The sequence below is a fragment of the Equus przewalskii genome, chromosome 11, assembly GCF_037783145.1.
Source record: "Equus przewalskii isolate Varuska chromosome 11, EquPr2, whole genome shotgun sequence".
Classification (NCBI taxonomy): Eukaryota; Metazoa; Chordata; class Mammalia; order Perissodactyla; family Equidae; genus Equus; species Equus przewalskii.
Window position 1 is genome coordinate 31,122,981 of NC_091841.1, and position 60,948 is coordinate 31,183,928.

The 60,948-nt window shown below is 50.7% G+C and overlaps 1 protein-coding gene across 1 annotated transcript; it reads right to left on the reverse strand.

Annotated features, from left to right (window-relative positions):
- Positions 1-13,796: 13,796 nt before the first annotated feature.
- On the reverse strand, positions 13,797-51,819 carry LOC103564419 (actin, alpha skeletal muscle 2-like). The gene is made up of 10 exons (XM_008540164.2): positions 51,663-51,819; positions 51,320-51,420; positions 36,992-37,130; positions 32,345-32,473; positions 30,665-30,775; positions 26,313-26,397; positions 22,280-22,441; positions 20,247-20,435; positions 18,046-18,227; positions 13,797-15,505 (listed from the first exon to the last, which is right to left on the reverse strand). Exons 3-10 carry the CDS (start codon positions 37,103-37,105, stop codon positions 15,362-15,364), a joined length of 1,116 nt encoding a protein of 371 aa, XP_008538386.1. The 5' UTR covers positions 37,106-37,130; positions 51,320-51,420; positions 51,663-51,819; the 3' UTR covers positions 13,797-15,361.
- Positions 51,820-60,948: the final 9,129 nt, after the last annotated feature.

Consider the following 60,948-nt stretch of genomic DNA (forward strand, 5'->3'; position numbering starts at 1 on the left):
CCTATATTGCAAAGCTTTTATTTTTAAATTATCCATTTTCCTCTTAAGTTATTCCCTTTTCCTCAAGGGCACACACAGTCACAGATTCCAGCCTCTTCTATGCTGGAATAGAAGCTTTGGTGCTGGAACGACACGCATGCATGCTGACTTGGCTGGAGCCGAAGATGCCTTGGAGATGAGCAGGGTCTGGCTCTTTTTGGAGACACAGAAACTGAGAGTCGCTTTGTTGACTAAAATTCAGGAAATTAATTGGTTTTGGTATTTAAAAATCCCTTTCGGTACCTCAACCAGTCTTCTTATCTAGGATCTCTTTAGCTTAACGTGGTGTCGCACTTTGTTCGAAAAAGTCACCAAGTCTTAGCAATGACTTTGAAAGAAAAGAAACGTATGAATAAGACATCGCATTGTTCCTATTTCAAAGTAGCATCAAAGGTTCCTTTGGAAACGTTTAATTACCAGGTTCCAGAGTGAAGCGCCTTTTCCCCTTCAGTGTGAACAAAAGAGTGTTATGTGATCCCCCAACAGACTCCCAGCTCCCTGAAGCCTGCCCCAGAAACTTCTCTGAATGCTAGAACTTTTTCTGGACCTCTCTTTAAGACTACGGCATCTGGCTTACCTAAATCTTGGAGAATATTAATAATGATAATAATAAGAACAGCTAACTTTATTGAGCGCTTATGACCTTCAAGGCACTTTTCTAAGCCCCTTATACAGATTGTCTCTTTGAATCCACTGCAATTATATTATATTATTTGCCCCATTTTACACATGGGGAAACTGTGCTATATAGAAAGTTAAGTAACTTGCTTAAGGTCACATGGCTAATTTGAACTAGGCCTCGAACACAGGTGGTGTGACTGCACACCCGTACACTTATGCAGTATGACCTTAGTATTTAATGAATGAATGAGAAATGATGGATGATGGATGCATGGATGGATGGATGGATGATTGGATGGATGATGGATGGATGGTTGGAGGGATGGATGGATTGGTGGATGGTTAGAGGGAGGGAGGGATGGATGGATGGATGGATGGACGGATGGGCGGATGAACGGATGAATGAAAATAAAGAACAGGCAGCAGTGCCCTTGGATCCCCTCTATATGTTTGAGCAGCCAGCACTGAAGTGCAGATACAGGCTGGGCTGGGACCAGAGGCTGTACCCAGAGCTGCAGTGGCACCCGTGTGAGCTGGAGAGGGGTGCTGTGGTTAAAACCACAGTTGGATGAGGATGCCTGGGAGGGACAGAATAGCCCAAGTTAAGCCTTCCTACCACCCCCCACACACACACTGCTGTTGCCCAGGCTGGAGCATAATGAGTCCCCTAGTCTGTGACCCAAAGTCCAGCTGACCTCCTGGGAAGGACTGTCCATGGGGTCTGAGCTGCCCACTGCATGTTACACCTTGGGCTGGGAGTGGGAACCCAGGCAGGGGTGAGGACCAGCTCTCCAGGAACAGGAAAGTCATCTGGGGGCTGAGTTTACAGCTATTTACTCCAGTCTCTCAACTGGCTTTTAACAAAGCAATTTTCAGCATCCAATTAAGTTGTAATGGACTATTAGGATCGCTAATTGTTGTGTATTTAATAGCAGAAACTCATTCTTGAGTAGTTAATGTAAATCACTTGCTGAATGCTGATAATTCCCCTGCTTTGGAGAACCCAGGCGAGCCAGATTTCTGGGTATGTGTGTTTGAAACCCATTATTGAGGACTCTTGACTCAATGGGATGTAAATATGGATTGTTTCTCTAGTAATTGCTTCTGACTGTGCTGTCAGACCCCATCTCGCCCCTGCTCTTTCCCACCGAGCAGCAGGTCACCTGGGTGACAGCTCACTCAGATTCTATGGCCGTTTAGATACTTCTGGTTACTGAGGAGAGGCAGGCCAGGTGGTCACCTGCCTGGCATTGAGCCTTAGCTGTGTGTCCTCGGGTGCTTCCATTTGAGTCCTCTAGAATGGGGATAATCATAGCACCCCCTTCTCCACGACTGCAGCACAGACGAGGGAGGCGACACATGGAGGGTGTTAGGACAGGGCTGGTCTAAAGCAAATTGTCTCATTAGTGCTGAGGCAGCCTCATTATTTTTCCACAACTTGGTCCTGTTTGTTTTAAAATGTTAATATCATATTTGATTCAAGCCTTTCTCCCTCAATGTCCCCCTCCCACTGCCCCAGCCTTGATTGCTGCTCTGGCCAAGTGAGGAAGGGATGGGTGGGTGGGTGGATGGACGAATGGATGGATGGACAGAAGGAGAGATGTATGGATAGATGGTTGGAGGGAGAGAGGGATGGATGGATGGACGGGTGGATGGGTGGATGGGTGGATGGATGGGTGGACGGATGGTTGGACGGGTGGATGGATGGATGGATGGATGGGTGGATGGATGAATGGGCAGGTGAATGGACAGATGAATGTCATAATTGATTCAATGTCTTTCTCCTTCTATGTCCCCCTCCCATTGCCTTAGGCCTGATTTCTGCTCCGGCCAAGTGAGGAATGGATGGATGGATGGGTGGGTGGATGGACGGATGGATGGATGGATAGAAGTAGAGACAGATGGATAAATGGTTGGAGGGAGACAGGGATGAATGGATGGATGGATAGACGAATGGGTGGGTGGGTGGATGGATAGATGGACGTCATGTTTGATTCAAGGTCTTTCTCCCTCCATGTCCCCTCCCACTGCCCCAGCCCTGACTTCTGCCAGGGGAGCAGCTGAGTGAGGAGAGTTGAAAGGTCCATTTATCTCACGCCCCACCCTCCTTGCTGCACAGGAGGCTCCAGTGTGGGTGGGGAGAAGGAAGGAAGAGGAAACAGGTCTTACCTGACTATGTAGAGTGCGGACAGCATCCCATCCTTGGTCAGGGTTGCTGCTGTGGTCTGGGCCTGGCTGTAGGCACGTGTGACTTCCACGAGACCCCACTCCCAGCCGCACCCGCAAGGGCTCGCTGCCAGGCTGCTTCTCTGGGAAAGGAGGCCGCTAGTGAGCCTCATAACCTGTCACCCCTTATTCCCCTGCCCTGAGTGCCTTCCTGCCCCCACCCTGGTGCAGGGCCCTCAGGAGGCCTGGGCTCCCCTCTCATCTGTCCTCTGAGCCACGGGGCTCCCAGGCTTAGGCACGCCCCGTCGTCTGTACCCCTCAGGCACCCAGGGCGGTCCGTGCCTGACAGCAACCCTGGGGACAGCAGCAGGCAGGGTGCTGAGCGATGTCCAGTCGGATGAGTTTTGGGTGCCAGGTCCCAGGCCTCAGGACAGGAAGCCCCCCTGTTCATGGTTGCTGAGAAGGGGAGATGGCTTCCCCTCACCCACACTGCACTCCTGCTCTCTGACCCACCAGCTTCGAAGCATCTATGCTTGGCTCGGCAGGGGAGAGTGGGGTGGGGCGGAGGGTGGTCTTAGTGGTGGCCAAGCAGCCTGGGGTCCTCCGCTCTATGAGAACTCGGCTCCTTTCCTTCTCCGTCGCCCCAGCTCAGGCCTAAGGCCCCTAACTCCATCCATTGTCTGGACACGCCTTCTGGAACAAAGCCTTCCACCGCCCTGCTGGACGCCGCCATCTTGGATTACGCTAGGAAGAGCTCTTTAGAGCTCCAGGGTGGCTGGGGACGGTCCCTCCAGCAGACCCAGCCAAGGACCCCTTGAGGAGAGCTTCTGGGGCTGTCACTGGCCATTTCACGCGTGCCCACACCTCCCTTTATAGCCTGTCTACACGTTCTTTCCTGGGTGTGGCCGTTCCAACAGCGACCTCTGAGCAGGCTTCAGCGAGGCACTTGGAGGCTGCCACAGGAAGCTAAGAGTGGCCGGGCCACTTGAGCAAGGACGAGGCTCCTGACTGGAGCAGGGCAGACTCAGAGACAGAGGAGGATGGGGTGGCGCTGCCCACACTGGACAAACGCTCACCCTCGTTGGCGAGCCCATGTCTGTCCGTGGTCCCAGGGTGTTGACCCTTCCTGCCACCTGCAGGGCCCGGAGGTCTTGTTGGAGCTGAGGTGGGCATCTGCCCGGGGAAGGCTGGCCATTGGCTGACAAGGCACCCAACAGATGCCCCCTTTCTGAGGAACAAGTGTAAATGGGGGATGACCGGAGACAAGGTTCAGGAGCCCCTCTCGCCATCCTCATCCCTGAATGTGGGCAGTCCTCGCTCACCCTTCTCGAAGCCCAGAGATCCTGTTTCTCCTTGAATTCCGGAAGGACTCAATTCCTATTTTAAACTCCCCGTGGCCCACACTTCCCTGGGTGGGCTTTCCACCCCCTCATAAGACATGCCCCTGTGATCTGATGTGTTTGCAGCGACTCATTTCTCTTCTGCCACATGGAACACAACACGGGGGTCTACTCACCCCTCCGAGCCTCACGCCAGCATCCTTTCCACCCCCTTAGACTTCTGGTGAGTTCTTGGGAGGCAGGTCGACATTTTCCCATCTTCATCCCTAGCATCCGGCCCAGAGCCTGCTACAAGTCGGCACCTGCCAACATTTGCTGGAAGACCGGGAGAACAGAAACAGGAAAGAGACCCAGCAAGGAGCGCATGCGTCTTCCATCCACAGCCCGCAGCTTGTTCTGGTGTCTGGGATGTGGGGACTGAGAAGGGCGCCGTGCCTCGGCTAGGAGAAGCGGGCTGGGGCGCTCTGCGGCCAGGGTGGCGTCAACTCTGGAGAGGCAGCGAGGGCTCTTGGTGCTGACGGTGGAGAGGGCAGGACGATGAGCGCCACCACGCTCTGGGCACAGGCCGGGGCCTCACGCTGGGCTCTTCCTCAAGAAAAAAAACCCCTGTAAAACCTGCTAGCGGTGGGGACACCGCGTCACATGTGGTAGAACAGAAACTTGAAGAGGGGTCATGAGTCATTCAAGGCCTCACGACTAGAGTGTGCCAGAGTCAGGACTCAAATGTACTTCCTCCTGACTTCAACCCTCCCCACCCCTATGCCCCTCCCCTCATAGAATGGGGCTTTTGGAGGAAGCCGAGAATGAATGAATACAATCCTCAGGAGGATGCATGTTCCAAAGCGGGCCTTTGGAAAAGAACATCCGAGGTAAGTCCAAATGCGAAATTAGGGTGCCAATACACAACAAGGAAAAGGCTAAATATCCCCAACAAGCCCCGAGATTGTGTCCCAGACCTTGTGTGCTTTAAGGACTCATCTTTAATTACAAGCCCGATTAAATAAAAGTGGGATTTATTGGCTTCCCAACTAATGAGTCCACAGATGGAGTTCAGGCTTGGTTGGTTCAAGCTGTGCTGTGAGGAGTCTTAATCTCTCTCTTTCTCCCCTCCCCACCACTGGGTTTTTCTGTGATGGCCTCATTCTCCAGCAGGCTCCCCTTCATGGTAGCTTGATTATTGCCAGCAGCTCCAGACTTTTCTAAGTGATTAGCTCCCTCATGGAAGGAGCTTCCATCCAACAGCTGACATCCTGGGATTCAGTCATGCTGGCCTGGCTGGCTTGATCTTCCACTGGGACTTCTCAGTCAGGCTTGGGTCATTTGTGCACATCTGAAGGAGCAGGTGGGTATAAGCATTATCCGACCCCACTCCAAGGAAGATGCGGAAGGGAGAGAGCATGCTGGGCCATAAACATTCCTCTGTCCAGACATGCTGAGCCCAGATGCTAATGCCTTTGACCTCCCAGGATCATCGCACGGGGCCACACTGGGAGGCGGCTCTCTGAGGGGCACCTGAGAAGGGGTGTGGCTGTGCCGTGTCCTGGGTGTGCTGCTGGCTACCAGGCCAGGGGGCTGCTCCGGACACCTCAAGGAGGAGCTCGTTGGGGCAGTTCCTCTGTGTTTTGTGTATTTTTCTCTTCTAGATGAACCTTGAATCATCTCGTCAAGTTCCGTCTGGAAAATCTCAGTGGGATTTGATGAGGTCGCCCTGGGCTTCTCGGTGACCCTGGGAGGACTGGTGGTTTATCCGTTGTCTTCTCGTCCTCGAGCGTGTCCTTTCTCTCCCCGTGCCGGAGTCTTCTTCAGCACGTCAGCAGACGTTTATGGTTTTCTTCATGTACGTCTCGCACACTCCTTGTTAGTTGACTTTTCTTCTCTAAGTATGTTACAGCTTTTGTGACCTTTTCCCAATTTTATTTCCTAAGTGGCTCCTGCAGCTTGTATCACGTCTGGTTATCCTGGTTCCCAAGCAATCAAGAAAAACTCGATTAAAACTTATTTATAACAAAAAAGAGTTGTGTGATTTATTATCTTCTCGAACTGAGAGACTGCAGTCTGACTGGCCTCAGGGCTCAAAGATGAAAGCAGCCTCAGTTTACCCTTTCTCCCGCCACCTGCACGCTCCACAGATCTTAGTTCAGGAAACACCAGCTGCGGAAAGAGATAACACTCCATCTCGACGGCTTAACCCGACATGAGTCTGTGTATTGAGCACCTAACCCTAACAGTCTCGGTGCCTCTTTTCTGAGCTGGGATCCCAGGACGCAGCCTCTCCCTTCAACCCACGGCGCCCAAGGTCAGCTGAGGGTCGACTCTCATCCAGCCAGCAGGGAGAGAGAAGCGCTAAGGGAGGACTGTGCGTGGCTGGTGCCTATGGGTCAGCACTGGAAGTGGGGAGCATCGAAGAGCGAATGAGGAAAAACTTGCGGTACATCCATACCATGGAATATTATTCAGCCATAAAAAGGAAGGACTTACTGATATGCGCTCCAACAGGGGTGCACCTTGAAAACATTATGGTGTGTGAAAGAAGGCAGACACAAAAGACCCCATATTGGGTGATTCTGTTTATAGGAAATGTCCAGAATAGGGAAATCCCTAGAGACAGAAAGAAGATTAATGGGTGCCAGGGACTCTGGGGAGAGGAGACTGGGGAGTGACTGCTAATGGGTGCGGGGTTTCTTTCGGGGGGATGAAAGTGTTCTAAACTTAGATGGAGGTGATAGAGATATGGGCCCTGATATCAGTTCCCCTACCCTGAACCCAGCACATGTGGGATTAAAACCAAAGCACTTTGCCTGCTTACCCCTTGGCTTCCCAGCACCAGAATCCATCATGCAGACAGACAACCAAGGACATCCCTTGTCTGCTCACCCTCCTCCCTGCAAGCATTCTCTCAAGGTCAAGTACAGGCTGATGGGAAAATGCTGGCCAGCAAGGCTACCTTCCCCCCTCCCCTACCTAAAACCCCAAATAGAAACCCCAGCTTGTAGCTTTTTGGGGAGTTTGGGATTTCACCATTAGCTGCCCTCTCTCCTTGCTCAGCGCTGTGCAATAATAAAATTCCTGCTTTCTTCCACCACACCTGCTTTCACAGATTGGCTTGCTGTGCAACAGGTGAGCGAACTCCACGTTTGATATCAACTTGGCGACCCAGATGGGACAATGTCCCAAGTGGACGTCTCGCCTGTGGCACACCAGCCTCTGGCTAAAGGCCTTTCTTGGAAGCTGTCCTGCAGCTGCCTGAGCCCCTTGTCTCAGGGACAGCCCCAAGCGACTGGCTGCTGACCAGACGTCGTTGGCTCACCGTGCTTTTGCTTTGGTGGTGCAAAAAACTAGGTTCAGAGTTTAGGAAGACGTCTCTTGTAAGTAGCTGGTAGTTTTTGTTTTTGTCCTTGTGCTAACCTTTTTCCAACAGGACTGGCCAGAAATGATGGGCACCTGGCAGCCCTCTGGGCTCTGTTTGTTTTGAAGTCATGATACCTTGGCCAGATTAGGTAAGTCCCCTGGTGTGCACACCAAGGTCCCTTGTCCTTGCTCATTTGGGAAAATCTGTAGGATGGTTCTTCATTTTTTGGGCACCACCGAGTGTAGGACATGGAAGCTGGGACTGGAAGCGTTTTGGCTTTGGTTAGGTTTGGTTTTGGTTTCTTTGTTCTGGCTTCCATTTGCTGGCCAGGGGTTTTCAGGAAAGTGCACTTGTTTGGTCCTTGGTCATTGTTTGTCTGTTTGTCCTTCTAAAAGTGTTAACATGGGAGGTGCTGTATCTGTATCCACCTAAGAGCCCCTTGGGAGAAACTTTGGCTGATGGTCAACCTATAGTTATGAGCCAGTGAGAAAATAACAAATGGTGTTTTTTTGTAACACTGCCTGGCCAATGTGTGTCTTGGAAACTGAGCAAATATGGCCACTGAATGCAACTTTGAGTTATTACACCATCTTGCAGTTGGAGTTATCTTGTAAAAGGTCTAGAAAGTGGGATGAGATTCCACATATTCAGGCTTTTTTGTGGTTGCATGATCAGGAAGGTGACCGGCCAGGGACCAAGCTGAGAGAAAAATTGTGTTTCAATAGAAACTCATAATACACAGTTGTGGATACTGGATTTTGGTCTTGCCAATTGTCTTTGGGATTTTTGTTATATCTGTTAACTGGGCCAGATCCTGAATTCTTCTAGTCTCCTAGAATATCTGGCTACAAACCTCCAAACTAAAGTTTTCCATCCTTTTTTCAATCATTTTAGTTTGGAATCATTGAAAACTATACCCGCCCGTTTTTTTCCTGAAGCCTCGCAAACTGAAGCTGGAGGACATGATATAAACCTAAGAGAGATTCCTGCCTGCTGCTATATAAGCCACTCAGAAAGATGCCTGGGTACCCAACGACACCATCAGAGACATTCCGAACTGCAAAAGATGCTTTGACCCTGACATGTAGAAATCTTCTTGATTGATTGCCCCCAACCAATCTCAGGAACTGAGGAACTGATCAGGGCTCAGGAACTGATTTGTAATTTGCTCCAACCATTAACCTTGTTTTCTTTGTTTTGTTTCTCTATAAATATCTCTTATTAAATACCTGGTTACTTACTTATACAGTATAGGCCTAACTTTGGGAGCCCACCTGCATCACTGCCTTATTAAAAGACTGGTTCAATGAGATGGAACAACCTGTGCTTCAATTCAGCAGGAAGTAGCTAGATTGGTCACCACTCCCAAATCCCTCAAGATTGAGGGATGAATGTAAAATAGGGGGGAATTGATACCGGCCCTGATGTTAATTCCCTTGTATTGAACCCAGCATATACGGGGTTAAAACCAAAGTACTTTGCCTGCTTAATCCTTGGCTTCCTGGCACCAGGACCCATCATGGAGACAAACAACCAAGGACATCCCTTGTCTTGTCACCCTCCTCCCTGCAAGCAGCCTCACAAAGGCAAATGCAAGCTGGTAGGAGAATGCTGGCCAGCAAGGCTACAAGTCCCTCTCCCCTAGGTAAAACTCCAAACAAAAATCCTTGCTTGTAGCTTTTCGGGGAGTTTGGGATTACAGCCTTAGCTGCCCATTCTCCTTGCTCAGCACTTTGCAATAAACTTCCTACTTTCTTCCACTACACCTGGCGTCAGAGATTGGCTTGCTGTGCAATGAGTGAGTGAACTCACTTTGGGTTTGTTATCAATAGTTGCACAACTCTACGAATATACGAAAAACACCAAATTACATCCTTCAAGTGGGTGAATTTCATGGTATGTGAATTATATCTCAATAAAGACTTTTTTTTTAAGTGGGGGCAAAATATAGACATTCACAGATAGACATGTTTATCACCAGCACATCCTTGCTAAAAGGACATCTAAAGGAACAAAACCAAACCAAATTAAAACACTAGACCAAAATAGAATATGGAAGGAGAGATTGGAAAGGAACGTCCTACAGCCCCTGTAGAGGCAGGGGTGTGAATTAATCTCAGACTGTGTTACTTTTAGCAAGGCTGTTTAGACTTCATGGTTACCATAAAGAAAAGAAATGACAGTGGAGGAATAAAGAAAACTCAGCAAATCCAGTAGAAGGCAGGTTAAAAACAAAGCAAGAAGCACCAAAAGCAGTGTCAATAGAACACACAAGATTAAATTAGAAATAAGTCCAAACAGATCCATTGTCATAATTCACATAAGGGGATTGATCTGTGTTTTGTCTGTGGCAGCTGTCGCTCCATGAAGGCAGAATTGAGTAGTTGCAACAGAGACCGTGTGGCCCATGAGGCCAGAAATATTTACCATCTGGCCTTTTTCTGAAAATGTGCTGATCTCTGGTATAGAACAATTTGACTCTTTAAACTGTGCGAGTGTATATCTTTGATACAAATAAGAAGTAAAGAATGGTACTGTGCTGTAGATTCCTTTCTTTTTTTACTTTTAAAAGCTCAACATAGAGGTTTAATCTCCAACAACTCGTCCATGTATAGTCATCTGCCATATAACACGTTTCTGTCAACTGCAGGCCATATACACGATGGTGGTCCCATGAGATTAGCACCATACAGCCTAGGTGTGGAGTAGACTGTGCCATCTAGCTTTGTAGGAGTCACTCTATGATATTCGCACAACGATGAAATTGCCTAATGATGCATTTCTCAGAATGTGTCCCCGTCATTAAGTGACACACGACTGTCTCTCTACTTCATTGCTTTTGACCTTTGCAGAGAGTTAGAGGGTTTGTATCGACCAAGTTTTCTTTATCGATTTCCCAGGTCTGTTTGCACGTCCATCTAGACGGCTCAAAGGCTCCGTTGCCGTGTGCGATGTTGCAGCTCGGACCATGGGGATGTCCTCTTACAGGTGGGGTGAGTGTGCAGCTGAGGGGAAGGCGAGGGCCCCCCAGAGCTCTCCAGTCGCCTGGGCACATGCCACCGGCCATGAGTGCAGGCCCCCGTCTCCCCACGAGCTGCCCTCTACCCTCCGGGGTTGTCCGCGGTCCCAGGGCCCGCCGACGCAGCAGGGATCAAGCAGTCTCTCACTCCTTTCTGGTTGTATTTCTTAGCTTGCAGAATTTGCAAATCTACCAAATCCAGGGAAAGCTATCCGTGAGTTGGAGCATTGGTTCAAACTTTTATTGTCTGCTTGGATTTTTCTCTTCTGTGGATTGCCGAGTCCCACCCTTTGCCCACTTGCTGTTAAGCTTTCCGTGTTTTCCTGTTCATTTCTTTCATTCATTCACTCATTCATTTGTTCCACAAGTGCTCGCTGAGCATCATGGTGGACTAGCGTGCTGGGATTCAGCAGTGAACAACACACACAGTCCCTGCTTTTGTGGAGCCGGCATTCCAGCTGGCGGCAGACAATCCACAGAGACAGATAGAGGTGATGTTGGGGGTGATGAGAGCTAGGAGGAACAGGTGGAGCAGGACACGGACAGAGGGATGTGGGAGGCATGGTGTGGTCAGGGACGGCCTCTCTGCCTCAGAGAGATGCAGCAAAGACCTGAACGCAGTGAGGGAGCAAGTCATGCAAGGAGCTGTGTCCCAGGCAGCCGGATTGGCGTGTGCAAAGGCCCTGAGGTGGGAGTGAGTCTGTGTTGCACTTAGAACAGCATGTGGGCCTGTGTGGCCAGAGTGGGGTGATGAGGGGGACAGTGGGGGAAGGATGATGGCACAGAGATGGTAGCAGGTCATGCAGGCAAAGACTCAGAAAAACCTTTGCATTTCCTTCTGTGATGAGAGGCCACTGAGGGTTATTTTTTTTTTACTGTGCTAAAATATATATATAAATATTAAAATATATATAAAACTTACCATCTTAACCATGTGTAAGTGCACAGTTCAGTGGCATTAAGTGCATTCACATTGTCTTGCAACACTCACCAACATTTATCTCCAGAACTGTTTCCTTTTCCCAAACTGAAACTCTGGCCCATTGACCCTAACTCCCCATGCCCCTCCCCCAGCCCCTGGCGCCCACCATCCTACTGTCCGTCTCTAGGAATCTGACTCTTCTAGGGACCCCATAAAAGCAGAATCACAGAGTATTTGTCTTTTGGGGACTGGCTGTTTTCACTCAGCATGTCCTCAAGCTTCCTCCGCGTTGTAGCGTGTGTCAGAATTTCCCGTGTCTTTAAGGCTGAGTAATATTCCATTGTATGGATGGACCACATCTTGCTTCTCTATTCATCCATCAATGGACTCTCGGCTTGCTTCCCCCTTTGGGCTGTTGTGAATAATGCTGCTGTGAACATGGGTGTGCAAATGTCTGTCTGAGTCCTGCTTTCCCTTCTTCGGGGTCTATACCCAGAAGTAGAATTTGCTGGACCACATGGGAATTCTATGTTAAGCTTTCTGAGGAAACTCCAAACTGTTTTCCACAGCGGCTGTACCTTTTTACATTCCCACTCACAATGCACAAAGCTTCTAATTTTTCCACATTCTCACCGCACTTACTGTTTCCTGTTTTTTTGATAATGACCATCCTGATGGGTGTGAGGTGGTGTCGCACTGTGGTTCCGCTGAGGGTTGTAAGCCAAGAAGTGCAATGACGGACCTTGTGTTTCAAAGGTCACTCTGGCTGCTGGCTGGAAGCAGGGACACCCGGGGCGGGGGTAGGCTGCTGCAACCCCAGGAGAGAGGGGACGCTGGGGCTGCCTCGGGGACAGCACCAGCCTGGGGAGACGGGGCTGGATTCTGGATATTGTTTGAAGGTAGAATCAACAAGATTTGCCAACATTTTATTTTTTTACTTTTTTTTATTTTATAATTTTTTTTTTTTTTTAAGATTTAATTTTTTCCCTTTTTCTCCCCAAAGCCCCCCGGTACATAGTTGTATATTCTTCGTTGTGGGTCCTTCTAGTTGTGGCATGTGGGATGCTGCCTCAGCATGGTTTGATGAGCAGTGCCATGTCCGCGCCCAGGATTCGAACCAACGAAACACTGGGCCGCCTGCAGCGGAGCACGGGAACTTAACCACTCGGCCACGGGGCCAGCCCCAAGATTTGCCAATATTTTATGCGGGCTGTGAAAGAGAGAAGTCAGGAATTACTTTAGCAGCATTGTCACTTACTGGGACAGAAATGAAGAGCTTGATTGGGGGCATGTTAATCCCTCTTGGAAGGAGTTTTCAGCATGTTCTTGACCTCATTCCTTTTGCGTGACGGCCTTCGAAGCCACGTGCACCTACAAAGGTGGGAACATTCTCGTCTCCTGTGAGGCTGCCCTCACCCTTTATAAACGAAACGTCTCTTCGATCCCTCTGTTCATTTTGCTTGAATTTGGCGTATGTGTCATCCGCTTCTTTCGTTCTCATTTTTCTGGTGTACCCTTTTCCGTCACCTTGTTTTCGAATTTCCTGTGTCATTTCGTGCTACGTCTCATTTGTTGCTATTTTCCCCTTAGTTACCCTTAAGTTTTTAAGAACAGTTTCTTAAAGTTTGCTGCATGTGGAACAAAATTCAGAATATGAAAGAGGGTACAGGCTCTTCTGCATCAGATTCCTCTGGAGCCCCTTGTCCGCTCACAAGCAATAAATATGTCTCATAAAGGTTTACTGCCTTAAGCGCATCCTGATTTACACGTTCCGTCGCCACCTGCAAAGCGAACCTCGACATCAGCAAGAGGAGGGACGCCCGTGTGGTTTCCAGACCACAGACCAGCCATCTCAGCTCCATTGTATCGGGTGAGTAGCTAAGGGAAAGACCACGGCAGCATCCTTTGCAAACACTTCCAAATTTATTGAAATAACGATACTTGCTTTCGGGTCAGAAAAAAATTAGAAACCTCCGATGACTGAAAAACAAACCAATGTTTGCCACCTGCAATGACATTCCACCAATAAGAATATGACTTTGGAATATGTCAGGGGCTGCTCGGAGCGTCTTTACCCGCCTGAATTACGGGGACAGGCGGCGGGTTTGGGGCAGACGGCACAGCTGGTGGTCCATGCTGAGGAGAGTGAGCAGACCCTGGAAGGCTCAGGTTGGGTGTGTAGGATGCGGTGGCCTGATACCCTTAAATTCGAAGCACACACATCTAAACTCATCATTTCCTATCAACATCTGGAGTTAATTTACGTTCATATATTCCGCAATTTCACTTTCCTCCTCATTCCCGCCTCTAACGCCCTCCCCATTTTGAAATCACCTGAGATTTTTTTGTTCCACATAGTTATTAATTTTTTTAAAATTCTGTATTAACGATGATTTAGATTTAACTGTACATTTGGTCTAGCTTCTTCACTCTCCACTGTTTCTTTGTCTTGGCTTGTCCGTTTATTCATCTCACAGATAATCTGCGATTCTCTTTTTTAGAAAGGGCACGAGGGTGGTTAATTTTCTGAGTCTTTGCCTGTCACCAAATTATTGTTTTCCCAACATTGCAACCCCCGTTGCACGAGGTCTGGCATTTTAGGTTCAGAATAATCTTTCCGCTCACCTTCGTGGCTTCGTTCCCCTACCTTCGAGCCCCAGTTTTGCAGGTGAGAATTCTGAAGCCAATCGGAGCCTCTTTCTTTTATGTAGGGTTGCTAGATTTAGCAAATAAAAACCCACGCAGGATTTGGAACACGCTTATCCTAAAAAGTCATTTGCGGTATTTCTGAAATTCAAGTTAAACGGGCATCCCGAATTTTTTCTGGTAGCCCTGCTTCGTAGTTAACCTGGGTTTTGTGGTGGTTGTGTTCTCTCACCGCCTCTAGAATTTATTCTCTGCCTTTGATATTCTGAGATTTCCTTGGGCAGCGTCTGCGGGTGGGAACCGCCCTTTGCCCCGTCAGGTCCTCGGCGGTCCTTCCACCTGCAGGCTGGCGTCTACGGTTGGCATCACTTTCTCTCCTTTGTTCTCTCTGCTCTCACCCTCTGGCTCTTTCGCTAGGCGCTATCCACGGATTTAAACGCCCTATCACTGTCTAAATGGCAAGATCAAGTTAATTAACTTCTCTTAGCTTCGGTTCCCGCATCACCAGGCCGGCTTTCAGAAAGCCAATCTCGCAGCAACGTCACGAGGATGAAATTCTTTTCAGGACGTAGCGCCCCTTGCACCGTGAGTGCTGTGGACGCCGCCCCGACTATGCTCTCATGGAACTTTCCCTGTGGGATGTCGGGTCCACCGCAGGATGGTGCTTCCCGGCCCCTGTGGTGGCTTGGGGCCATGTGACTTGTTCTGGCCAATTAACTGTGAGCAGACACGCACAGTGTCCCCTCTGGGCTGGAACATTTTGTTGCCAATGAAAGACCCACCAGGGCGCTCTTATGCTCACCCACAGTGAAGGACAATGTTCCAGATGGCATCTGCTCTGTCAGCTGGATTCTGGGGTGAAGGCAATGCAGGAGAGAGCCCCCGCTGACCTTCCAGGGCCACGCAGCACCAGTGAGAAACAGCCTTTTGTTTCATGGCCCTGAGATTTGGGGATGTTTGTTACCACAGCTCAGCTTAGCCATGCGGACAGAGACACAGGGATCACCAGAAATTCCCCCCCACCCCCGTACTCTGCATTGATGTTGGGAGTACCCTGTGAGCATGTCCCAAGGCGCTCCAAGCCTTGCCTAGAAAAAGAGGCAGCCTGTCCTTTATTGACCCTTTTTATTGAAGTCTGGGGGAGGAAGGGCCACCCTCGAGTCTGAGTCGGTTCTGAGCTCTGATCAGTTCAGCCAGGCTGGAGGCTCCGCCTGGGGTGGGCATTGATGGCACAGGTGATGGGGTCCAGAAAGCCAGAATCAGAAGTTTCTCCTACTGACGACAGAGGAACCCATCTCCTTGTACTCGTCGTTGGTGACCCACATGTCCTTGAAGGTAGAGAGTGAGCACAGGATGGAACCACCCACCCAGGCGCTGTATGAGGAGTACGGAGAGGTGGACACCTGGATGGGGGCGAGGGGGGGAGAAGAGGGGAGAGTAGGGGAGAGGAGGGAGGGGTCAGATGGGAGAGAGGGGGAGAAACCAGAATCAAATACCTCTCTAAACTGGGACACAAAATGCCAATCCCCGAACGGACTTCACAGGCAGGCATTTCTTCCCCTGCAAACACGATTTCTTCTAACCTTTGAAGATATTTAACAATCCACATACACCACTGATAGCCTTAAACTACAGGATGAAATGAAGAAGAGCACAGAGCCCTCACCCGCGGCTCTTAGATTCACTCGAAAACACACGACACACTTTATACTGTGCAGGATTCACTCGAAAATGTATGACACATTTTATACCATGCAGAGTCTGTGTGTAAGGCTTCTGTATTCTGCAGAAAAGTTGGAAAATACAAGTAAGCCAAAAAAAAAAAAAAAAAACCCCACAAGTACTCAACCTGGAGAAGTCCCTTCTCCAGTTTGGTGCATCACTTTTAAGACTTTCTCTCGCTCTTACAGTGACACCTGTTGAGTGTGTATTTGCTTCACTTTCGGTTCTGGGAGCCTCTCGTCTGCTCACTCTCCTCTGGGCTGGAGGAGGTGAACATCTCCACAGCCGTTTGCCAGGTGGGGCCTCTGAAGCCCTGAAGGGTTAAAGTCACCACCTCAGGGCAGACGGTCGCCCCCTCTTGTGCTCACTGACTTTCCTTATGGCACTTGGGCGGCTAGTGATAGAGCGTGTTTACTATTCTAGGACGGGATCACAAACGCGTTGCTGCAGTTGGCAGGGAAAAGGGGTTTGGAATGAGGATTTGGAAAACCAAGGTCCCGGCTGAGGCGGGGAGAAAGGGCAGATGAATGGTCAGGTCCAGTTACCGATGTTCGCCGGCTCGGTTGCACCGTAGAACCAGGCTTAGCTTGGAAACCATTTGCTGGTCTTGGTTAAGAAACATTGCCGAGATTTTAAGAAAGAAAAAAAAAAAGAGAAGAATCAGAAGTCGGCGGGGGGAAGCACGTTCAGGGTGAGGCATCAGGCAGAGAAAAGAGCCGGTACCGGCCACCCAGGTCCTCCATTCTCTCCCCCTGGACAAGTCACCTGCCCCGTCTGTGTCTGATCTAAACAAACACAAAATCAAACAGAAGCATACACAAGCTAGGATGATTCATGGCCTCAGAAGAAAGCAAAACTGCCAACAGAAAAATGCACAAAGGGTCGGAACTAGCAATTACAAAAATATGTTTAAAAAAACAAAAAGAGAGAAACCGCAGACAGATAGGAAGCATGCAGACTGTTCACCATCGTTAGCAATTAAAGGAATACAAATTAAAACCATCATTTGTCTTCCATCTATTCCATCGGGAAGAGAGTTTTTAGGATGATGGTCCCCGTGCTGGAAGGAATAGATGGGAGGAAGAGCCGTCTCTGCCCCACAGGATCCCAGGTGGATCTTTCCACAGGCAATGGGGCTGTATGTTCAAAAAGCCTTGACCTGTGCACACCTTTCTGGCCCCAGAAATTCACATCTAGAAATAAATCCTAAGGGGAGAAAGAACTATTCTAAAGAAATAAGGGGAAATCATGGCCAAATTTTTAACTGAAGAACGTTACAATAGCAGGATTTGGGTTGCTGGGAGAAACTTGCTTTAAAAGGCGGCCCCATGGGAGTTAGCTGTTTTCTGAAGGGGGAGGAACTCGTTTTAGGGAGAGAATTCTTCTCTTCTTTAGGGGAACAATTTAATGAGCTCTGTGGGTGCGTAAAGTGGATCCACACCCTCCAGCTCAGCTGCCCCCTTCCACCTGCTGCCTTCTCTACGGCTTTGTCAAATCTCTCTGCAAATCCTGTCGCCTTCGCTGTCGGCGTGGGTTTGAGTTTTGGCCACCTCCCACCCCTCCACTGCCTGCTCTGAGCCATCGGCATCTCTCGCCCGAATCTTAGCATCACCTTCCACCTGCATCCCGACCTCCCCATCCCCGAAGTCCACCCTCCACACAGCAGCCCGAGCCATCCCCCAGAGCCTGGCTGGATCGTGTCCCTCCTCTGCTCAAACCTCCCAGTTGTTTCCAGTTTCTCTCAGGGTAAAGCCTCACACAGCTTCTCTGACCTCATTTATGCTTCTCCCTCCTTCAGCCCCAGCCAACCCTTCCCAGCCCTTCCTCCAGGAAGCAAGCCTGTGGGCTGCTGCATGGGCTGTTCCCTCTGCCTGAATGCTCTTCCCTCTGCCTGAATGCTCTTCCCTGGATATCCACATGGCTCCCCCTCACCTCCTTCAAGCATTTACTCAAATGCCACCTTCCCAAGGAGACCTCTCTCGACCACTTGCCCTCCCGCCATCCTTTGCTGCTTTCCCCCTGTGGCTTATATATTATTACATATTTGCTTCCATATTATTTTGTATTGGTTATCGCTTCCTCCCCCCACTGGAACGTAAGCTCTAGTTTACTGATGTGTCCCCAAGGACCTGGCACCAGGCCTGGCACAGCAGAGGCATTCTGGGAATATCCATGGGATGAGCTCAGGAAGCCCCCCGGGGGTGGATCAGAAGGACCGTACCTTCACGTTGATGGCAGGGGTAACGAGGGAGCAGAGTTCTCTCTGCATCCGGTCCCGCAAGCCGAAACAGGAGCTGGTACCTCCAGACAGTATGATGTGGCCAAAGAGAACCTTCCAGAGGCCGCGTCTGCAGGAGCTGATACTCTGAAAGGCTGTCAGGTGGATGCCTGGGCGGTTTCTCCCTGTCAGGTGGCCGGAGGAAGAAAGAACCTTGAGGCCTCTGCTCGCCAGAGGCCTGGCTGGCTGCACGCTGGGCTCTTCCCTTCGAGCTGCAGGCTCTGGGAGGTGGGGACCCCCGAGTCTCAGACAGCTCTGGGGGCGCCCCCGGACAGACCCGAGCACCACGCACCGCACGAGCATGTGGGTTTCAACAGTACGCGTCATGGATGAGACTGCTAATGACTCAATAAATATTAGTTCTCTTCTCTCATCTGAGAGAATTTATATTCCAGTGTTATTGACAATTATTAATTTTCAACGCCTTGGTATCCATTACTTCATGAAAGGATTTCTGCAGAGGCAGTGTTCTTGCTCAGGTAGCCTTTGAAAAATTATACTGATTATTCCTTTCTTTTTTTTTTTGTTTCTTCTCCCTAAAGCCCTCCAGTACATAGTTGTATATTCTAGTTGTAGGTTCTTCTGGCTCTGCTATGTGGGACGCCACCTCAGCATGGCTTGATGAGTGGTGCTAGGTCCGTGCCCAGGATCCGAACCAGCAAAACCCTGGGCCACTGAAGTGGAGCATGCGAACCTAACCACTCAGCTGCGGGACTGGCCCCTGATTATTCCTTTCTTGATTCATTGTGTGTCCCTATAAATAAACTCAAATAGAATGAGAACAGCCCTTAAAAGGTATGAGCAGTGCATTCCTATCGTTCAGTATCATGAGCCTCTGGGAGGGGTGGGTGGTGGCTGTCGGCACCTCGTTTTCCTGATGGGTGACAGTACCCGGATCAGAACCTTGGAAGCAGACGGGAAAGGCTGATTCCCAGGAATCGTGTAGGGCAACTGGCCCAGCGAGCATGAGCAGTGACTATCTGTTCTCATTGTGATTATGGCTGTGTCCACACTCGCTGTGACCTGCCCGACCTGGAAGGGAACTGTTACATTGTAGGTGAAGAATTTCACCGAAACACTTCTTCATTTATGCATTTATGCATTTATCTGGGACGTGTGCCATGTTTTAAGGCTTCATCCCCTGCACAGCTAACAGGGAAGACGGAGATGAAGGCAGGTAATTTATGCTGGATTAAAAATGCCATGTCGTTACCCGTTACTAATCCTGGGGAATGGGGTGGGTCCCTTTGAGTCCCCTCTGTCCCTTATGAATGTCACCAATTATTTTAAAAATTTGATTTCAGGAAGTAGCCAGTTTTCCGTAACTACCGGGCAGACTTCATCTTCCCAATCAGTGGGAATTTCATAATCCATCCTTTTTTCCTGTTCTGCTGTGCCTACCAGACGGGTTACTCAACTCAATGCTCATCTAAAATCTCCAGATCAGCCACATTTTTTAAAGTTCCCCCCAAATCTATGGTTTTGGCTTTTCTGCTTTAATTGTCTTAATTTTCATATTCAAATTACTTTGTAAGTAGATGGAGTATGAATAATATGTAATGAGAGAGAGGCCTTGCAGTCCAGCATAGGACGTAATCATATTTGGCAAATACTGAACACTCTCCAATGGGGTTTGTCATCTGTAAAATGGGATCAGGTGAGATTGGGGGCGATTCAAGGATGCAGCCCACGTACGAGGGTCAGCAAAGTGACAGGGATATGGTTGTCCTTAATGTCCGATAGCTGATATCTGAGAGCTTATTTTTTTTAGGAAGCTTAGCCCTGAGCTAACATCAGTTGCCAATCCTCCTTTTTTTGCTGAGGAAGACTGGCCCTGAGCTCACATCTGTGCCCATCTTCCTCTAGTTTATATGTGGGATGCCTACCACAGCACGGCTTGACAAGCAGTGCCATGTCCGCACCTGGGATCTGAACCAGCGAACCCCGGGCCGCCGAAGTGGAATGTGTACACTTAACCGCTACACCACCGGGCTGGCCCCTGAGTAGCTTTTGAAATGGGGTGCCCACTTGCTACTATCTGCTAGTCAAAATGCAATCCTCTACCAGCCCCTCTGCTCCTTCCTTCTTATAGCTGCCCACTGTCCGTGTCTGGGTCCATCCCCGTCCACTTCTCGTGGGCTCACCTATGAGGCTTGTCTGGAAAAGTGCTTCGGGGCAGAAAAACCTCTCCTGCCCAAGGTGGATCTCCCGGCCATCAGGCAGCTGATATTTCTGTGCACTGGAAGGGGGGCTGGCTTCCTCCTTTTCCTTATCAAAGTCCAAAGCCACGTAGCAACACTTCTCTTTCACGTCCCGGACGTACTCCCGGTCAGCTGCGCGAGGAAGGAAAAGGGTCTGAACGTGAGATGAGTCCACAAAAGCTTTTTTTTTTTTTTTTTTACCTCCAGGGAGCATCTTTCTGAAGATTCAGCTCCTTGTGTTGGAGACAAGACAGCACCATCCTAGCCGCTATTTCTATTTTCATCTCATATTCAGCTCCTCTGGATCAGTAACGCGTGTAGGGGGCCTGGGCTTGTGGAAGAGAAGGCAGGACAGGGATGCCCTGAGCGAAGATGCAGGTGTTTGAAAATGTCTGCATTTTACAGGTTGGTACCTTACTGTCTCTAGTGTGTTTGGGGGGAGCTGGAAAATCAAATTTAATTTTATTATCTACTAAGGTAGGAGGTGCCATTGGTGCCCCCAATCCCCACCTGTGTGAGTGTTGGCTACGAACAGCTCACAGCTGCCCGCTGCTCTGGAGAATTGCCTAAGCGAGTTGAAGCCCCCTCAGCTGGAAATATCTGGAAGGTCACATGCCTCCCCTTTCTGGGTGGCTGACAACAGGTTTTAGACCCAGCCACGTCTTTTTGTGTTACGGTTTTATATTTTGTCTTTCATTGCTTTTGAGCTGGGATCAGAGGGAACTCCCTGCACGAGCTTGCCTGGAAATCCCGCTGATTCTTCAGCCCTTTGACACTGACTTCAGCCTTCACCCGCTCCACTTGAGCTGATCTTACCGGAGACTATCACGTCCTCCTGGTTTCAAAACCTGCCACACTTTTTGGTTCTTTCTTGACTTCATTCCCTCTAGCAACTGACGCACGGCTAACATCTCTTTCTTTGGCTTTTGGGATGTTGTGCACTCTTGGTATCTTTCTCTTCCTTGCCTAGTTTGGGCTTTGAGGAGACAATTCTAGGTTCAGATTCCACCTCTGCCATTCACCAAACGCAGAGCTTTAGGTAAATTCATTCTCCTCTTAAACTTTCCTTTTTTTTCATCTTTGAGAATGGGGTTAATCGGCACTCTGAGGATTGTTGTAAGGAGGAGATGAAATGACGCACATAATGATCTTGCTAAGTGGTAGGTACCAATAAAATGTCCGTCTTTGGCCTGGCCAATCCTTCTCACCTTCCCTCTAATTGCTGCTATTCCTTAGGGCTCCAGATTTACTTTGCTCGGTTTTGGACACAGACCTCCTGCCTGGGAAGACCAGAAAGTATAAGGCAGGGTGTAGGCTTGTTGGGAAGGGGTTCATGCAGGTTATACAGGCTGGGAACCTAGTCCAGGAACTGGCTGAAAAGTGGGATGGGGACATCCTCATCTGGAGTCCTTGGGTTCACGTTATGGCTGCTACACCTACTAGGCAAGGGATGGTGAAGTCGCCTGACCTTCCTAAGCCTCTTCCTCTTGCAAAGGAGCTAATTGTTCCCCCTCGAGGTGTTGTAGCATGCAGCAGTGAAGGAATCTATGTGAAATGTTTACTTAGGCCACTACCTTGCACAGGGCAAGTACTCTGTAAAGCCGAGCTCACCATCATTGGCGTCATCTTATCAATATCACCACACTGTCATTATCATCACCATCACCACCGCCATCATCGTCATCGCCATCATTACTACCATCATCCACGTCACCATCACCACAACCACCATCATCATCATGACCACCACCATCCTCACTGTCACCACCATCGTCACCAACACAATCATCACCATCATCCTCATTGTCATCATCAATCCACTAAATGTCCGTCAACATAGATAGGGTTGTTTTTAGGACCTGGATGATAGCCTACAGCCTTAGCTTTACAAATTGAGGGCTATAGGTTAGGCAAGCCGAGAAGGAAATTACACCCCATGGACTGGGTTTACCTGGCCAGGAATAGCAATTTCCTACCTGTGCTCACCAATGAATGCCCACTGTCTGACAATTGCTGTAGGAGGTACAAGGTTAGGTCTTGGCCCGCCACGTCCATCTGGATGGTTGACTGATTCAATGGACAGCCGTCACTGATGGGCACGATGTATGTCATTCCTTCTCCAGATTCAATGGTTGTTCCTAGACAAGAGAACACTGGCATCATAATGTAGGATGTCTGGCATCCCTTACCAGTTGTGCAGTCTGCAGGACGAGATGGTAGAGGGGGAAATAATTGGAGGGGAGGCAAAGGGCCTGAGGAGCAGACTTTTCCCCCTGTGGGGAAGGGTTCTAGGATGGAGCCTATGTGGGTTAGACCAGGGGCTGACTGTTTTGGACAGGAAGCCTTCAGGTTTTCTTATTAAGCCAGACATACAGGTATTAGCAGCAGTTGCCAAAGAGGTAAAAGGGGAAGAATACTGTGTCCCTGACACCTGTTTCTCTAAAGAACTGTCTGTGCATTGATGTGGGCACTGGGACCCCTGGGGAGCACTCGGATGTCAGAAGAGTCGGAATGAGTGGAGGAGGCACACATTTTGCTTAGCAAGGCAAACCGCTCCCTCTGTGCTTGTCCCAAAGGATGTGACGTGGTAATGAGAATACATGGCCTCGTTTTGTATGAAATGGTGCGTTCCAGAACCATCCAGAGCTGACTAGGGGTCTGGGTGGCTGGCTTCTTGCACCTGTTGAATCTGGTAACCAAGAAATTCAAGTTTAAATGAAGCAAAGTGAGTCAGGAAGACCTCCACGTCTAGCTAAGATGGGAACGAGGAGTGGATTCCCCGCCGCCTGAACCACCTAAGAAAGGGGACAACATAGAAGAAACAACAGTTTTCAAGCTAATGGCCATCAGGCAGCAAAGGACAGTGGTCCCTGAGAGAGAGGACATCGCAAGACAGGCAATGGCACACCACCACCCCTCATGAGCACTGACACAAAATTGTAGCAAATTGAATCCAACAATATATAAAAAGGTTAATATGTCATGACCAGATGGGTTTTATCTCAAGAATGCAAGGTGTGTGTGTGTGTGTGTTTTAAAGCTTCTTTCTTAAAGTATGCTTTTTCTTAGTGAGGAAGATTAGCCCGGTGCTAACATCTGTTGCCAATCTCCCTCTTTTTTTCTCCCCAAAGCCCCAGTACATAGTTGTATATCTTAGTTGTAAGTCATTGTAGTTCTTCTATGTGAGACGCCACCACAGCATGGCTTGATGAGTGGTGCGTAGTTTTGCACCCAGGAGCTGAACCCGTGCGCCCTGGGACACCGAAATGGAGCATGTGAACTTAACCACTCAGCCACAGGGCTGGCCCCTGCAGGGTTGTTTTAACATTCCAAAACAAATCAACATATTTCACCATATGAAAGAACTAAAAGAGAAAATCCATATGTCATATCAATAGATGCAAAAATGCATTTAACAGGGGCTGGCCCCGTGGCCGAGTGGTTAAGTTCGCGCGCTCCGCTGCAGGCAGCCCAGTGTTTCGTTGGTTCGAATCCTGGGCGCGGACATGGCACTGCTCATCAGACCACGCTGAGGCAGCGTCCCACATGCCACAACTAGAAGAACCCACAACGAAGAATATACAACTATGTACCGGGGGGCTTTGGGGAGAAAAAGGAAATAATAAAATCTTAAAAAAAAATGCATTTAACAAAATCCAACATCTATTTATGATCAAAAAAGCCTCTGAGCAGACGAAGAATACAGGAGAACTTCCTCAAACTGATAAAGGATGCCTATGAAAAACCTACAGCGAACATCATACTTAATAGTGTAAAACTGAATGATTTCCCTCTAAGATGAGGAACAAGATGAATTCTGTACGGAGGGTGCTAGCCAGAGCAGTCAAGCAAGAAAAACAAGGAAAAGCATCCAGTTGGGAAATAAAGAAGTGAAACTGTCTCTCTGTAGATAACGTAACTGACTATGTAGAAAATCCTACGAAATCTACAAAAAAAGCTACCCGCACTGATAAACGCCTTTAGTTACGGTACCAGGATACAAGATCAATGTAAAAAAAGCCAATTGTAAATCCATGTACTAGAAAAGAACAATCAGAAATTGAAATAAAGATATCAGCCACAATAGCATCAAAGTATATGAAACAGAGATAAATCTGACAGAGGTGAGCGTGATTTATACACTGTAAACCACAGAACATCGCCAGGAGAAATTAAAGAAAACTTAGGAGATACACCATATTCATTGTTTGGAAGACTCAATTTTGTTAAGATGTTGGTTCTCCCCAGACTGATCTGTAGATTCAATGCAGTCGCGATCAAAACCCAAGAGGCTTTTTTTGGGTAGAAATTGACAAACTGATTCTAAAATTCATGTGGAAATACAAAGAACGTAGAATGGCCAAATATTATCAAGAACAAGAGACCAAAGTTGTAGCACCAACATTATCTTATTTCAAGACAATATCTAAGCTATAATGATAAAGCCACAGCTATCAGGCAATGGGGTGTCAATCTTGAGTTAGTCAAGTAGAACGATGGAACAGAATACACAGTACAGAGATAGACCCACACATATACGGACAACTGAGTCGCCAAAAGAAATGTGCAAAGGCAATTCAGTGAAGAAAGCGTAATTTTTTCAACAAAGAGTGTAGGAACAATTGAACATCTATACACACACAGGCAAAACTTCATTCACACCTTCTACCATACACAAACATGTATGCAAAGTCGATCATAGTACTAAATGTAAAACTAAAAATTATAAAACTTCTTGAAGAAAACATAGCAGAAAGCCTTTGGGTTCCGCGTATATTTCTTAGATACGACACCAAAAGCGTGATCCACAAAAAACCAAATTGGCAAATTGGAGTTCGTTGAAATAAAAAATTTCTGCTCTTCAAAAGACACAGTGAAGAGCGTGAAGAGTCAAGCTATAGACTGGGAGAAAATGTTTGCAAAAGATATATTTGATAAAAGACTTGCGCCCGGGATACAAAAAGAATTCTCAGAACTCAAAGATGAACAACTCAGTGAAAAACCGGGCAAAACATTTGAACAGACACTTCACTGAAGTAGATACACAGATGGCCAAAAAACCCACATGGAAGAACGCTCCACGTCATTGGTTGTTAGGGAAATGAGAATCAAAACCACCATGAGATACCGCTGCCCTCCCATTGAATGGCTAAAATGGAGAAGAGGCACCGTGTCCAGTATCGGCCAGGACGTGGAGGAGCTGAAACTCACACATGGCTGGTGGGAAGGCAAAATGGCGCACGCAACCACTTTGCCATCTAGTTTAGCAGATTTTGTTAAAAGTTAGGCATACACCTGCCATGTGACCCAGCCATGTCACTTCTAGATATTTACTCAAATGAAGTGAAAGCATATGTCCGTGAAAAGGCTTGTCCACGAATGTTCAGAGCAGCTTTGTGTATAACAGCCCTGGCCTGGACACCACCCAAATGTCCATTCACAGGTGAGTAGATAAAGCATGGTGCATTGACACGATAAATACTATGCAGCTATAACAAGAAGCCAACCATTGACATAAACAGCACCACCAATGGTTGTCCAAATAACTATGTGGAGTGAAAAACCATCCAAAAAAGAGTACACGCCACATGATCACGTTGACACAAAATTCTAGAAAAGGCAAATCATTTGAGGACACATGGGAGGCGGCAGCGGGCAGATGGGAGGGAAACATTAGAAGTGATGGCTGTGTTTGTCATCCCGGCTGTGCTGACACTTTCACGAGCTTGTCCACATGTCAGAACTGATCAGACCGCATACCTGAACCACGTGCAGTTTACTGTACGTTGATTATGCCTCAAAAAAGCCGATAAGGAAAAATAAAAGTGAGTCAAGTCGGGGCAGGTTGTTCAACCAGGAGGGATGGAAAAGGAAGGAGCTGTGAAAAGGGCTGGCGAGTGTGCGTTTCGTGGAATTGTCTTCTCTTTTGTTATTTGCGGGGGAGAGTGGACAGCCAGAGGGGCGGGGGGCCTGGGCTCACGGGGGAGGGGCTTCTGCAGGGCCACTCACCAGAGGTTTGGCCGGAGGAGTACAGAGAAAGGACTCCTTGGTTGGCTAAGTACAGGGCAGGCACGTTGAAGCTCTCAAAGAGGATCTGTGGAGAAGCATCCAGAAGCGCTCAGCGGGCGGAGGAGGGGTGGGTCTTCCCGTAATTCCGAGAGCACAACGTGAGTCTGGCTGGCAGCGGGCACTTGGCGACCCCCAAGAGAGATCCGGATGATAGGGTGGGAAGCACGCCACCCTTCCTGACAGCTCTGTGACACTCAGTTTACCCATCTGTGAAATGGGCTCGCACCCTTCCCGGGTCCCTTACAGGATAGTACCTTACGGGACTGTCACCAGACTGATTAGGGAGCCTGTCGTCCTCTGGTAAACCACCGTTTTATCACGATGGGGACGAAGCTGAACTCCCAAATGCCTCTGTGAAGCCACTGCTGTTCCCTGCAATGAAGACACCCTTCCTTCTGCTCTCGAGGGCGGGCAGACTTTACAGACTTCGATTTGAGATGATTGGTTGTTTTATAATAACGAAAATAACGAAGGCTAACTGTCAGTGTGTGCTCCCCGCACGCCTGACACTTGGTCCAGACACGCTTGGTCAAGAAAGTTGTCCTGGCACTGACTGTATCCAGGGCGGGAGAGCCTCAGCTTTGCTACTATGGCCCATGGGGACCCCCCGAGGTAAGTGACAGTGGACCCCCTTGTCCACTTGAGAGACCAGCGGACGGAATGGGAGGGAGCAGGTGGCAGAGGTGGGACGTGAGCACGGGTGGCTGGAGACAGCAGGGCACCAGCCCCATGAGGTTGGCTGGGTGACTGAATGATTCCCCTGCCAGCTGGTGACATGGGGTCTCTAAGAGTTAAAGTTTCTTTGGATGGTGGGACCCAACACGATGTCACTCGGGTAGATGAAAGGCAGCCGGTGTTAGGCGCTGAGAAGGCTGCCAGGAATGGCCACAGGGGGCTTGTCCCCAGGAACAGGGTGACAGCAAGCTGGCGCTGTCAGGAGCAGCTTCTGGGCAGCCAGTGGGCGGGGGTTAGCTAGCCTCAGAGGGTGGACTGGCTCGTCTGAGTAATTTCGCGGGCTCCTGGGCACAGGGGCTGTCGCCAGGTGTCTGTTCCCCGGCTCTTGAGCGATTAGGGTGGGTGTATAGCGGCCGTGGCGTGTGACAGGACAATAGGGAAGTGGCCGGGATGTGGACTTCATCCACTGCCCAAGAGGGGAACTGACCGGCCTCAGCAGAGACCTCAAAAGCGGGTCAGGACAGCATTTTCAAAAAACGCTATCACACACGGCGGGGACACACCACTGGGCGTGTTACCCACTAAGCGTGTTACTCACTAAGTGTGTTACTAGGGGGCGGCCCTCTGTGGGGTCTCAGGGTTTACCCAAGAGAAATGAAAACGGGTCCACACAAAGGCAGGTTCACGCCTGTGCACAGCGGCATCGTGCACAACAGTCCCACATGGGACACCACCCAACGTACACTGCGGGAGAAGGGACCTGCCATGTGACGTGTGGAGGGCCTGGCGCCTGGAAGCTGGCACCACCCCGAAGGACACGGCGGGCGTGGTGGCGTCTGTGAGTTTGCGCCGTCCTCGGGTACCCCTGGCATTTGGATCCTGGTGGAGGAGCGAGGGCAGCTTTTGCCAGTCACCTGGAGACCCTCCCCCTAGGAAACACAAAGACCAAAACCGACCTCCGCTCCCAGCCTGGCGTGAGGCCAGAGGTCACAGAGCCTGGAAGGGTCTTTAAGGTTCCTGCGGTCAAGCTCCCATTTCACAGATGAGGAAACTGAGGCCTGGGAGCAATAAGAAGCATTAGCTGAAGGCTCGACAGGTGCAGGGCTCTGTGACAAGCGCTTTCTGGCATCAATGCTTTCGTTTCCATGACGACCCCCAGGATACTACTGTTACCATCCTTCTGATGGGGAACTCAGACCCGTGAGGACCAGCAATCCACCTGAGGTCACCCGTGCTGGGAAAGCCAGTGCCAGAACCACAGGGTCCTGAAGCCAGGGCAGGCCCTTCCCTCTACACTGGGCTGCACCCCATCCTTTTCTTCTGGGACATGACACCAGAAATCCTCTCAAGATACAGGTCGATTCCAGGAAGAAAATCAGCTCTGTGCCTCTGACCATGCCAGCCTTGGGCAGGAGCCTCGGGCAGGGTGGGGCCCCCTGCAGGGAGGGCCAGTGCATGATGGAGAGCTCCCAGCCTGGCCCACGGAGAAGGAGGAGCCCACGGGGAGGTGGCCTTGCTTGTGCCCCAGTGCGGGCCACCGTGGCTGGCTACTTTTGCCTGCAGAAGCTTCTACCTCTCTCCACCGCTCTGCCCTGGCCTGTGGTCACCGGCTCCCTTTCCCTGGGTGACCCCATGGGTGCTGCTCACAGGGGCCTAGAAGGAGAGCCGAGGGAGGTAGCGTCCAGATGTCCCTGCTCCCTCCCTCGGGTCCCTCCTCGAAGGACAGCTCCTGGCCATCGGCCCCATCTAGTGCTGGAAAGCCCCCGTTGCTGTTTCAGATTTGGGGGGAACGGCTCCCCGTTACTAACCCGCAGATCTGCACCACCTCATGTTGCTTTACTAAACCTTATGTTCACCTTTCTGAGTAATCTTTCCAGCAAACTCCCCAAAAACTGCCCCGTGCGACTGTACCTCTGGGTTCCTGCTGGGACCCTGAGATGTTAGGGGGTGAATGTGGAGAGAGCCGGGGCAGAAAGAGAGGCAGTGGGGCCCGGGGGACATGGGGATGGGCTGGAGACAGGCTGTGTGGCTGGTGCTGTGGTTGTACGAGGTGAATTTTATGTGTCAACTTGACCGGCCCACGGGAGGCCCAGACATGTGGTCACTCGTGACTCTGGGAGTGTCTGTGAGTGTGTTTCTGGATGAGATTAACATTTAACTTGATAGGCTGCGTAAAGCAGATTGCTCCCTCCAATGCGGGTGGGCCTCATCCAATCAGTTGAAGGTCTGAATAGAACAAAAGGCCTGAGCTTTCCCCGAATAAGAAGGAATTCTTCCTGCCTGACGGCCTTTGAACTGGGACATCAGTTTTTCCTGCCTGTGGACCGGAACTTCCACTGTCGGCCCTCCTGGGGCTCCAGCCTGCCAACTCACCCTGCAGATCCTGGGGCTTGCCAGCCTCCATAATCATGAGAGCCAATCCTTTGTAATAAATCTCTTTCTCTATGCTTCTGGTTCTGCTACTCTGGAGAGCCCTGGCTAAGACGGTTTGGGAGGGACACGTTACCTCGGGGTGAGGGACAGTCCCAGCCCTCTCTTCTCTCTCCAGCGCCCTGGGGCCCTGATGGGCACTTAGCATTCTCAGACTGGGTCGCTGCTGTTTCAAGGCCGTGGGCTTTGCGCTAGGTCCACGTGGAGCCCAGCTGTGGCCCACTTCTGTGATCTGCCGTCCGCGTGCAGAGGAGGAGCCCTCGGCTCCCCCAGGGCTGTGTGAAACGGGGCGGCAGCTCACACATGCCCTGTGATGGATGGTGCCCCGTTTCTGGGCCACGGCACAAGCCTGCTCCATGTGCAGGTGGCACCCTGGGCCGTGGGCCTCTCCTTCCGGTCACCGCTCACTGCAGGAGATGCCGCTGAGCTCCAGGGACCCTGGGCCAGGTGGTGGAACCTCGCGGCTTGCTTAATTAGCTTACTGATGTCCTCATTAGGCAAAGCATAATAATGTAACTGGAATCCGGGCGGCCAGAAGCAGCCCCTGTAGCCCCCACCTGACCCGGATCCCACTTGGGCCCTAAGGAGGACTCTGCAGTCTGTACTGGGTGGGGGCACCCTCCTCTCTTCACCAGCCTGAGCCCTTAATGGGCTCCCAGATCCTGTTCAGTCCGGTCAATCTGATCTGCATGCACCACCAACTCCTGCCTGGGGGGCGGGCCCAGGGTGAGGCTCCGAGAACGGGGAGGTCCAGGACCTTTTAGTCAGGGTGGGACACACCACACAGCAGTGCCGGAAACGGGGCTGCGGAATCAGAGCATGCGGGGCCAGGTGGGTCCACCAGCCACTCGCCCTGCGACCTTTGCCAAATTACTCCCGCTCCTGGATGCTCCAATTTCTTCATCCGTGCAAGGGGCTGGTAATCGCCCTGCCCCCCAGAGTGGCTGGAGGTCCAAACAAAATAATTCACGTGAAACGCCCAGCCCACGCCTGACCGCTCGGCCGGCTCTCCCGTGCTGGCCGTCATTCTTGACGCTAAGGTCAAAGGGGACAGCTCACTGGTGTCTTTCACTCACTGAGCAAAGAGAAGGTGATGTCCTGAGGCTCGAGGCTCGGGAGGAGGTGGAGGCTGCCCTCCCTGCGGCCTGCCCCCTGACCCCCCGCCCCCCGCCCACCTGGCCTCTTACCTGCGACATCCTGTCTTTGACGGACATCGAGTTTAAAGGTGGTTCTGTCACCATCAGAGGGTGCTGCTCTGGAGCGATGCGGAGCACTTGGTAGAAGGAGTGATGCCAGATCTGAGGAGAGCGGGGGGCGACACAGTGAGGCCGGGGGGAACCTGTCTACACCACAAAGCGACTTCTTCAGTAGCACATGTGGTTGTGGTTCACAGCAGGAAAGACTGTGTGGCTTTGACGAGATGCAGGACCTCCGTTCGTGCACCAGGCCTCGAGGCAGGAGGGGAGCAAAGACGCACGAGTCACGGGCCCCACGTGGAGGACCTCGTGGTCTGACTGGGGGACAGATGTGAGCCCCACACTGCAAGGGTGAGCCCCGAGACGCAGCGGGAGGGGGGGTGGCACAGGGAGAGGGCGCAGGGGTGCAGACCCGTCATTAGTCCCAGTCCCACGTGCACCAGGTGTGCACCCAGACAAGCCACCTGACCTTCGTGAGTCTGTTTCCTCATCCATGAAATGGAAAATACTCCCACCTCATGGAAGATGACAAGGATTCGGTCATGGGACATTTGTAGAAAGCCTAGTATATGAGTGTCCTGTGGCCGCCATAACAAAGCCCCCGAGATGGGCAGCTCGAACCGCAGACACAGACTGTCTCCTGGTCCCAGAGGCTGGACAGCCGAGCTCCAGGCGTCCTCACATGGCCGTCCCTCTGTGCGTGTCTATGTCCTCGTCTCCTTTTCTTGTAAGGACTCCAGTCACATTGGATCAGGACCCACCCTAGTGACGTCATCCTACCTTGAGCCCCTCCTTAAAGGCTGTCTCTCCAAATACGGTCACACTCTGAGTTGCGGGGGGTCAGGACTCCAACACATGAATTTGGGGGACACAGTTCACGTCACAGCACCTGGCAGAGTGCTTGGCGCACAGTAGGTCCTCCATGGGCTAACCACTATGGATGCAGCACCTGCCTGCCTCTGGAAGGGAGGCTCCGTGGAGGAGTGAAACCAGGAGTGAAGGACCCGCTCCTTGGGCGAAGCCTGTTGCGAATCGTGCTGCTACGAACACACGTGTGAAATATCTCTTCCTGTCCTTGCTTTCCGTTCTTCGGATCTACACCCAGAAGGGGGATTCCTGGCTCCTGTGGTGGTTCTAGCTTAGTTTTTTGAGGAAACACCATACTCTTTTCCACAGCGGCTGCACCATTTCATGTTCCCACTAACAGTGCACAGGGTTCCAATTTCTCTATATTTTCAACAACACTTGTTGTTTTCTGGATTTTTAAAAAAATGTATATATAACAGCCATCCTAATAGATATGAAGTGGACTTAGGGCTTTTTATCCATCCTCCACTTTAATCCTCACAACAGTGCTAAGTGGTAGGAAAAATTATACCGTTTCTTACAGATAAGGAAACTGAGGGCAAGAGAGGCCAAGTTACTTGTCCAAAATGACGTAGGTAATAAGTAGTGGAGACGGGATTCAGACCCAGGGCTCTGACTGCAGAACCATGTGGTTGGTACTACGATGTGGTGTGTACTGAGACCAGATGCAGGACGGTGGTGACGGTTGCACAACAATGTGAATGTGCCTAACCCCTCCCCGGTGCCCAGGCAGCAGGGCCGCCCTGGGCATGGGTAGGGGGGGCCCTGTGAACAGATCCCACCCCCAAAAAAGCAGCAGCCTACCTTTTCCATGTTGTCCCAGTTGGTGATGGTCGCCCGAGAGATAGGCTGCTGCAGGTTGAGTTGCCCCCATTTTTTCTGAACCTCGTCTCCGATGAACCAGTCTTTCTCTTCCATTCCCACCAACAGATTCTGAAAAACACAGACCAGGGCAGATCTGCTCTCCAGACCGACTCATCTCCACGCAGCTTTCACGTTGGCGCACGACTGTGAGCCGTGACATGCCGCGGGGGAGAGCTCCAGGTCACAGCGCTGGCATCTGGGGCCTCCTCAAACGGGAACAGCAGTTCCAAATGCCACCAAGAGGTTTTTAGCAAATGACCTGCAAGGTGAAGTGCTCCTGAGGACCCACCGCCAGGACCCTCGTCTTGCGGATGGGGAGACCGAGTCTGAGGGAGGAGAGAGACGGTGGAGGCAGGAACAGCGTGGGGAGAGGCGCCGGCTTCCCCATCTGCTTTGGAAAGTTGGCAGAGAAAGGGTGCGAAATTTAGTTTACTTTCCATCATTCTTTCGGAGGATGAACCCAGCTACTCTCACGGCCGATTAAGCCATTCATTCTGTCATTCAGAGGTTATTTGACGTTGGTCCGTGTTTTAGTCCGGGTCCACCAAGAAGCAGACACCAAGACAGGATTAAGGGTGTGAGGACTTTGCTGGGGAACATGCTCATGTGGGAGAAAGTGGGGAGGCAGCCGGACAGGGCAAGGAGAGACATCAGGCTGTTGTCCAAGTCTGAGCCTGGGTGTAGGAGAGACGACTGGGTGGGTGTCCTGGAACATTGTGCGGTTGGAGGAAGGTTCGGCAAGGCTGTTGGGGAGTTTGTGAGCCAAAGTCATTACCACAGGAGCCCTGTGTCTCCCAGAAGTGGGTCTGCCTGTTATCGTGCCATGCCCCATTGTTGGCTAAGAGCAGTTGGTGGGAAGCAATGGTGGTGCAGTGGGGCCATGCTGCAATGGTGCGATAGTGCAGCATTGTCACACTGCAATGGTGTGATGGTGCAGTGGGGCCATGCTGCAATGGTGTGATGGTGCAGTGGGACCATGCTGCAATGGTGTGATGGTGCAGTGGGGCCATGCTGCAATGGTGTGATGGTGCAGTGGGGCCATGCTGCAATGGTGTGATGGTGCAGTGGGACCATGCTGCAATGGTGTGATGGTGCAGTGATGCCATGCTGTGATGGTGTGATGGTGCAGTGACGCCATGCTGTGATGGTGTGATGGTGCAGTGGGGCCATGCTGCGATGGTGTGATGGTGCAGTGGTGCCATGTTGCAATGGTGTGATGGTGCAGTGGTGCCATGCTGTGATGGTGTGATGGTGCAGTGGTGCCATGCTGTGATGGTGTGATGGTGCAGTGGTGCCATGCCGCGATGGTGCAGTGGGTTTCCGAGAGAGGCCCATTCTTGAGGCCACCACACCTTATCTGCACAGAGCCCCCATATCTTAGGAACTTGTCTTTTAGGCAGAAGAGGTGTGGACCTGGGGCGAGAACCACTGGCTTTGAGCCCCCGGGCGAGTTGCTTGCCTTCTCTGAGCCCCCACCTCCTTCTCTGTCAGATGGGAACAATGACCTCTGCTCCCCATACCCTGCACAGCATTTTTGGGGGATCAAGTTGAATGAGATTGTTGATGGGAACGCACTTTATTAACTGAGAGGGCATATTAACACGAGGGACAGTAGATGCTGCACCAGCCTGCGACATCTGTCAGCTTTCCCCATCTAAGTGTGGAGGGCGGGGACGGGGTGCCTGCACGAGTGAGGAAGGAGCAGAAGCAGTCTGGTCTGAAGTCACTGTTTGAAATATCGAGATGGACTGTGCTCGGGTTGGGGTGACCGTGCTAGTTACAAGGGACTGAGTGACTCTGGGCAAAGCCACAGGTGCTCCCACGAGGGTCTCACTGTCATCTTGGCTGCTAGACCAAAGTGCACAGGAGGGGTTCATGCACTTGGATCTGGAACGAAATGTGAGTCCACGCAGAGCCTCCTGTCACGTGCCAACCCCACTTAGAGACAGAAACTTACTTCCTGCTGCCCAGCAGCTGGCCCCAAAGCCTGGGAGGACGGCGGCCGAGCTGCCTCGCAGAGGGTGAAGCCAGAGAGCCGGCCTGCTGTGGCACAGGTGGCTGGTGCACTGCCCTGGTAATTCATCTCCGTCACTGGTTTCTACCTTGGTGAGGAATTTGACTTTTCTCCCTGTCTTCAGCTTCACCAGGTATGTAACCTGTTTTATAGACACTTCTGTTTCTGTGCTACTCTTTGTACAGGTAACAGGTATTGTGGACGATTGCCATGGCGCAACGTGAAGTTCTGACCTTGCTGGACAAATGCCCCACCAAGGATTTCACACAGAGGGATTGAATACAGGGAACTGGTTCCACGGTGTCGGGAGTTTGGAAGAGCAAACCGGGACCACTGGCGAAGCTCAGAGCGTGGAAGTGCAGACCGACAGCCTGGGCTGCAGGGTCAATCCAGCGAGTTACGGTTATGATGGGAACACGGAGCTAAGGGCCTCCCGGCTGCTTCGGCTGGACATCCTGGGGGCCTCCCGGGAGAGGTGGCCGAGCATCTTGCAAAGGACATGGGGTTGGACTGGTAGAGCTGGGTCAAACCGCCCCATGCAACGCCCCTAGGTGAGGCCCAGAGGGGGAGTGGTGACATCCAGTGCAGATGTGTTTTGTTTAATCTGCACAGCATTCACGGAAAAGTGAGTTAATACTTAAAAACTTGACAAAAAATCTGGACCTCTTAAACACAGAATTACCCTCTGACCCAGTAATCCTACTTCTGGGTACATACCCCAAAGAACTAAAAGCAGAACCTCCAACAGAAATATCTGTCCACCCGTGCTCGTAGCAGCACTATTCACAATAGTGAAAGGGTGGAAGCGACCCCAGTGTCCACAGATGGATGAACAGATACACAATGTGTGGTCCATCCGCACGATGGAATATTACTCAGCCTTAAAGAGGAAGGAAATCCCGACACAAGCTACAACACAGATGGACCTTGAGGACACTACACTGATTGAAATGAGCCAGTCACAGAAGGACAAATACTGCGTGATTCCCCTTACAGGAGGTCGCTAGTGTCGTCAAATTCATAGAGACAGAAAGAAGGATGGTGGAAGCCAGGGGACTGAGGGAGGGGATCAGGGGGGACAGAATTTCAGATTGGGAAGGTGAAAAATTTCTGGCAATGGATGATGGTGATGGTTGCACAGCAATGTGAATGTGCTTGATGCCATTGAACTGTGCACTTAAAAATGGTTAAAATGGTAAGTTTTATGCTAAGTATATTTTATCACAATAAAAATATTAGAATTTCTAAATTGTCTTGAAAAGCAGAAAGATCTGGCAACATTGGGCCCACTTTCTTGCACGTCAATAGGCAGCAGAGAATGCTCTCTTAGGCAGAGCATTTGCCTCAGTCCCCACCCTTCCCTACTGTCTTCCTGTCACACAGGCTGAGTAGCAGTGGCCGCTTAGCACAAGTGGACTGCTGTTTATCTTGAAGTATCCACACCACTCTCTCAACAGCGGGAAAATCACAAAGTCAATAGGCGGGCAGCCTGATGTATTTTGTACAACCGCCTGCCTTTCTAACTTAGGTAGCTGGCCTGCTCCATCTAAGTTGGTAGTCCTCAAAGTGCGGCCCCGGGCCAAGCAGCATCGGCATCTTCTGAGAAGTCCTTCTGAAACCGAGAACTAAGGAGTTAAAAACATCTTCCCCAGAGTGAACACTTTGAGAGAAGCTTTGCTAACTGTGGCTGTGCATATTCAGCACGAGCCACTGTTGTTGAAAATTAACCGGGTCTTTCCGTCCCCCCTTAGGATTACGAGGGAGCTGCCCTTCCCAGAAATTCAAGGTCCAGGCATCAAGATTCAGTCCTTAAGGCCAAACTCAGGCTGGTGGGAAGGCGCCAACCAGCACGGCCACATGCTCCCCTCCCCACCTAAAACCCCACATAAAAGCCCCTAGCTTTTTCCCTTCCAGGAGGTGGATCTGAGTTCCAACGCCCACCCCCCCATCTGGCTGCCTTGTGATGATAGTAAATCTCTCTCCTTGCCACAAGTCTGCTGTTTCAGGTTTTTTCTCTCTCTCTTTTTTTTTTCCCTTGAGGAAGATTAGCCCTGAGCTAACTACTGCCAGTCCTCCTCTTTCTGCTGAGGAAGACTGGCCCTGAGCTAACATCCGTGCCCATCTTCCTCTACTTTATATGTGGGACGCCTACCACAGCATGGCGTGACAAGCAGTGCCATGTCTGCACCTGGGATCTGAACCGGTGAACCCCAGGCCGCCGAGAAGCAGAACGTGCGCACTTAACTGCTGCGCCACCAGGTTGGCTCCAGGTTTTTCCTCTTTATTGGCCCTCCTGTGTGGCACATAAATGAACGTGTGTTTGGGTTCGGTGACAATTCAAAAGACAAACCCGCGGCCCCTCCTGGCCCCGCAGAAGCGGACGCTCCGGGGTGGGCCTGGCCGACTGCATTTTACCAAGACAGCGCCCGTGATTCTTATGCATGTTCCTCTTGGCCAAACCCCCGCTCTGAGCATTTGACTTGGGCAGCCCCGTGGTGGGGAGGGGACTGTCGGGGCCGGTGGCCGCCTTCGGGCTGACCAGTACCCGGTCGGGGGAACACCCCATCACTTACATCGTGCCGAAGTTTCCCGAGGATGGTGGGGAACACAGCCTGGGGTACTTCGGTTCCCGAAAAGCCCACCTTGCTGAAGCCAGAGCCGTAGTCGCAGATGAGGGGCACGTTCATCGTGCTGCGTGTGACCTGGATGGGGCTGCAGACGGGAGACCACAGGATTATTTGTGCCATTTGCAAGGCGCTCTCCGCGGGGCCGGCGCTGTGCCAGCCAGCCGTGGACTCAGGCTCCACGCTCATGGAGCTCACGGTGTGTCCTCGCTGCACCCAGAGCTGGGCCCTGCCGGGATGCGAGCCACTGTCTGGATGCTGGGCAGTTTGCTGGGATGGATGAGCTTTCAGATGGCCAGTTACACGTGGCTGCTCTGGACAAGGGAGACCCTGGGGAGAGGTCCTGGGCTAACGCTTTGCTGTGACACAGCGTCCATGGGTTTCTGGCTTGTCCGTGACTTGCGTCACTGCGGGTCCCCTGAAGCAGCCCCTTCCCCATCCACTGAGGGAGGGCTTTGGGCGGGGGCCTGTGGGAGACACGAGGAGGAGCCAGTGGCCCTGGTGGCCCGCATGCTGATGGTCACAGCCAGGTCCCCTCCTCCCCAGCTCAGACACTGCCTCTCCTGGGCCACTTCCCTGGCCTCTTGGCCCCGGGTCAAAACCAATCTCTCCCTTGACTTCGCTTCCATACCACTCCTCCCATGTTTCTGCAAGTTTGAAAAACATGAGCGAAGATAAAGAAGAAAATCATAAACACCCACCGTCCGACCACCCACAGTTGCCCTGTGATACTTTAATATTTGTTTCAAATCTATTTCCATGTATGGTTTTTACAAACTACCCTCAAAAGCAATAAATCCATTTTCTCTTTTGAATATTGCATCTTAACCAAACCCTTACCATGAGGAATGGTTTCTTCACCTTAAAAGCGATTTTCATTCTTTTTCAGATAAAGACTCCACGTTCATTATAGAAAAGAGAGAAAACTAGGAGGAAAAATAGAACCCTCCTCAGACACTACTAATCACGGATGGCTTTTGTTCACGTGAGGGGGTTACCCTTCCAGGCCTTACATACGACACAGGGGTCATTTTCTATCTGGCGCCTGTGAACAGCTGTGTGCGTACAATTCTAGCGGCAGCAGAGTGCCGTCTGGCTGTTTATCGTGTACACACATCACGTATAAAACATTATACATATAGGTAGAGAGATAGGTAGATAGATTCGTATTAGACGTTTCTCTGAGCACGGTATAGACACGTCATCACGTCATCAAGTATCACGTGGGAACATTTCCTGTTACTGCAATGTCTCACCACACCCATCCTCTGTGGTCCCCTCGGTCACCCCCTGTTGTGGGACACTTAGATCCAATCTTTCGGTTTTTGTAAATAACCTTGTGATGATCCTCCTTACTCGCCATTCTTTGTCCTGAATTCTGCATCGGCTCTTTATCGCCTGTATCCCTGGGATGATTGGTTGGAAGACCGAGACTTTTTAAAGGCTCCGTAAACATTTTGCCAAATTGCAGTCCAGGCATGGCGGTCAATTCACCGCAGCCCCATCAAGACACTGTGCACACTGTGCTCCCATAGTTTCCACGAGCCCGGGAGGCCATGGGCTTCTCCAGGCGGGGCATCCTGTCTCCCTCCCAGCACCCTGTCGCCACCGTCAGATGCTCAGCTCTCGTTGGCTGGATGGGCTTGGAATTCGGGTCTGTCCTCTGGGGGGGCTTCATAATCTCCCGCTTCGGGATTTCTGTGGGTGTCCTGTTCGTCTGTATGCCAGTGGCCTGTCTTCAGCTACGTGCAGCTTCTTGAAGGCAGAATCGTGGCCTGACGGGGCTGGGCTAAGGGTGAGCAATCCAGTCTGAGGTCGACAGGGCGCTTCAAGCGCGGGAAGCACGTGGAAGAACTTGCTTGTCTGTTTCTAGCTGAGCTGAGACAAAAATGATCATTATTACTATCATTATTATTGATCCTCTTGACATGCAAGGGATTTGCCCCAAGTCTCCCGACCAGCCGACAGCAGACCTGGGAGGGGATGTCTGAATGCTGTGCTCTGTCTACCATGGCTCAGTGCGTCTGGAGCAGAGATGAGTTAACTCTGGGGCTGGTCAAGGCATCTTCATTCTTCCGTTGGCACAATAGCCATTTGAGCTCAAAGTGACAAAAATATGATTTTTCCTTTGTTTTGTTTTAAATTATCTGATGCTGGTTCCCATTTCCACTTCTTTTGCAAAAGGAGGAAAATCAGGCCATGGGTAATTGCACTGCTCTTCCTGAGCCAGAAAATGTTCGTCTGGGATGCCTCGAGTGGGACGAAAACTGGTGAGAGCAGGGTGGGCGCTCGCCTCCAACGGGTTTGCTGGGCGCTGGGGACGAGGGCAGGGCTGCTGGACCCGGGATGCCCTGCTCGACGAAGGGCCACTTTCCACCTTTCCTCCAAATCCCTATTGATCTGGGATTTGCCTGTGAATCTAAATATTTAGCATCAACACACAGAAATAAAAATCCAAGGACAGGTGGGCAGGAAATGGGAAGGGAGGTGTTAGGCTGGTGAAGAGGAGAAGGTGTTTACCCACGTGACTGACGTGCAAAAGGAAGGGAGAGATGGAATTCCCCCCAAATCTCAGGAAGTGTGCTGAGCACAAAACCAGTGCCGGTGAGGACAGGTGACGAAAGGTCCAGAGAGGTGAAACATGGAGCTACCCGTAACCCAGGTGCTGTCCCTCCGTGTCATTGCTTCTGCACGGAGCCACTCTGATGTGGTTAGCAGAGGCGGCGTCTTCTCGTCCCAGCTGAGGCTTCCCCAGGCTAGTCCAGCAGCCTCCCAGAGCCTTTGCTTCCGTCTTCCCATCATCATCCTCTGTTGTTGGGATTCAGACTAGCGGGGCTCTAACGTCTCTGGCCCCCCGAGATGCCACATGCCTCGCCAGCCAACGAGACTATTCCACACCCGGCTACTGTGGTCAGGTATGGCCTGACCGGAATAATGGCCCCATCGTAACACCATGTCCTCATGCCCAGCCCCCGTGAACATGTGGCCTTACGTGGCAAAAAGGACTTTGCAGGTGTGATTAACTTAAGAATCATGAGATGGGAGCTCAGCCTGGATTATCCGGTGGGCACAATGAATCACAAGGGTCCTTATGAGGGAGGGAGAGAGTCAGAGAAAGGAGAGGTGACGATGGAAGCAGAGGGTCGGCGTCAGAGAGAGACTTGAAGGTGCTACCCTGCTGGCTTTGACGATGGAGGGAGGGGCCACATGGGATGGAGGAAGGAATGTGGGCAGCCTCTAGAAGCTGGAAAAGGAAAGGAAATGGATTCTCTCCTGGAGCTTGTGGAGGGAGCGTGGCCCGGCCAACACTTTGATTTTGGCCCTGTGAAATCCTCTTCAGACTTTTTGACCACCAGAACTGAAAGATCATAAAATTGCATTGTTTGAAGTCACTAAGTTTGTGGAAATTTGTTACATCTCCCCTTGACCCTTGGTCAAGAAGTGGGCATGTGACGCAAGCCAATGTCCCTTCTTGGGACGTTGGTGCCGGGGCGCTCAGGAAAGATACTCTATTCCCTCGAGTCATGAGCTGGGAGAAGTCTGTGAGGCTGGAGTCTCCCTAGGGCCAGGGCGTACCCAAGGAGGAAGGCAGCCCAGAGGAAAGCAGGGATGAGGCACGGAGAATGGAAGCTTCACAGTATCACTGAGCGCATATGTGAGCCCACCCCCCACTATTCAGTCCACTGAAGGGGTCTGAATGGGTTTCTGTCACTTGCAGCCAAGAGATGCATAGCAGCTTGGCCCTCTTGTCCTTGGCCATTAGAATTTGGTTGGCTCCAGGGCCGAGGCAATCGTTGAAAATCAAAGAAATATGATTATCCTCTGAAGATGCTCTCATAGAGTCAGTTTATGGTGGACTAGATTGGGGACATTTAATGACGAATTGGGGACAATTGGTATTCATTCCGCAAATATTGATCAAGAGCCTGCTAGGGCTTGGGCACTGCTCTAAATCTGGAGACACCGTCAGACAAGTTTCTCCCTCCTGGGCCTTCTGGTCTACCTGGGGAGACAGCTATGATAACAGATTTTTTAAAAATTAAAAGTAGTTAATGGCTTTTCGATTGTGATAAGTGCTATCCTGGAAGTGTCTGCTATGGATGGTAATCGGAGGGGCCTCACCCCGTCCAGGCGGTGAGGGAAGTGTCTACATCGTGTCCTGGAAGACCTGAGCCTCACGGAATGCACGTAGGAACTGGGGAAATACAGCACATTCAACATTATGATTCAGGTCAAAATTTCACTGTCACTTTTCTGTCATTAGCCCCCTGTCTCACAAATGGACTCTGGGGATTTGCTGGGTCCCAAATAATTAATAGTCCAATAAGCATTTCCTAAAACGGTGTGAGAATTTCTCTTTCCCCAGAAACAGGTACCCAGATGAACGGCCATCAGTCCGTCTAGAGAAAGCTAGAGGAAGACACACAGGACACATGCATCTTGTCACCCCAGGGTCTTTTCTCACGTAGACCTGGCTTCCATCCATTCAAGGACTCTGGTCTCAAAATTGCGTGAGCTAGCCTGTCTTCACCAGATGTGAAATATTCTTTGCTGTGTAAAGAAGGTAAGAGGAGCAACTCTTGACATGATCCCTGGGACCCTTGATAACAACAGCCAGAGATCTCAGTGGGTCAGACCAACCGCAAAGCTGTTCTCATCACATCTGCCCTCTTGCCTGTCACGATAGCCGTGTCTGCATTTTGCGTCTGGTGGCTAACTGCCGCCACCTGAAATTGCCCACGTCAGTTTCGTTCCATGTATTGAGTCAACATTTTAAAATTTAAGCTTAATATTCCCTCCTTCTAAGCTGTTCAAAGCTCTCCGAAGCAGCCATCCTGCCCATTACATGGGCATTCCTTGTCCCCTCCATCTATGGCAGCCGCCAGCAGCACCCCCAGAATCCTTCAGTGACTTCACAACCTTAGGGGATCACAGGTGAGCACACCGTTAGCTGTTGGCCAGCGTGTAACCTTCCTGAGCGTGAACGAAAGTCTCTCTTCCTGTTAGCCCATCGCAGCCTGAAAATAAATTCAGAACCCCGTGAGGATCCATTGTGAGCACTGCTTCTGATACCAGTAGGGTACCATTTGGTGTTCCGTGTTTGGGAACCACTTGTAGCTAACGTACACAAAGGAGGGATGCAAAGGAACCCGCAGAATTGAAGCAAGAAGCAAACAGCAGACACCGGCGATGACAGGAACCAGGGTTCTTCTGAGGATTTCAGGGATCATCTCTCTGGGCTTTGCAATGAAACAGCGCCATTCCGATCTCTTCCTCTCTCTCTGTGCCTCCCGTCAGCCTTCACGTTTTGGAGATTCTGATCGTTCTAGTTTGGGTCCTATGTTCGTGCCTGTTGTTAGAGGCTGGTGTTACACGGGGTGGAGCAGGACAGTTCTCCAAATGGAGGGACACTGAGCAAACACATACGTCCACCGCTCTGCTTCTCCATGACCGATGCATCCTTCCAGTCTACAGAATAATGATGAAACGAGCACTCGTGAACCGCTCCCAGCCCCGGAAACACAACATCACCGGTCCCTTTGAAGTCCCTCATTTGCTGCCACCCCCCCACCCCCACTGCTTTCCAGGCACACTGCCCTCCTTGACCCCACCAACCTGACCCCCCTTTCAGGGTCTCTATGCTTCCTGCCTGGCAAGATTCATCCACCATTTAAAAAACGGAGATTTAATTCACATGGCATAAAATTCAACCTTTAAAACTATACGATTCTAGGGTTTTCAGTGCATTCACAAAGTCATGACCACCACCTGCTACCCAGCTACAGGACATTCATCATCCCAAAGGAATTCCATACACATCCGCAGCCGCTCCCCGGGTCCCCTCACCAGCCCCAGACAATCTGTAATCTGCTTTCTGTCTCTATGGATTTCCCTTTTCTGATTATTTCAGATACATGGAATCCTAGAATGTGTGGTCTTTTGTGTCTGGCCTCTTTTATTTAGCATCATCTTTTCGAAGTTCATCCGCGTTGTAGCTCCCGTCAGTGGTCCATTCCTTTTTACAGACGAATAATATTCCAGGCATGGATGGACCACAATTTGTTTATCCGCGAATCAGCGGATGGACATTTAAGCTGTTTCCACTTTTTGGCTATTGTGAATAGTACTGCTATGAGCATCCATGAGGAAGTTTTTGTGTGGACATATGTTTTCATTTCTCTTGGGTCCGTACCTAGGGGGAGAATGCCTGAGTCACATGACAGCTCCATGTTGATGATTTTGGAGGCACTGCCAGCCAGATCGCCTTCCACAGCAGCTGCGCCATTTTCATTCCCACCAGCATCACACGAGGGCTCCAGTTTCTCCACATCCTTGCCAACACCTGTTACTGTCTGTCTCTTTTATTGTGGCCACCCTGGTGAGTATGAGCCGGCATCTTCCTGTGGTTTTAATTTGTCTTTCCCTGATGGCTAAATCTGGCGAGCTTCTTTTCGTGAGCCGATTTGTAAATCTTCCATTTGTATATCTTCTTTGGAGAAATGTCTCTGCAAGTACTTTGCCCATTTTTAACTGGGTTGCTTGTCTTTTTCTTTTTGAGTTGTAAGAGTTCTTTTTCTTCTTTTAAAGATTGGCACCTGAGCTAACAATTGCCAATCTTTTTTTTTTTTTTTCCTTCTTCTTCTCTCCAAAGCCCCCCCAGTACGTGGTATGCGTGAGTCCTTCTGGTTGTGCTATGTGGGGCACTGCCTCAGCGTGGCCGGATGAGCGGTGCCATGTCCGCGCCCGGTCAGGCAGATTTGGGTTAAATCCCCAGGCAGGTTATACAATGTGGGTAAGCCTCGGTTTTCTCTCGTGTAACAACAGCACAGATGTCGAAATGCGTGTTGGATTAAGCAAACAGCAACACGGTACTTGTTCAATCAACAGTAACAGTTGTTATTATTATCTAGTGATTGGTGGTTTGGAAATCAAATAAAAGGTCACCTACAAGCTGTCGCACATTAAGTTTCTGAACAGTAATCCCCACTAAGTAGTTTCCCAAAGGGATGCTTAATGCCTTTCCGCAGGAAGCATCTCGCGTTGTTCAAGTCGGATTCACTCTGAGCTCAGGCTACGGGGAGGAAGGGACTCTTGCTGCCAAAGGAGATTTAAATTACCCTGACTTGGGGCCTGCCCAAGTAAACGAGCTCCGACGCCGGAGAGACAGAGTTCCCACTCATGCAGGATTGAGCTGACAGAGAAAGTGGTCAAACTGCAGGGGCCAGGGGCAGGGAGCTCCATTAGTTTGGGTGTGATCCTTGAAGGCAATTCTTTGAACGGTTACATTGCTGATAACCTCCCACTCTCTGCGATTGGTAACATGGCTTCTGAATCAAGCAATGAACTTCCTGGATCAGATTAGATCAACATGGAATATGATGATGTGGGGCAAAATTAAATGTCCCCAAGACTTACAGAAGAATATCACGGGACCCGAATTATTCCTCAAGAACAGAGGTGAAAATGTGGTTGCCTTTGGGTGGAATCTTGCCTGTTAGATTTGTTTTGTTTGGCTTGAACAAATATGACTTGGTTGTTCAACATTCAAATATCAGAAGATTTGTCATTTTTTTAAAAGGAAAGAAACAGATCTCTGGGTTAATTTAGGAGTGGTATCAAAGGACTTCATTGTCCCAGGGCAGCCGTTGGCTGGAGCTGCGTAGAGGCGGCCCCCACTCCACGGCCCGAGTTCTCCAGTCGGCTGCCCGCCATGCTGTTCATTTCTGTTGCCTGCATGGCCCCTGAAGGGCTTTGAGATTCTCCCATCTTAGGAACCATCACCAGTTATTCAATAACGAGGAAATGGGGAAGGATGGGCAATCCTACAGTTTGCTGGATATAAGGCTGGAGAGTAAACGAAATATAGCCCTGAGTCATCACCTCACTCATTCGTCTATCCTCCTTCTAACACGCTGAGTTGAACAGTTCTCTCCACGCCCCTGGTGGGAGCGTATAGGAGTGTACAGAGATCTTTGCTGGGTGGCTCCAACCGGATTATTTGAGTCAAGAGTGGAGTTGTTGACTCTGGGTAGGTGGTATCCATACACACCTTCTACCCCCGACCTCTCCACCCGATGGAAAGTTGTTTCTTTGCCGTCCCACACGGAATGAAAACACTGTACATAAAAATGTGCAAGGCTGGTTGACGAGGCCCCCCCTGCGTCATTCGTTTTAAGCTGTGTTTTCTCTTACAAAAAGAGCGTTGCTTCAGTCGCCTGCATTTCCAAGTACAATGCCCAGCTGTGAACATCCTCTGCCCGCAGCGCCGGCTGGCAGATCAAATAATGGCAGCAATTCGGAAATAACTCTGGGGAGTTTCCCACCCGGAGCCTGATAATAACAAGGAAAAGTCAGGTACCGCATGCCTAGCCGTCCGAGCCTAAGCCCAGCCTGCAGCTTGGCTGTGGAGTCTGCCCAGAATGAGAACCAAGTAGCTACATCACTGTGGTCCCTCCTCCTCGAGGCCACCCATCGTCCTTCAGCCCTATCTTTGGTCCTTACATCCTCTCCCTTGAAATCCTCTACCTCACCTGCTGCCGAGCCTGGGTTCCTCGTCGCCAGGGCCCTTGTTGGAATCAACATGCCTTCTCCTTGGGCACCTCTCACATAGTAGGTCTGCAGCAGTACTGAACTAGGCTCCCTGTGGCCATCTTGGGACAGTCATTTGCCTTGCGTGGGGCATTGAGCTATGACTGTAGTGTGAACACATCGCAGAACAACATTTTCATGCAGACAGAGGGAATGTGCCAGAAGCTCTTTTTGGCCAAAGTGAGTCAGGTGGGCCCGTCAGCTCTGTTTGGGTGAACATGTAGAAGGGGGTTTCTCAACCTTGGCGTGGCTGACGTTTGGTCTGGATGATTCTTTGCTGTGGAGGGCTGTTCTGTGCACTACAGGACGCTTAGCGGCATCCTGGCTTCTAGCTTCTAGAGCCCCGTTAGCATCCTTCCAGTTGTGACAACCCAAAATGTCTCTGGGTGATGCCAGATGGTCCCGAGGGGAGGGACGTGCACAGAACAGTTCCAGCTGAGAACCACCGGTGTGGAGGGAAGGGCCTTGATGACCCGGAGCTGTCAAACCTGCTGGGAAGATGACTCCAGGGACTGAAGCAGTTAGAACCAGAATTCACAGGTCCTGGAATAATTGCCTCACCAGGGAAGCCATCACAACAGATCTGACACCATGATTGTTTCACTCTCTTTTCATGCAAAGTGATTTCTTCCAAACCAACTCCACCCCAAGGAGGAAGGCAAAAATCTGAATGGCTCACGTGTGCGGGTCCTCCCTGGACATCATCTATTCCATTGCACCGTCGGGCACATCCTGCCTGGGCACCCCCATCCCCATGGCTGGAAGAGGGGAGGTTCTTCCCACCTGTGACCTTGGTGTGCCTGGTGGGTCCTGTGTCTGCTTGAGTGGTGTGGCCGCAGAGAAGAGCATTAATGTAAAGGCTTGTGTTTTGTAAGTGCCATGCATACCTAAGGAGTGATCATGATGATATCATCAAAGATTTATCCTTATGATGTTTTGAGTAATTTGAATTTCCCAAATGGGAGAGGTTGAAATGGGTGAGTGTGCACGCACCCACCCATGCACGAGTGTGCGTGTGTATGAAGGGGATGTTGGAAGAACATAGAATTGGAAGATAAGTCAGTAGGCTGAAGTCTTTTTAAAGAGTTGTGTGATTCCTAGGATGAATGGATCAATAGATAGATAGATAGATAGACAGACAGACACACAGGTAATCATTTCTATTCTTGCATCCTCTCAAAGTTCAGACAGCCATTTCTTCACCTAGTCCATTTGTTAGGAAGGAGTCCATCTCAAAATGATCCTCGCAGAAAGAGAGATGATGTATCTGTCTGCTGACTCTGCAGAATTTCTGCGATCTTGGCCCCTTCTGATGATAAAGCATAATTCAATCCCGCAAACGTGTGTGGAACACTGACTCATTATATAGCTTTGGCCACTCCTGGGTCTCTCTAAGTGCAGGGACGAACTCCTGGGGAGCCCCTCTCACCCCCACATCGAGCTGGCTCACCCCTGATGCCCTCAGAAGGGGATTCCTTCTCATGAGAAATAGGATTGACAGAAGGTGGCTCCTGTTTGTTTTTCTTAAGAAAATTATGTACCAAGCTCCGTGTGGCAATGTCCCAGAAGAAAGACCACACGCAGCTGTAAGGGGACAGAACAGGCCGCGTTTCCATGCTTCCTGTTAAAAGTCCTTTCTTTCGTGGAAAATGACACTGGCTGGTTTTCAATGCTTCTGATAGGAAATGGGGAGAAAGAGGCCCTAAAGGACTTAATGGGGCTGTGGGTGGATGTTCCCACAGACGTGACCCCAGGCTCTGCTCCAGACGCTGGCCCTGCCCTCAGGGAGTTCCCGGCTCATAGGAGAAAGACGTTTGTGATAAAAGAAAAGTCACTTTAATCCGGTGTGATAGGGGCCATACAAAGGAGGCGGCATCGGGAATTGGCTTCGGAAGAGTCGGACAGATTCCAGACAGGGACGCAGACAAGCTGGAGCTCAGAGTCCAGGAGAAGTACGTGGAAGGTGTCTTCCAAATGGTCTTGAATGTCTTCAGTTCTTTATCCCCCCACTGCTGTTATGTCTGTGGGGGTTCCCCGAGACATTAGTAACAGCCCCCACGCGGAGAGGACTTTCTCAGACCAGACGCCGTTCTAGGTTTACTCATTGAGGCTTCCCAGCAGCCCTGTGGGGCAGGGCACCATCCGTCTCAATTTTCTGATGAGGAGACGGGCAGAGGGGGCTGAAGGAAGACCTCCAGCTGCTGAGAGCTGGAGGGAAAACTCAGTCCTGGGCAGCCTGACCCTGTATCCCGCCTCTCAGGCTGAGCTCTAACTTGCCAACAGCCAGAAATTCTTTGCAGCTTCTCCTACTACAGTGGGGAGCCTCTTTTCCCATTCTTCAATCTGGCTGGACTGGTGACTTCTGTGACCAAAAACTTGCAATGGAGGTGGCATTGTGTAAGCTACACATGCAGGCATCAAGAGGAACTACGACCCCCTCTCTTGCTGTGCTAAGACCCTGAGCTGGCCTCTTGGAGAAGGAGAGGCCATGTGGAAGAGAACTGAGGCACCCAGCGACCAACCACCCACCCACTAGACAGGTGTTGGAGACCACCTTCAATAGTCCGGCACTAGGCGATCTGTTAGGTGAGCCCAGATGCACGAGAGAGCCCAGCAGAGACCAAACTGGCTCAGACTGGAATAAATACCCAGCTAACCTGTAGACTGGTGAGTAATAATAAGATGGTTGTTGTTGTAAAGCCACTAAGTCTGGCGTGGTTGTTATGCAGCAAAAGCTGACTGACACATCTGCTCCACGGCCTCTGTATTCCAGATAAATGGCCCATGACCTCCATGACCTGCTGTCAACTGGCTCACATTCATCGGCTCCCCAGTACGCAGGGCATGGAGACACAGAGAAGCTAAGGATATTGTTGAAAGTCACACAGAAATAGTCCTAAACCAGGGTTTGGCAAACTACTGCCTGTGGGCTAAATCTGGCCACTAACTGTTTTTGTAAGTAAAGTTTTATTGGCATGCTGCCACGCCCATTTGTTTCCATATTATCGATGGCTGCTTTTGGGGCTACCGTGGCAGAGCTGAGTAGCTGAGGTCACAGAGCCTAAAATATTTACTGCGTGACCCCCTCATAGAAAAGTTTACAACCCCTCGTCTAGACTTCACACCCTCAACACCATGACCGTAGTTCTCAAAGTGCGGCCCCCGGACCGGCAGGATTAACTCCGCTTGTTAGAAATGCCGTCCTCGGTCCTCACCCCAGATCTAGGGGGTCAGAAGTGCTGGGGGTGGGGTCCAGCAACCTTGTTTTAAGAAAGCCCTGCAGGTGGTAAGATAAGACAAGAAAACACAAACACTTTGACTGCAGGAATCTTTGATTACAGGTGACTGTTGATCCTCACGTTTAAAAAGCATTTTCTTTTATCCTCACTCCCAGCCTTTTGGGGACCAACAGCTGCTTCGAAGCCTTATTTTACTAATTTAATCTGCCTTCAGCAAGATTCGAGACCGGCTCAGAGTCACCCAGCAGCACACCTGCAGCCCCACGAGACCCGTGGGTGAGCTGGGCGGCTGTGGAGCATGAAGTCCAACCTTCCTCGCGCCCCTCCGAAATAAATTAAATGTTCCCAAAGGCGTACAAGATGTTCGGAGCCGGTACAGAGTGTCAGAGCAACACCACGCCCTTATATTTAAGTAACAAAGTCTGAGTGAAGGAACCACCTCGTCTGGATTTGTCTCGATCTTCCTGGTTTTAACGTGGAAAGAACCGCGTCCCTGGAAACCTGTCAGTCCTGGGCTCACTGGGACAGTTGGTCCCTCTGTGTCGGGTTTAAATGGCCAGGCTTCCCTGAGGCAAGCCCGGCCGGCCGTGCGGGTGATCCAGCGGCCAGGCTCGTCAATGAGCGTTTCCTGATGAATTACGGGCGCTGGGGTCGGGGAGCAGAAAGGCGGGGCCGAGGTTAGTGGTCAGATGAGTACGAGGGCAGTTACCACCCAGGGTCGGGAGTCTTTCGTGGGGTTCCCACCAGACTGTGGGCCCTGGGAGATGTTACTCTTCATTTCTTTTTGCACAGCAGCTTGGTTTCCCGTGTGCCCTGGGTGTCCCCTGGTGGCCATTCACTAGACCGCAGCTCTCATGGCTCTGGCTCCCACTCCAGGTTCTGGGAAGGACTCATTTCCCTTACTCTTCCTTCTGCAGCAAACTTACTCCTAACACGATACATAGTAATGTAACAACATTTAAAAAAAAGTTTCTAAAGTACTACGGCAAAAGGGAAAGGCAGTTTCAAAACATTTGTACTTAACTAAAACATCCACTTCTGGGTCCTGAGAGGACACGAAAATGCAGTCTGTGCCCTGTAGAAGCAACGAGTCATCGAGTGCAGGGGTCCACAAACTATAGCCCCAGGGGCCGAATCTGGCCCGCCATCTGTTTTGGTAAATAAAGTTTTATTGAAACACAGCTGCACCCATTTGTTTACATACCGCCTGTGGCTGCTTTCTCCTTACAACAGCAGAGTCGGGCACCTGCGACAGAGACCCTATGCCCACAAAGGCTGAAGTATTTACTAACTGGCCCTGTTCAGAAAAAGAGAGTCCACCTCTGGTTAAGTGGATTGACAGAGACACCGACAGAAGCTTCCATGATGGAAATTCCATGATGGATTTGATTCCCCATCAATTCATTCATTCAAGAAACTGTAGCAGACCTAGTGTGCGCCAGATATCGTTTCTGGCCAGAAAGCATTCCTGATATTTTCAAACTTGAAGAGCTCTAGTAAATTCAATTTGGACGATGTTATTCCAGTTGCTAGCATTTTCCACCCAAAACAGCTTTTCACTCACTTTCTTTGGCTTCTACCACCCAGCCCGCCATCCAGACCAAAGGTTCACCATTTCGGCACAGACCACCCTTCTCTGCTGGACTGAAATTTATCGGGGGCCCCGTCTCCACCTTCACTCATATCTCCTGATCTGTCGGAGGCCAAATTCGCCTTCTATAGGGCATGTCAACAATGAGGTGTCAATTCCAGCCTGGACGATGCCCGTAGGAAGGGGCAGGCAAAAGCATATTGATGAAATCTGGGTCCAGTTACATTCCTGTTGTTGTCCAACCCAGACTCTGCTGTGTTGATGCTTAGATCTCCATTAGGGACCTCCTCATTTGCAGAAGCGTCACCTGGCTTGTGTCGCTGGCAAGAAATGCAAATGCTTATGAATTTCAAATACACATTTGGGAGAAAATTCCAACTTATTTTCATTTACAAGCGGCCATGAGCAGTACAAGGTGGAGCCTTCTCCTCCTCAGAGCCCTTGTTTCGACGAGGACTTCGGGGTCTGTGTTTAGACGTGCTAACAGAAACCCAGGGCACATTCCTGCTTCCACCAGGAGCCCCTGACTCTGGGGGCTTGGAGCCTGAGCCTGCACACACCCAGAGAAATTCCAGAAGTCCAGACGCTTTTAGAATTGAACGGGGCCACAGAAGTAATTTGGTTCAATCCTCACATAGAAAGAAGTCTTTTTTCATAGCTGGAGGAAGAAAGTAAAAAGAAGCATCGAGAGAGAACGCAGCACGTGATAAGAATGTTTCACTGTTCAGGGGAGAGCTTTCAAAGAATAGTTTTCAGTAGAATCTCAGCTTTGGGTGAAACCATAATTTTCGTACATAATAAAGTTAAAACTCTCAAAGCACACCTTGCTCGCGAGTGTGCAACCGTACCCCCTCTCACCTTTGCGTCCCTGGAAGAGATGTGGTGTCTGAGGGCCTGGTTCTCCGGGGGGGTTGCGGTTTTCAGCAATTGTTGGTGTTGCTCAGTGGCATTTCCTCTTCCTGTTTAAAAAAAAGAAGACGTTTCCCAAAGACTTTAATTAGACAGTGAAAGCACCTGGGCCAAAACAGAGCTACTGAAAAGAACTGCGTGAAAACCGTCCCCAGGGTGACCCGCTGGCCGCCTCTCCACCCGTCTCCGCCAGGGAGACCACCCTCCGAACGACTGAGCGATCCGGCCAACTGAAACTTCACAGAACACAACACTTTTAAACACGCAAGCATCTCTACAGGAAATTACAGACCTCTCTGCCTTCTTAACCAAGGCTGCTGGGTGCAAGGTCACCTTTCCCTGGTGGCTTGGGGCCACCATTATGCACAACAATTGCACTGTGCTGTAATATGGTGACCTCAGGGGCCTTGCACTGGGGCACCAGTGCCGGCCTGAAATGGCCCTGATGTGTCATCTTTAGTTTGTATGTTTGCCTTTCTACTTTTTCTGTGTCCCCCTTACAGTTGTTTGGGGCCCTCCAGGGATCTGTTCTGCCGCAAGCAAGACAACGGGGACCCCAGCCCCAGTTCGACCCCTCTGTGGCCTTTGCCTGGATGGAGAAGCCTGGGCTCTGGAGAGAGACTTGACTGCTGGGTGGAGCTGCCCTCAGCGCTGGGCAGGGGAGGGTGGTACACTGGACGAGGGCCCTGGTGTCCCAGCCTGGACCAGGCAAGGACGGAAGAGGCTACAGTTCTCCTCTGTGGGCAGGACATCCCAGCACGTGGACTGGAAGGACAGCGCACATCCCATGTGGAAGGGAGGAGGGCGGCTCAGTGAGGATGCCTCACCCATCCCATCCGGGACGGCAGGCTTGCCCTTACACAAGGCGACTGGACTTCTGGACCCTGGGCTTACTTAGAGGCACAGTGGCATTGGGACGAGGACATGGAGGCCACCGTGGGGTAGTTAACCCTAACAGCCTTGCTTCCATATGTCAGGGACCCAGTTCCTCATGCCATCTCCACGGACACCCCGGAATGGCCCCGTGGATGCTGACTCTCATCACTGGGGACCGGGACCCAACAGGAGAAATCCTCTTTTCCCTCCACATTTGCTGCTGTAAGTGCGGAGGGCTTGAAAACAGAATTCTATGTATAAAAAGAGATAGGAGGCTACGACCAAGAGCCTAGGAGGAGAGAGAAGTCACAGCTGCCTGATCGAGAGAAAACACCCGGACTTGGAGCTCCTGTGTCCTCCCGTGTGAGTGGGAGGAATGGCCCGCATCATACCCATTTCCTAGGGTCGGGGTGAGGAGCGAGTGAGTCCCCGCCCGGAGAGGCCTGGAGGAGTGCCTGTCCTGCGGTCTGTGTGAGATGAATATGGGTCACCTTTTAGAGGAGGGGGTTTGTGTTTCCCCTTTTGTCTGTCTGCTCAGGAACTCTAGGCCCACTGCCGGCTTCCTCTGTTCCCAGAGGGTCTCTACAAAAAGCTGCGGCTCCAGCTGCCCCTGCCTGGCACTTTTCTCCCCAAAACCCGCTGCATGGCTTTATTTTCTGTGCCTGCTGGTGACGCTCCGCCCAGCGTCTTCCTCCGTGGGTTCTTTTGAATGAGCTGCCTGGCTTGTTTCCTCTCTTCCTGAAAGACACAATGTACATAGAATAAAGGGTATACATTGTAAGCGTACAACAGGATGATTCTTGACATTTGCCTGATCCCGTGTAACCAGATCAAGACACCGAGTGTTTCTAGTCCCCAGAAGGTACGCTCTCCCCTTCCACATCGTTTACCCAGCTGCCTGGCCCCTGGAGGTACCCACTCCCTGTCTTCAGTGCTACCATGAGTGTTGGCTGTCCTTGGGAACCATATCAATGGAGTCATACGGTGTACGCACTGGGGTCTGGCTTCCTTCACTCAATGTCATGCATGTGAGCCATCACATGCTGTGTGTAGCCCTTGAAGGTTTGTTTGTTTCTCTCCATTGCTGTGCTGTGTTCCACTGTGTGGCTGTACCATCATTTATCCATTCTACTCTTGACGGACACTTGGGTTGTTTCCCATTTTCTTTTCGCTATTCAGGAATGATGCCGCTGGGAACGCTCTTGGGCGTGTCTTTTGACGAGCATAAGCGTTTCATCCCTGGGAAGCAACCACGAGTATGGGTGCTAGCTCCGAGGATTACCAATGCTTGGCTCTAGGAGATGCAGCCAAACACCTTCCCCAAGGGCTTGTACCAATTTGCACCCCCATCGCAACGTGAGGACATTCCTGCTGCTCCAGATTCTCACCCACAAGCGGGCCTCCAGCCTGTTCTTCTCCATTCTGGGGGAGGCCCAGCAGCTGTGGTTTTCATTTGCATTTTCCGGATGACTCATGATGTTGAGCGCGTTTTCATATGCTCATTGGTCATTCTGTTCAAGCGTCTTTCTCAATTTTAAGAATTACCTTGTCATGGTCTTCACGATTTGTAGGAGTCTCTTGTATCTTCTGGGCGTGAGTCAGTCCTCTGGCGGGTGGAAGTGTGATGGCAAATCTCTTCCCTCCTTGTAAACGGCCTTTTCACTCTTAACATTTGCTTTTGGTGAAACGAAGTTCTCGACTTCAGGGAAAGCCAATTCCTTTTCTTTTTCTTTTGTGGTTAGTGCTTTCATTGTCCTGCTTAGGAAAGCTTTGCCTAACCAAGATCACTCTCTTATTTTTTTAAAAAAGATTTATTGGTTTAGGGGCTTGCCCTGTGGCCGAGTGGTTAAGTTCGTGCGCTCCGCTGTAGGCGGCCCAGTGTTTCGTTGGTTCGAATCCTGGGCGCGGACATGGCACTGCTCATCAAACCACGCTGAGGCAGCGTCCCACATGCCACAACTAGAAGGACCCACAACGAAGAATATACAACTATGTACCGGGGGGCTTTGGGGAGAAAAAGAAAAAAAGTAAAATCTTTAAAAAAAAAAGATTTATTGGTTTACATTTTACATTTAGCTAGTGGTCCCTGTCAATTTTTTATATGATATGAGTTGGAGTCAAGATTCACTCTTCTCCATCTGGGCACCCGTATGACCCCAAAGTTTGTATTTATTGTTTTTTTAATTTCAAACATTTTTTATTGAAAAAACCCTTCTTTCCCCTCTTGACTATAAGGTGCCTTGTCACCTGACCGAATTGTCCAATACAGAATATATCCATTCTTATTTAGGTCCTCTTTAATTTCTCTCAGAAATATTTTGTAGCTATTAGTATACAGCAAGTCTTGACTTTTTTTTTAATTAAATTTTATTCTAAGTGTTTTGTGTTTTTGGATGCTTTAGTAAATTTTATCGAAAAAATCTTTATTTTTGTGTTTTTTTTACTAGGTTTTTTGCATTTTGACCTTGTATCCTACAGTTTTGCTAAATTCACTTACTCATTCTAGTGGCTGTTTTACGGGTTCCCCTGGATTTTGGACACACACAGTTGCGTCAGGGGGTCCCCAAGACCACACTCAGGTTCCGTGACTCACCAGGAGAATTCACAGGATCAGCATATTACATGAAACGAACCAAAATCTGAACCAAATGAAAATCAGCAAAAGGAGCAGACGCATGGGGCGATGTCTAGCGGGGCCCAGGGGCTTGCCGCCGGGGAAGAGATTAGAGAGTCAGGCCCAGTGTTCTCCCTGAAGGTGGGTCACACAGCCTCTGCTTGGTGTGTACGAGGAGTCCTGACTTCCAGAAGGAAGGCAGGTGTTCAGCAGAAACCGTATTATTTGCACCTACCAGTTCCAATGGGTGGGGGGGGAGGCCTCTGCCCAGAGCTGAGTCCCAGATGCCACTCAAGGGCCACGTTTGCAGGCAGGCCTTTCCCAGGACAACAGTCCAGGCTGTTCCGTTAACTCCTTTCTGCACCACAACCTTGTGAGTTGTGCTAATTTACTTAAATTGTTTTCAATCTATGTGCCTTTTTACTTATTTTTCTTGCCTTATTTTAATCTCTAGGATCTCCAGGATAAGGATAAATAGAATAAGTCACTGTGGTTGTTTTTGCCTTGTCCCTGATCCTGTGGGGATCAGTATCTCCCCATTAAATATAACACGAGCTGTAGGGTTTTCGCGGACGTGTCCTACCAGGTGGAGAACATTCTGTTCTGTTCCCGGTTTGCTGAGAGTTTCTATCAGGAACTGGCGTCTTGTTTTATCTTATGTTTTTTCTCCCTTGATTGATAGCATCAAACTATTTTTCTTCTTTATCCTGTTAATGTAGTGAATCACCGGGATTGGTTTTCGAGCGTTAAAACAACACTGCCATCCTGGGATGAACCCACTTTGTCATGACGTGTTGACCCGGGAGGCGGTTCTGGCTTTAATCCACTAAGATTACACCAAGGCTATTCTGTATCAGATACTGGGCTACAATTTTCTCTTTATGTAATGCCTTTGTCAACTCTTCTGCTGAGTTAAACTGGCCTCCTAAAATGAGTTAGGAAGTGTTCGTTCAGCTTCTCTGGTATGAGAAAGTTATGCAATAGAGGCAGGATTCCTCTGAAAAGTTTGATAGAACCCACCAGTCGATCCATTTGGGTCCGGCCTTTTCTTTGTTGGAATATTTTTAAATTAAGAATTCAATTTCCTTAATAGATGTGGGGCCGTTCAGATTTTCTGCGTCTTCTCATGTCCATTTTGGCAACTCATGTGTCCGGCTGCCTCTATGTCCCCAGCGTCACTGGTCGTAAGCCGGGACGCCTCGAAGCCTGCCCACACTCGTTTCCCTTCTCCCTGGGACTCCTGTCCAGTGTCGGGAAACCATTATCTCATACATATTGTCCGGTTTTTCGGTTGTTCCCACTCCACCAGAACTTACTTTTCCTCGCCTTGTGAGAACGACACGAAAGGCAGAACACGCTCCCGGGGGCGGGAGGAAGCCCCTGGGTCTCTCTCTGTCACCTGCTGCCTGTGCAACCTCAAGCAGGTTGTCCCCCCTTCCAGAACTCCTCTCCTCCCAGGGCGGCCGTACGAAGTGTGGAGCTTCAGCAGACTGCGCCCTGGGTGTGCTTGATCCATACCCATGCTCCTTTGTCACCTGCGAGCGCAGGGGGCCAGACTGTGGGTGGTTCCGTTTCTCTTTGGGTCCAACATCTGTAGTTCCTGGAAGACGGAGGCGGGCTTTCTCTGCGCTGCCACGGGGCCGCCAGGTGTCCGTCTGATTGTCTGAGCACGATGGGGTCTCTCTTGCTCCCTGTTTGGATTCCTTGCCCTGTGGATTCTGGCAGCTAGTCTGATACCATCTCCCAGTCCATCGATTAGGTGTGCCAAGGATGGCGCTCGATGCTCAACCCACATCAGCTCGCGGGTAGTGCATGCACTTCTGCCCACGGGGAAGCTGAGAGTGTGAGCGGACTTGCTCAACCTGGGCAGCCGGGGCTGGGGGTGGGGCCTGTGGAGGCGCGTGAAAGGATGCCTGGGTCGTCGCTTGCGTGGAAAACAAGTCTGTGGTAGTCTAGAACTGAGCTCTGCCTGAGCCTGCACCCTCCCCCCTGGAGAGGCCTGGGAGCCTCCGGGCATAAAGGCCACTGCCCCCAGGAGTCGTGAGCCGGGTTCCTGCTGCCCGCCGGGAGGGCGGAGAGGGCGCTGTCAGATGATTCTCTGCAGCGCGGGCGCCTTCGTTCTGCCTGTTGACCTGTGTCCTGGGGAGGACAGGTGTTCCGCAACCGGTGAGGGCTGTGTGTTTGCACTGGAGTCCACCTGAGCCCTCATGGCACAAACACAGGGGCCTGACACTCCCTACCACTCAAGACCCTGTGTCGACTCCTGCCTGAGGGGGACAGGGGGCTGTACGTGGGCTCACACAGGATGTTGTCTCTCTCTCCTGGCTGCCTGCAGAGCAACGCGGGGCAGGCACCGAGGCCCGTGCTCCCAGAGAGGGCCCTCCTCCCCCCATCCCAGACAGAGCCCTGAGGGTCCTCCTTCTCGTAAATGCCTGGTCAGAACATCTTCTCCAAGGTCACATTGCCTCCTTCTCTCTCTAGAGTCTGACACCTCTGCCCTGCAGTGGCACGGGCCTTCACCCCAAACCTTTTGCTCTTGGCACCCTTCACCTCAGGCAGACAGACCAGAAACCTGCCGACCTCCCACACCCAGACGCAGCCCCGTGTCAGCTGACGCCCAGTTAGAATTCTTGACGTGGAGCGTTTCCGAAACCAAATTGTCAGGACCTTGACCGCCAAGCTTTACCAGCAAGGGTTTCCATCACAGTCGTTCTGTAACCACCAAAAGCAGTCTTCCACTCGCCACCAGACAAGCCAACAGTCCAGAGGCAAGGCGGTAGGAAAGAAAGGGTCTTTTTATTACAGCTGGCCAGCAAGGGGGAAGGTGGTAGACTAGCATCCCAAAGAACCATCTCGGGGCCGGCCCTGTGGCCAAGTGGTTAAGCTCCCATGCTCGGCTTCCACGGCCCAGGGTTCCACCGGTTCCGATCCAGGGCACTGACCTAGTACCGCTCATCAGGCCATGTTGAGGGGGTGTCCCACCTAGCGGACCCAGAATGACCTACAACTAGAATATACAACTATGTGCTCAGGGCTTTGGGGAGAAGAAGGAAAAAAAAAAGATTGGGAAGAGATGTTAGTTCAGGGTAAGACAGAGAGAGAGAGGGAGACAGAGAGAGAGAGGGAGAGAGACGGGGCGGAGAGAGACAGAGCAAGACAGAGAGAGAGGGGGAGAGACAGAGAGAGAGAGGAGGAGAGAGACAGAGAGAGAGGGAGGGAGAGAGACAGACAAAGAGAGAGAGAGAGGGAGAGAGACAGAGAGAGAGAGAGGGAAAGAGACGGGGGGGGGAGAGAGAGAGGGGGGAGAGAGAGGGAGAGAGACAGAGAGAGAGAGAGGGAAAGAGATGGGGGGGAGAGAGACAGAGCAAGACAGAGAGAGGGAGAGAGACAGAGAGAGAGAGGGAGAGAGACGGGGGGGAGAGAGACAGAGAAAGACAGAGAGAGAGGAGGAGAGACAGAGAGAGAGAGAGAGGGAGAGAGGGGGAGAGACAGAGAGAGAGAGGGGGAGAGAGACAGAGAGAGAGGGAGGGAGAGAGACAGAGAAAGAGAGAAAGAGAGAAAGAAAGAAGGAAAGAAAGAAGGAAAGAAAGAAAGATCTTAAAACTACAAAATTCTGAAGCAGCTCTATAGGGCAAATGGGCTGGAGGGGGTCTCGGAATGTTGGCCATCTGGTGGGGTTCGTAGTCCTTGAAACTTCAGATCATCCCTTTCTCTCGTGACTGGTGACAGATACCAGCAGAGGGCTTTTTCCTGGAGGTCATTACACCCCTGGGAAAACTAACACAGCTATGGCCTTATCAGAATGGGAAGGACTAGCCATAAGCGGAGCCTACGAGACAGCAGAGCCTGCATATTTCTCACAAGCAGGTGCGTGCTTATCTAGGCTATGTGCAAACTAGAGCACTGCTGACAAGGAGAAGGGGGGTTATCTTGCGGATCGGGGCCATTTACAGTCCTAACACGGTTCCCCTCTCTAACATGGCTTCCCTTATGCTAACCTGCGTCAACCACGGGCTGTATTTATCTTAGCTATTTAGGCGGCGCTAACAATTCATGACGTGCAGCCGCGGTGGAAGCTCTGCTTCTGGAAACGGGTCCGAGCTGTGGGCCTCGCTGCCTTTCAGCTCACGTGGTCTTCTTCCCTTTAGACATCGGTTTGGGGAGAGGGGTGCAGGGGAGGTATTTGAGGTGGATTTGTCTTTTTTTCTTCTTTAATCCTGAGTGACCTCCTCCAATCTGCCCTGAGAAGGAATCCTTATGTCACAGACACGGCTTCTGGATTTGGCAGCGCCGTGCGGAGTGCGAGCTGAGGCTGGAACAGCGGTTTTCCCATTGAGTCTCGCATCCAGTCTGTGCATCCAAGAACCCCAAGAGGTATTTGTGTCCCCCAGGGCCTGTGGGCAGCACAGTAAAATCAACAGGCCAGTCTTCCCCTGCCAGACGTCCCCGAATTTGAGTTGCCCTAGCCAAGAGGTTACAGGAGGCCTGGTTTGTACACTGATTTTCTGGCAATGAACACATCGTCCAGTCATTTGGTCAACCAGCTCTTTCATCCCTGGGGCGCTCATCACTTTTCTTAGACACAGGCATAAGCTTTCTTTTCCGTGATGGGTCAAACTACGAGCATCGGTAAGGAGCGCCCGGGCTATTCGTCTGGGAACCCGTATCTTCCCTCGTTGGTTTATCATCCAGCCCCTAACCTTTGGGGACCATTGGTAACCTTTCATGTGGCCTCCCTTCCTTCATCAGCGGAACGTTCTGGAGTGGACTCCTAGAAAGACAGAGAGGGAATCAATGGGAGTTGAAGGAGCTGTCCTGACCTAGAGGCCCTTTTGGCCGCTGCCCCTGCCAAGTCCTTTCCTCGTATGGCCTCTGATTCTCCTCTCTGATGGCCTCTACGATGGACCACAGCCAGTTCCCTGGGGACCTGGTACCACCTCTAGCAGTCTAAGGATCTCTGGCCCATATTGAATTTCCTTACTGCTGCTGTGAAGAAGACCCCTTTCTCTCAAAATGGCCCCGTGAGCATGAATTACAGAGAAAGCAGACTTGGAGTCAGTATACGTTGTTATGATTTTCTCTTTTCCCAATTCCAAAGCTCCAGTTAATGCACTTATTTCTGCCTTTTGAGCCAAGGTGACTGGTGTCCGCCCCTCGGCCCCTGTGTCCGCCTACAGGGACACACCACTGCATAACCTGCTCTTCCTTGTCCATTATGCAGGAAGTGGCTCCCATCCACCCACCATTCTTCCTCAGCGTTGGACAACGGGGCACTCTGGTGATCCTTGCGGTTGGGGTAAACCTGATCAATCACTTTCAGGCAGGCAGGGGAACAGGCCAGGTGGCCTCAGGGAGCAGGGTGGCTGGGTTCGAGGTCTGGCAGGGTTTGAGAGAGATCTGGGGGGAGTCTAAGAGCGTGGCTTGACATGGCAGTATTCTATTCTGGGATAACCAGAGATGTCCTTTAGTCTCTAGCAGGATAGAGACTGGATGGGGGCTCCGTACCGTCGTAGGCTGGCCTATAGTCAACTTTTCTGCCTCCTTGATTAATAGGCAGGTGGCAGCTACAGCTCTCAAGCATAGGGGCCGTCCTTTTGCCACAGTGTCCAGCTGCTTTGAGAAACAGGCTACCCCTCCCTTTAAGGGTCTCGACATTTGGATTCACGCCCCTAGAGCTGTTCCCTGCCTTTCACAAATGTATAGGTCAAACGGTTTGTTCAGATCTGGTCAGGCCAGTGTGGACGCCTCCATTAATAAGTTTTTAAGGTTCTTAAAAGCTTGGTCACACAGCTTGTCCCATGCAAAGGAGTCCAGTTCGGGCCCCTGTAATTTTTCTTGGAGAGGCTTAGCCATCAGCCCCCAGTGGGGGATCCACATGTGGCGGAAGCCAGCCATCCCCAAGAACGCTCATGTCTGCCTACGTGTTCTTGACGGACGAGGCTGCCATGTCACAGATTTGTTCTGTAGGGTCTGGCTGACTCTTTTCTGTTAGTCAAGGCTCTGTCCAGTGATTCCAAAGTGCCACCAGGCTTAACAGAGAAACAGCAGGATGTATCTGCTAAGGCATAGACCCTGCCGTGATCTGCTA

Coding starts and splice junctions, on each gene's coding strand:
- LOC103564419 (XM_008540164.2), bottom strand. CDS start 37,105: ATGAACGTGCCCCTCATCTGCGACTACGGCTCTGGCTTCAGCAAGGTG. Junction 32,474..36,991: donor TCGGGAAACTTCGGCACGAT/GTAAGTGATGGG, acceptor TGTGTTTTTCAG/AATCTGTTGGTGGGAATGGA. Junction 15,506..18,045: donor CCCCTGCCATCAACGTGAAG/GTACGGTCCTTC, acceptor GCCCCCATCCAG/GTGTCCACCTCTCCGTACTC.